This window comes from Balaenoptera musculus, chromosome 19 (assembly GCF_009873245.2).
Source record: "Balaenoptera musculus isolate JJ_BM4_2016_0621 chromosome 19, mBalMus1.pri.v3, whole genome shotgun sequence".
NCBI classification, from domain to species: domain Eukaryota; kingdom Metazoa; phylum Chordata; class Mammalia; order Artiodactyla; family Balaenopteridae; genus Balaenoptera; species Balaenoptera musculus.
In genome coordinates, this window is record NC_045803.1 from 33,417,906 (window position 1) to 33,468,497 (window position 50,592).

Below are 50,592 nucleotides of genomic sequence, written 5' to 3' on the forward strand. Positions count from 1 at the left end.
TCAGCTAGCAGACGGAGGACCGCTGAATCCCAGCTCAGTGGTTATATCCAAAGACATCGTTAAAAGAGCCAGTGGCGGGCAGATGAAGCTCCTGCTAATCTGAGAGTGAAGTTCAAAGGGGACTGTGTTGGGACCCTGCATGTTATTGTTATTTTTAAAATTTATTTTTAAACTTAAATACAGTAAAATATACTCCTTTTGGTATAATTTTTTTTAAAATAAATTTATTTATTTTTAATTTTTGGCTGTGTTGGGTCTTCATTGCTGCACTCCGGCTTTCGATAGTTGCGGCGAGCAGGGGCTACTCTTTGCTGCGGTGTGCAGGCTTCTCATTGCGGTGGCTTCTCTTGTTGCAGAGCACGGGCTCTAGGCGCTTGGGCTTCAGTAGTTGTGGCACGCGGGCTCAGTAGTTGTGGCACTCAGGCTCAGTAGTTGTGGCTCGCAGGCTCTAGAGTGCAGCATCAGTAGTTGTGGCGCACAGGCTTAGTTGCTCCACGGCATGTGGGATCTTCCCAGACCAGGGCTCGAACCCGTGTTCCCTACATTGGCAGGCGGATTCTTAACCACTGCGCCACTAGGGAAGTTCCTTTGGTATAGTTTTGAGAAAGGTACGAAGTCATATAACCATTGCCACATTTAGGATGCAGAACAGCTCCATCACCCCCAAATTCCCTGATGCTATCCTTTGTAGTCAAACCCCCCAGCCCCCAACCTTAACCCTTGACAACTACGGGTCTGTTCTCCATCCCCACAGCTTTGCCTTTTCCTGAATGTTATATAAATAGAATCATCCAGCCTTTTGAGACTGGCTTCTTCACTTAGCACAATGCATTTGAGATGCACGTTATTTTAAAAGTTTGTAGAATATTCTGCAATGAGTTGCTCATCCATTCCACCACCCAGACCATTCAGGCCAGGGATATTTTAAAACATTTACCAGCCCTTTGCATGGTTACTTTTGAAGGCATCCCCATAGCATTTCAAACATTAAAAGGCAGCCATTTTTCATATTCAAGATAACTTTTTTTCCCTGTAATTTTTTTGGAATTCTCAGTTCACAGGATTGGAGAGACATTTACTTACATTTATTAAATTTTTATTTTGCAACTTTCTTATGTTAGAGCCAACACCCTTCTTTCAAGTCTCAAATATTCTGTAGGTCCCTGGAAAGCTCATAGACCTTGGACACCATGCCCCAAGTGCCTGACAGAGCCCCACAAGAATTCCATAGCTAAAGGCATCATGGTGCCAACCTACACCAGTGAGAGAAAGCAATGGAAGACTACTTTCTCTGAATTACAATGCCCTTCCTAAAAAAAGGAAAAAAGAAAAAAAGCATATGGCACAGTAATTCTTTTTTTGAAAAGATTTTATCTCACAAACATACAGACTGTGTAAGAATGTATGTGCAAATTTGTTCATTGCAATAATACTGGTAAGCGTCTATCCATAAGGGATTGCTTCAACTGTGGTACATTACACAATGGAATGCTATACAGCCATGAAAAGGGGTGAGGTAGATCTATACATGATAACAGTAAAATTTTCCCAACTAAGTGAAAGCACAAGTTGCAGAAAAAGAATGCAAAATCTGACTACCTTTCTGTCAAATAAAAATCATTATAATTTTAAAATGTTAGTAAATGCATAGAAAATAGTCGAAAAATACATGCCAAATTTAACTCTGGTTTCCTCCAAGGGAGGAAAGAGTTTTTGGATGTGTGGGTATGTGGTTAGGGTGAGGCTGTCATTATTTACTTTTATGTAACATTTGAATTTTTTGCCATGAACATATATATTACTTTGGTAATCAGGAAAAGTCAATAAATATTACTTTAAACAACCGCAATACAAGCAGGACTACTGAAAGATGTGAATTGATGTTCTGAATTTCCAAGCACATTGTGGATGAGCTTCAGACTGTTCTTGGGTTAGTGGGTTCCTTGTCTCCTCTCAAGGCCAAAACAACCTAAGCAAAAACTCCTCCTTCACCTTCTTCCTACAACTGAGCACTCTCCTACCCAACAATTATCATCCACAAAACCCAAGTTTATCTTGGTTGAGAGGTTTCTGGAAAATAAGACTTTCCCACTGGTTGAGAAGGGAAATTGGATAAAGCTAGCGTTTCAGTTCTGCATGGCATCTAAAGAACTCCCAAGCCAATCGACCGTGTATGTGCTCTGAAGAGACCCTCCCTGTCGGGGAAGGCCCTCGAACGCCAGCGGGTCAACATGGTGGTAACATGCTATGTAGAGTAACACACACATATGAAGTACCATGTTCATAAGAGTTTCAGGGACATGCTCATTAAAACAAGGTATTGAGATGCTGTCTCAGACACGTGGGAGACCAAAAGAAGTTTACAGAGCCTTGAGTCAAAAAGGGCCTCATGAGAGAGACCGCTTGAGAATACGAGGCCGGTGATGGAGCTGGAAAGGACCAAGTCCAGCGTTCGGTGTCCTGTCAGCTGGTTGGGGGCCTGCGGGCCCTCACTCACTGGTGTCTGGGGGCAGGCACAGTCTTGAGCTCCCACACCTGAGGAATGGCTTGGATACAACAGGAGCTGGTCCAAGGGACAATGACGCCATGGTGGCCCTGAGGGACCTCTTTGCTTTCCCCCTATAATTGCTTCAAAAACTGTGAGCGTCCACACCTGGGTTCCCATAGTCACCTGTTCAGGACAAGCAGCAGAGAAGACAGGAGAAGGGATGTTGGGCAGACCAGTGGCTTTTGTGGAGAACTAGCGGGCGCCCCGTCTAGCTGCCCAGGTGTCGGGTCTGCCCGCCGCTTCTGCTTTACAGGCGGTGGGAGGATGCAGGCCTCAGCCAGACACAAGGCTGGGCAGCCACCAGGTTGTTGTTTTCACCTCCCCGCGGCACAGCTGTCCTGGGAGAGGACTGAGGGCGCCAGGGAATCTCATTTGTAAAACAGGTTTCGTTTTCTCACTTGACAGACACACCTGGTGCTTCTATTCCACCTTCCTTCACCTGTGACTGGGCTGCTTCTCCTCCCATTCACGGGAGCTTCGGGATAATCTGAACCCCAGACCCAACCCCTTCCCCTGCCTCTGGGCAGCAGACTCAACCAGCCTCCAAGGTAAGATGTTTTTTGGAAGGGGGCGTGGCGCGGTGGTGGGCAGGATTGGGAAGTGGAATGGAACACGGTGATGCGCAAAGGGAAAGCAAAGAATGGGCTAAGGCAGCTTCCTGAGTTCGCTAGAGGTGACATTTACCTACCGCCTAAATGGTTGGTTGACTCACCTGCTTTGGAAGGAGGGGTCCACGGAGACGTACGCGTTCAAGGCGAGGCCGAGGCCTGGCTCTCCTGGCTCGCCAAGTCTGCTGGAATCACCTGCGGTCCCCCATTGCCAGGGCTGGTTCACATACCTCTTCAACTTCTCATCTCTGTCAAGAGCGTCCTGGAAACGGCCCTCCTCACCTCTGGGACTGGCCCTCTTCCCTCTGGCTAGAACCTGGCTCAAATGCTCTTCTCTCTGTCCTCTGTGGCCACAGGTCTCGTTTAATAGCCCCTTCCGCACTGAAAACTCTCCATACATTTCTTTTAAAACCTTTTATTCAATAATATATACTTTTAAAATTATAATATGTAACCGCCCATCATGCCATATACGCCCCGTGCCCCCACTGGAGTCTGTGGTCAGCTAGTTAACATGGTCTGCTGGAAAAAACAGGCGGCCACGGGGACGAGCCAGGGGCGCGGGGGAGCAACAGTAACCAACAACCATTTCGCATACCCTTCACATTTCCCATGCTTTCTGGGTCAGGAGGAAGTCAACAGGAAGCCAAAGGCGTGTGAACCTTTTACATTCAGAAGTGAGGTTTGATATACGGTGGTGGGCTGCCCTTCGGTTGGTCTAGTTCGTGCTCGCCAAACCTGCCACCGTTTTGTGTCTGCTCACGGAACGTGATCTCTCTACACACGTTAAGACGTTTGATTTGGTTCTTGTTCTGCTTATGGAAAAGTGGGAGGAACCGCAACAGACCTGGGGAGAGAGATGGGAGGAGGGGAAAGATGGCATTAATCATTCTGACCTGGAGTGAGGACAGGCCTCCACTGGCCTGTGGCTCCCTTCTCTTGGGGAGCACCGGGAATGGTATACAAGCCTGACTTTCCCATGGCACTTTGTGGAAAACCAGGTAAGAACTGACTGGTTTCAGGTTTCAAATAGTACCCTTTTTCTTCCTCTTCTTATCACCACTTACAGAGGCAGTCTTGGTCCCAGCCTTACTGGACCGAGTCCCTCCCCTTTTCTCGGGTCCAGGACGCTGATCTAGAAGCACCAAAGCCTCTTGTCTATTCTGTGTAAGCCAAGCTACAGGCTCAGCAGCCCAGCTCCAGATATCCATCAGACCTGACCAACTTACTTATGTCTTGGGACCAAGAATCAGATGACTGTATTTAGAGGGAAAGGGCCCAGTTCACTAATAAAGAGCAAAAACAGAGCTCAAATATTTTTAACTCCCCCCTGGAAGGAGCTGTCTGGCATGGCCTGAAAACCTCATTCCTCCTTCCATGTCCAGCACAGTGGAGTGGGTCGTGAGATGCCAGCAGAACTCTAGAAGCAGCAGCTCATAATGGTGCCACAGCAGGGTACCGACAGAAAAGACAATGTATCTGGGAAGCGGTCACACAGAAACATTTCATGACCCAAACTTTCTTTGGGTACAGGAAGGGTTCTACTGCTTAGTATCTGAGAAAGGCTGCATGGTGCGTAAGGTTAAGAAATGACTCTTCAGCAGATGATTTTCAAGCATCCCACTCCACAGAGGGATCAGTGAGAAGCAAGCTCACTGATGAAAGACTCCACCATCTGCCAAACAATGGCGTGTGCCCGCCTGTGTTGCAAGAAACGGGGCTGGGGAGAGGTTTTCCTAAATGCAGAACACTCTGCCACAAGGTAAAGTTGTGCAATGAAATGGTCAATCCCAAGCAGGATTGACAGGTTCTGAGTGATACAATTCAGAAACAAGTACCAAGAAACAACCCCCACACCACCCTAGTCCCACCACTTCTGCTCAAGTCAAGTCTTCACACCAAGGTGATTAACTGCAGCCACCCACCCACAAAACTTCACAGTTCAAGGTTTATTCTTCCTCTCCCCCAAGAGACAGGAAATACAAGTTTAAGGTCCTCATAGCAGTGGCTTGTCTCCCACTTGGGAAGGCTGGTGATTCTCAACATGCTGGTGATTATCAACATTTTTATTTATGAAAACAGGATTTAACATGGCATTTTTCTTTCCTCTAAAGGGCAGCAGCACATAAATCATACATCAGTCATCCAGTGATACAAAGAGGTGGTCAATTGTGTCTGAAGTAGTCATTAGTAAAGGATCACAACCCAGGCAGTGTTGCTTTTCTGCAAACAGAAGAAAATAGTCGGCTCCATGCTTCTTGAAGATTTATCCAAGCTTTCCACTGGGTGTCAAGATTTCTGTCCCAACCTCTTAGTCACCATTTACAGCAAGAAAAGCCAGCAAGTGAAAAACTGTTAATTTATTGATTCAATGAATTAAAAAAAAAAAAAAAAACAATCCCCAATACATGCAGTTCAGGATTAAGTATCACATTTGTAGCACATTGTTGATTCTCTACACAAAAGTATGCATCACCTGTATAATCCCATAACATCACTTCCCCCCGCCTCTACAATACCTGGTTGGGGTCATTTTCACTGACACATTCACGTAGCTCCAAAGCATATGTTATTACTGGTTTCCTTAAGCCAGATGTTTCCTCGCCACCTCCCCTCCCCTCATCCCTACCTCGGGGTTAGTTTTAATGGCAAGATGTCACTCAGTCTTAGATTTATTAAGCTCACTGACAAACTTTGGCTTCTTGTGTGCTCATATGGACCCTGCTTTTGCTTTCGGGTTTATATCTCAATGGCCTTGACTCTGATCAGTTACTATCCACTCCTGTTAATTTGTAGGAGGGAAGATTGCTTTTTCCTGTGAGTGCTCATGCAGTAACACAGATTCCTAAACGAATCATTAATCTGAACTGGCATTAAAGGAGACTGTCAACGGGGCTCTCTCAGATCCATTTCAATGCATATATAAAAATTCTTCTGATTGTTTGTGTCCCAAAATAATTTTGCTTCCATCCTCATCAAAGCAGCACCTGGGAGAGGCTAAGTCATTTCCCTGAGTAGACGCAGACTGAGACCCACAGCCATGGGCTGGCTCTCTCTGGGACTCAGCATCTGCCTCAAGAGCACCACCTTGCAGTCCCACTGGAACCAATCCTGGGGGCGTTCCAGAACTCAGGGCACGTTCCAGAACTTGAACTTTGTGCTCCCTTGCTTTCTTCCCTCAAGAAGTCATGCCCCGCCACCTCAAGATCTACCTTTCAACTGTTTTTACTGATTCCCTTTCTTCTTTTAACAGCCCCCTCTCCTGTCCTCTCTCCCTGCCCCCAAGGATTATAAGCTCTTCCGTCTCCTCTAATCAATCAGTTGGAGAGCACCTTCCTTCTCTGCACGGGAATACATATGCTTTGAGCCTCGTGAGTACCAACGTGCTGGAGAATGCCTGTGAGGAGACCCAGCAGAGTGACTGAGGTTCACGTGCCTCACAGAACTGGCTCTGGCACTCCTCTAAGTGGTAAGATGACCCGGGAATGCTTGGTCTGCATTATACACTCATTGGTTGCTCCCACCTGGTCACTTACCACGGGGCTAGGATAGGACAGGGGCAGGCCAGCTGATAGGATCACGGGGAGAGTGAACTGCAAGCAAACCTGATGAAAGTATTTGCACTTCATCAGTTCTGCTCTCGCCATGGGATTTCTCAGCTGAAGCAAAACCTTGCAGTTATGCTCACCTGTGGCCAACAACCTCTGATACACCGATCTGTATTTGGCACGGGAACCTTCCGTTCTCACCATACCGGGTCTATGTTCTTGAACACAGGCAGTACCTGAGATGACAGTGTAACACTACCCTGTTCCCCACATTTTTTTGCTTTTCTTTAGGAAATAATAGGTCCTTATCATAGGCACTTTTAACCTGTTACAAGGTAATGAAGCAAACAAAATGTCTAATGAAAATTACTGAGATGAATTTAAGAAATAATATGCTAACCGAAAAGGATATTGGGTGGGTAAATCTACCACAGCTTTGTCTAAATGTAAGATTAGACTCACTCACACACACGCACGCTCTCATCCCTCTTTTGGAACTCTCCAAGACTGCCTCCTAACCCAGGTAAATACTCTAAAATCTCAGGGGAGCTAGGTCCATCTGGACACAAAATGGTTCTGGAGATAGGTAAAAGAGGAAAGAAAGGTCTGGATGAGACTCAGTTCAGTTTGGCAAAGAACCACCCACAGTCAGTCAGCCAGAAGTTGGGTGTCAAGACCAGACTCAGAAAGGAGTGAGCATTTTAAACTCAGTTATGCTATATGTCTAAGGCATGAAGAGAGGTAAAAAGTATAGGTGGTGGAAAAGTAAACTGTACACATAAAATGGAAGAATTACTCCTTTGCCAAGCTGCAGTCACAAAACCCAAGGACAGGCAGGTGAGCTGTGTTTGCATCTACTACATCATGACCAGAGGAGAGACAGTAGTCAAGTCACCTGACTCTTCTCCGCTGCTTCTACTGCCTCTGTGGGGACCCAAGAGAAAGAAACGGGGTTACTACTTCACCAAGACCCTCCAGTAGGCTTCCTCTGCCTGGTCCAGACCGGCAATTTAAAAAAAAAAAAAAAAAAAAAACAAGGGTGGGGGGAGGGAATGGGTGACAAAGGAGGAGATGGGTGGGGCAGGAAAGACACACAGTGGCACATTTCCCTGATAAATAATAACCAACAGTTCGGTGTTGCCTAGAAGGGCACATTAGAAGGCTTTTGATATCCAAAACACTGAGTTTTGCTGCCTGACATATCAATATAGGTTCACCCAAGAGCTCCTGTCTTGTTTTTGATTTTCAGGTAGAACAAATGTATACATTAATATACAGAATGTGCAATGAAGGCAGGTAGCATTGGTATGAGAACCTTAACTGAATGCATTTCCTGGCTTTGGGATCTTGTTTTATTTGAAGTTCCCACTGACCAAACGACAAAAATAGCATCTACATTTAGAGATAGGACCTGCTACCAATACCAATACGATTTTATTGGGATATGGAATGTAAACAGATGTTTTCAAACAACCTAACCTTATAAAAATGTATGGCATTATTAAATAGTAATAAAGAAATCCTAAAGTGTGATGTGGTGGTAGACACCTTGAGCTCCAGCCTAGTGTGAGAGGTCCCCACAACTGCAGCATGGCCCTGCAGCTGGGGTCAGGGGACTGCTTGCAAACTATGTTGATGACAAGTCCCCAGAGTGACATCAGCTCTATTTTTTTTTAATTTTCTTAAACAAAATATAGCTTCCTTTGCTAACGTGAAGGCTAGCACAATGGATCCCAAGCTTTGATACTTGCCCCAGCAGCTCCACTCCTTTCCCCAAGTCGCTTGTATGCTACTCTCTCCGGTCACCTGGGTTATCGGTGGGTGGCCCTGCCCACACAACTCCAGTCCCTGCACGTGAGAAAGACTTATCTCTGCCAACACATTCATGTATTACCTATCAGAGCTTAAAAATGCAGATTACCCTGATTACAGAGGGAAACTGTTTCTCATGGGGATAAAAAGAGGTAAAGCATGGGAGGGGAGTACTTGTTTTTTTCCCACCCAATCCGTCTTTCCTGAATAAATTCTAATAAGGATGCTTTTTTTTCTCCCTCCCTGACCTCCCTGAAGACTGACTTTCCAGCTTTAGTTATGGTTGTGAACAAAAAGTCTTTGTTTCAGAGACGTGCGTTAAAATAGGTGCACACACAGGGATGTGCTGGGAAATGAAGTTTTCCTTAAGAGGCTGGAAAAAAAAAGCTACATGAAAAAAATAGCAACAAGATTTTATGGTTAGGCAAATCAACGAAGGTTACACTGAGCTCCAAGTTATGCACTTAGCATCCAACTTTTGATGAGACAGATGGACCTGTCCATGGCATCAGAAGGTTTAAAGTGATGCCTCCTGATATCAAAGGGGACTCCTGTGAGAGTGACTGCAGTTTGCTCCCAAATGAATACACTTAGAAGAAAACTGCAGGGATGAGGTACATTTCCCAGAGAGCTCATGTCATTAAAAAAAAAAAAAAAAAAAAAAAAAAAAACATAAAACATGAATTTGTAAAAGAGCTTAGAAAAAAATACTGTCACTGTTTTAGTATCTCCTTTTCGTGAATGAGGCTGGTGTGTCACTATAGACCGCTGACATTTTGCTAAAACTTGAGCCTGAATCTCACCAAAGGAAACCCAGACCACAGTGGAATAGATAGGAAGTCAGATATTCAGAGCTTGTTGACTTGAACAGGTTAATTCAACAGTGGTCTCCTGTTAAATAAAGGTAAATGTACAACAACTCCGAGTCTCTCATCTCCCATGCATTCCAAAGGGAAAGTCCCCTCAGATACCCAACTATGTGCATCGTCAGGCTGCCGAACAGCAGTTCCCTGTAGACTAGTGCTGGGGAGTTTCTTTCTTTTTGACAGACTTTTAGGTCTTTACTCTTCTTTGCGTTTAGAAGGAATGGCTAGAATTTCTTTTTATCACACTGTAGTTTTCCTTCAAGGTTTGTGTTTGGTTGGTTGGTTTTATTGGCAAGCATCAATGCCGCATTACCCGTCGCTTTCCAGTCTTCATCGGGCCGCCGTGAGACCACTGGAAAGTACAGCATTATCTGCACAAGGCTGGGACTGCTCCTTCACCACGGGGTCTGCAAGAAAACAGGAGGACAGTCAGCAGAGGCAGGGCTGGCCAGTGCCAGGGGAGAACACCATAACAGACCCAACCTTCTTCCACAGTGAGATAGAGACACAGGCTACCAGGAAGTCAGGGTCAGGAGGGCAACAGAAATTACAGACACTGAGAAATGATCAGGGGGAAATGCTCTCACAATCAACTCGTATATTTCTTCAGAGTACAAGTTCAACTGCTAAGACTAAGGGAAAAGACAGGCAGAGAAACACCCATTTCCCACTGTTCAAAATTTCTACTGATTTTCTTATGTGTTGTTTTTCCTTGAATACTAACATCATATCCAACTCCCATTTCTTCAAAGTATGTGCGATAGATAATAAACACTTCGGAGGAAAGGGTGAATAAAAGGAGCTATTAGAAGAACTATCGATTTTAAGCAACAGTATAAAAATTTTTTTATAGAAGTATAATATGTATTCGGAAAAGTAGACAGATCATGATTTGCATAATATAAACATCAGTGTTCTTAATTCAGTCAAACTCAGAGTGTAAAAATAGCCTTCTGTGACAGAAAGACATCCATTTACACTTGTCTGAGGTCTGGAAGAATGAAGGGTAACACCTTTTAAATCTGCTGTCTACTAATGCTTATGGGTTACCAGGCTCAAGACCACAGAGCAATGTATTCTTCAGGCAAGATTTAGTTAATCTCCAGAGAGGAAAAAAAGGAGAAGGAAAAAGCGTATTGGTCAAGCAAGAGATAGGCTGAAAGTTCTCATCTCACTTCAGACAGAAAATTGAGACAGATCACTTAACCTCCCTCACTCTCAGTCTCCTCTGTGACTGGACTAAATGACCTCACACTGCCTATAATGAGAGGAAAGTCTGGGACATACTTTATCAGTGGGGAGAACCATATGCATGCAGACCGATAAGCAACCACATGAACTGAATGAATATACACACATACTTTAAAGTGAGACCTAAGAAGTCTGTAATTCAGACAGGATTTTAGTGAGGTCCTTCCATACCTGCTTTCCTTTCCTCAAATTCCTTGTATTTATTTATCTTATTTCCTTCTTTAAAAATATGCTATGGTCACCTTACTACTTTCAACAAATCACTTTTTTTTTTGAGGGGGAAAAAAATCTTTGATTAGGTTTCCACACAAATGTATATATTTGAAAACAAAACTTTAGATACTTGTCATCTATCAACTCAGGGTCATGGGCAATGGTCAAACAGACCAGACTCAAGGGAAATACAGCAGTGAACAAGCAAACACCTTTGGGCATCTAGAAACAGATCTGCAGAGCTGTTTCAAGAGTCGAACTAATGAGGCCAAATCCCAAGCATGATTCATCCAAATACCCAGAATTCTCTTGTCTGGCCTCAAAGATAAAGAGTAGAAGAATTTCCCTTTGACAAATCAGGCCCCTGGAAACTCACAGAAGTATGGGTGCTCCATGGCCTCTTTGGCAGTCAGTCTCTGTTGATGGTCATATCGCAGAAGTTTGTCCAGAAGATCTAGGGCCTCAGGGCTGACGAGGTGTCTGTTCTCACTATGGATAAAATTTTCCCAGCGTTTCCGTGAATGTCTGAGAAGAAAAGGAAAGCATTGGTATTCTGAGATTAAATTCAACAAGAATCCTTACATATTAGGCTAAAAGCCAACAAAGTCTTAGAACATTGCGCTGATTACAAGCTCATTAAATCTCATTCTTATTGTTACTTGTCCCCCCCACCCCGGCCCCATAGTTATGATCACAGCATCCTCAAACAAAACAGTGCTCTGTGACTGATACGTAGAATTAATTAAAATGTCTGCATCTGATTTAAAATTTGTAGAACCTTTCTAGATAATTTTTTACGCCCCAGGCTTTTAGTCAATTCTGGGTGAGGCACGGAGGTAGCTAAGTAATCTTTATTGTTCAGCAGATATATTTAAAGAGCTAGCCTCAGAAACATGGAGGTTCCATAAAAATTACTGTCTGAAAATTGTCAACACAACATCTACTTTTCAACACTACTGTACTGTATCTGAGAATATGCTTTAAAATTTGCTCCCTTACAGAAAATCCATTACACAGAACAAGAAACTACAAATCTCTTATTCAAAGAAGAATCACAGCTTTCTAAGATTTTCCATTAAAATAAGCCATATGCTGTTCCAGAAAGCTTTTTTCTGTAGCATGATTTTGTCTTCCATTTTCTATTGATAAACAGGTTATCTCTTAGAGAAGTAAAATGATTAGAAGACACATGTAAACAATGCCCAAATTTCTCAAGTTAAAAAATATATATGGGGAAAAAAAAGAATATTTCGATTTTGATATAATTAGAAAGGAGAAAGAGCTTTAGAAAGTGATTTCAGCTAACCTTTTCACTTCTGAAATGGGGTAAATTAAGACCCTCTTTCTTTCTCTCTCTTACTTACTGTCCCAGGATATCGTTGAAGTGTGGATCTAGGTCTATGTGATACTTCTTCAGATACCCATACAGCTCATCTGTACCCAGAACCTTGGCAATGCGAACAAGCTGAAACACAAAACAAACTGACCAAATTACTGAGCACAGAACTCACTGCAAGCCCGTGGGGATGCTGGACCAAAGAATTAGGAGACTTCCACATCACTAAATTTCCAGGGAACAGATACAGATCTGAGCCCGGGGCGGGCAGGCAGCAGACTCACAGATATGAAGTTCACATGAATGCAAATTTCCAAAATGCCTTTAAAATGATAATAATATTATGACAATAATATTCTACAGGCTGATGATTATGGGGACAAAAAACCTAATGACTAGAATCTTTTTTTTTTTTTTTTAATAAATTTATTTATTTATTTATTATTTATTTTTTGATGCGTTGGGTCTTTGTTGCTGTGCTCGGGCTTTCTCTAGTTGCGGCGAGCGGGGGCTACTCTTCATTGCAGTGCATGAGCTTCTCATTGCGGTGGCTTCTCTTGTTGCGGAGCATGGGCTCTAGGCACATGGGCTTCAGTAGTTGTGGCTCTCGGGCTCTAGAGCGCAGGCTCAGTAGTTGTGGTGCACAGGCTTAGTTGCTCCACAGCATGTGGGATCTTCCCGGACCAGGGCTCAAACCCGTGTACCCTGTATTGGCAGGCGGATTCTTAACCCCTGCACCACCAGTGAAGTCCTTAATGACTAGAATCTTGTTTTATTAGACAAGGAGGTACCTGACTTCCTCATAGACACAATTTGGAAGTTGGGCATAACGCAGCACTATCTGTCTCTATCTTTGGGGAACCACAGACAAGATTTTGTGAAACTCTTTACCCTGAAGAAAAGCTTATATGCAGATACTGGATGATATTTAGTGGCTCAACAACAGCATCCCTATCAAGATGCTATTTTCTTGGCATCTGCCCCCAAATGGATAGGAGCCAGATGATGTTTGCTTACCTGGTCATAGTTATCCTGTCCATGAAAGAAGGGCTCCTTTCGAAAGATCATGCTCGCTAACATACAGCCCAAACTCCACATATCCAGGCTATAATCATACATCTGAGGAAATAAAGACAACCAGTCAGTCAAGGGTGTTACAAATGTCATTTTTCTGATCTGAGTTTCTAGGTTTCTAGTCTTCAGTTGACCTCTTCAGATATTTTAAAATTCAAAGCCAAAAAAAAAGTAGCTGAGAAAAGTCCATAATTATCATTTTGGGGCAGAATAAAGACTGGATTTTATTTTATTTTATTTATTTATTGGCTGCACTGGGTCTTCGTTGCTGTGCGCAGGCTTTCTCTAGTTGCAGCGAGTGGGGGCTACTCTTCGTTTTCGTACGCGGGCCTCACACTGTGGTGGCTTCTCTTGTTGCGGAGCACAGGCTCTAGGCACACGGGCTCAGTAGTTGTGGCACGTGGGCTCAGTAGCTGTGGCTCATGAGCTCTAGAGCGCAGGCTCAGTGGTTGTGGCACACGGGCTTAGTTGCTTCGTGGCATGTGGGATCTTCACGGACCAGGGATGGAACCCTTGTCCCCTGCATTGGCAGGTGGATTCTTAACCACTGCGCCACCAGGGAAGTCCAGAGTCTAACTTCTTGAGCCAGGCGACAGATTCCTGGGAATGGTACCCAAAAGGTGGCAAACCTTTTCCCAAAAAGTAGTGAGGTCGTGGATGGTATGTAGGCCCAGTTCTGTAGCTGTTTTTTTCTAAATTGTCTCCCCAGGAACCAAGATCATCTACAATGATCCTGGATACCTTTTGTATCAAAGGCTGGATTTTAAATGTATCCAAATTGACTAAACAAAAACCAGGAAAAAGAAAAAGCCAGGAAAAGCCCTAAGCAAAGGTAAAAAGAACCCAGAGGTGCTTCACTAACATTTTACCTGATAGTCCACAAGGAGCTCTGGTCCCTTGAAGTACCTGGAGGCTACGCGGACATTGTACTCCTGGGCAGGATGATAGAATTCCGCCAGACCCCAGTCTATCAGTCGCAGCTATAAGAACGACAGAAATAAAACATGTGAAAGGAGTGTCTCCAGATGCCTGTGTCTTACAACAAGGCCACATCTAATTAGATAACAATTATTCGGCCACATAAAAAATGTTAGCAAGTGCACTGGCTAAAAAGATACACTTTTCAGCAACTGCTAAGAGGTCATTTCTAGAGCAGAGCACTTGGAATCTTACTTACTTTTTCTTTTTTAAAATTTAAATTAGCCTGGCTTATCATTCTCTCTAGATCAATAAAGCTTAAGCTTGTCTTCTGCCTCCATACCAGCTGCATGTGTTAACATACCCCCTCATTACTGATAGCTTTCATTATAAGCTCTAGTCATAACAGAAAAGGTTGGGGACATGTGCCCCACTCCAGGATTCAAGCATTGCTCTAGCTTTTCATTAATCTAACACTAGCTGATTCATTTACTCACCAGTCAGGGACAATCAGAACTGAAAATAGAAAATTGGAGGGACCCAGGTATACTTTTAAGGCCAGGCAGATTGGTCTGAGGGTCATTAAGAAAGGAAGTAAAAATCACCAGCTGTAGTTTCTGTCTTGAGGCCCTCCAGAAAATCATGACCAAAGTATAAACAAGTGACTACAGTCAGGGTCAGCTGTCTACTCTTCTTGTGTACTATGCTTATGCGAAGTAGAAACCAACACTGGAGACTAGAGAAATAACAATATCACAAGTCTGCCAAAGAAAACAGCATGGGTCTTCAGAAACTACCTAGGTACTGGCCAGAGTTTTGACTGGCCCTAAGCCTTCCAATGAAAGGCTTTTCACTGCCTGGCTGTAATGGTACCTTTTTCTGTTGGTGATCTATCATGACATTGTGAGGTTTCACATCCCTGTGCATGATTCCCTTGCTGTGGCAGTAATCCAGAGCCTATTAGATAAGAAAGCACAGAGAAAAGTAAGCAAACCCTCTACCACCCCCCAATGCAAGCATATTCTTTTTATTTTTATTTTTTTGATTCTGAAAGCTTTTATTGAGCACTGTCAAATTTGTAAGCTTCATAGGGATGGACATCATATTTATAAATGCCCTTCTGTAAGTGCTACCATAGATGTGAAATTCTTGCCCTTAATATCATCTTTGAAACTGTTAAACTGAGAATTCTGTTAACATTTTAAGAATTGGCATATTGTATTACTGCAAGATTTGATTTTCAGCATCTGCAAGCATATTCTTATTTGTTTGTGACAGCTTGATCTGAATACAGCCTCTCAAGGGGCAGCCTTACTATCTGTAACAAAAGAGAAAAAACATGCTTCAGAAGGCACCCCTTGCTCTCTGAGCACACTATGCTGGCAGCTGGTAGAAAGGGGGCTGTGGAGAGGACACCAAGGGCTATGATGAAGGTTTCTTAAAAAGGGGGAATGATATACTTCTTTAGGCACTCCTCTCCTACTTGTAGCTGGTAGCAATACATCAGCCACCTGGATTTAGAAATCATACATTAATCTGTTGGTCTAATTTGATGTGTTTAAAACCAGATCTAGGAACCACACTGGAGTCACTTCTCATATGAGTTCAACGACATGAAAAGAGTACATGTGGACATGAAGAATGACATCCAAATATATCTGCAATATGACTTGTCTTTTAGGTAAGTGTCCTATGTGGGTTTTCTAGATTAACATATATTCTAATATTAGTATTTTCCTTAAAAATAATCCCCGAGCCAGTTGGTCTTTAAGAATTATGTTATGACTCTACAAGTCAATGATTTTTTAGTAAATTCCTCAAGCTGTGCCACCACTACCACAATTCATTTTTAGAACTTCTTCATCATCCCAAGAATTTCCTAAGCTTAAGCCTGCCTGCAGTCAGCCCCCAATCCCATCTACCTCCTACCTCCTTCCTTCCTTCCTTCCCCTCTCCTCCCAACCACTGCTCTACCACCTGTTGCTACAGATTTGCCTCTTCTGGACAGTCATCAAATGAAACAATACAATACACAGTATTTTATCTTCTTTCGCGCAGCATACTGTTTCTAAGATTCATCCATGTTGCTTTTTTCCTTGCTGAGTAGTATTCCATTGTATAAGTATACTAGTTGATAGACATTTGGTTTGTTTTAACTTTCTGGCTATTGTGACTCATGCTACTTATGAACATTCATGTACAAGTCTTTAAGAGGACACACATTTTCATTTCTCTTGGGTAGATTCCTACGGGTGAAGTGCTACGTTGTATGTACGTTTACATTAAGCTTTTAAAGAATCTGCCTAATTGTTTTCCAAACTGGCTGCACCATTTTACATTCCCATCAGCACCATGAGAGGGTTCCAGTTTCTCTATATTCTTGTTAACACTTGTTATTATCTTTCTGATTACAGCTGTTCTAGTGGGTTTGATGAGGAATATCATTGTGGTTTTGATCTGTATTTCCCTAATGAGTGATCAAGTTGCACATCTTTTCATATACTTTTGGGCCATCCCATATCTTCTTTGAACAAATGTTGATTCAGATCTTTCACCCATTTCTTATTTGGGTTAAGTTTGTTTTTTGTTTTAAACAATATAAAACTTTGCTCCTAAATCTCCCTTTTCTAACACAGTAACTATTTTCATAAATTTCAATGTTGGGCCCTTTGGCTTGTCTTAAAAAGCACTTGAAGCCTACATGAGGCCCATAATATACTCCTTGAATAATGACAGCAACCCATAATTGTATGGTACCTACTATGTGCTTGACACTGAGAGCTCTTGCAAGGTGGAGTTTTCCATGGGACAAGATTAGGGTTTCTCGATGTCAGCACTGTTGACATCTGGGACCAGATAATTCTTTGTTGTGGGGAGTGGTCCTGTGTATTATAGGATGTTTAGCAGAATCCCGGGCCTCCACCCATGAGATGCCAGTAGTGCCCCTCCAACTGTGACAACCAAAAATGGTTCCAGACATTGCCAAATGTCCTCTGAGGGACAAAGTTAGCCTGGTGGAGAATCACTGGACTAGACCAGCAAGGGCACTGTACCAGGCATCTTTAAGTGGGAGGGAATATATAAGCCAGAGAATGATCCATAGAACCAGCATTCCAAGAATAAGCAAATTTTGCTTTCCCCAGACACAAAAGAGTATACAGTGTACAATGCTTTTCATATGAAGGTCAAGAACAGGCAAAACTGAACTCTGGTGGCAGAGGTGAGAATATGCTCTATGCAAGGAGAGAAACAGTCTATATTTGCACTGTCCTACATGGCAGCCACCAGCCACACGAGGCCATCGAATGCTTGAAATGTGACTAGCGTGGCTAAGGAACTGAATTTTTTATTTTACTTAATTTAAATAGCTACCTCCGGAAAGTAGCTACTGTATTGGACAGCATAGTTCTGTGTCAATGTGGGTGAAGGTTTCACACTTAAGTAAAATCAAAAAACTATACCCTTAGGATTTATTCATTTCATCTGTGTAGGTTCTACTTCAATTTAATTCTTCTCTTTGTCTTGTTTTATACCAACAGTTGTAGCAAGATTCCACAGTGGCTCTGTGGCAGTGCTGCAGAGAACCATGGCTCCTGAGGACACACCTCCCTAAATCTGAATCAGGAGCTCAGACTTGGTGGGAAGCCTCAGCGAGTCACTGAGCAATCACGCTGCAGCCCTCAGCCTAGTTCCTTCTGCATTTTCTACATTCCACCTACATTTCCTCTCTCCCATCCCTGTTTTTTTTTTTTTTTCTTTTCTATGAGAATATTTAGCAAGTGTTGATTCTGTTATTTTGCCTGGTCTTTGTCCAAAGGAATAAACTAATTAGGACCACAGTACCTGAGGTGTGAAAAATACCTGACGAAAGCAGAGGCTGGACAAATACAGTAAGGGAATAAATTCTTTTGCCACTAGTCAGATTCCCTGTGGAGTTACTGACTGCTTTTAAATTCCTTGGGGGAATTATCTCAATTTAAAAATCTGATTGTTTCTGACCATTAAGCATGAAAGAGGTTTTTCAACTTTCATCTGGGGCTCTGCCTCATTAGCACAAAGTATGCCCCACCGCATAGCTGCTACCCCCAGAAGGCAGAGAGGACATCAGACACTGCCATCGGAATGACCAGCCTGTATCACTGCGATGCTGTTACCTGATCTAAGGACAACTGCCCTAGGTTATATATCTTACCTTTGGTGTGCTAGCTAACCACAAAATCTTAATACCTTACTTAAAAAAAAATAACCAACTGTGAGATTTGGATTGCTGCTCTCACGGAGTGAATGCCTGGGATTTTCTGAGAAGCCCTAGGAAAAAGACTAGCCTGACAGTTCAAAGCACTGCAAACCTCTGCCCACCAAGGCCTTCCATTCTAGCCCGGAGGGGATATGAAGAAAGGTAGAAAGGTGTGATAAACCAAGCTCTACTTTCTTCATCTTTCTGATCTTAATGACAAAGAAAGACCCATTCGCCATAAGAGTGAATCCACCACCTTGGCTCGAATGATAAGTAGTTTGTGTAAGTGCTTGTAAGAAAACACACTGACTTCACGTAAAGCTAGTCCTTCAAATTCCCATTCCTTAAAGCCTAAGCCTTGATTTAACTTGTATTTTCTTCGAGCAGCTGTTCATAATCCCATCAAAACTCCATCCTGACAATTTTCTTCAATGATACCAATACCTTAGACACATCTATATTCTTTTAGAAGTTCTTAAATTGAGACCCATCCATTCCACCCTATAACTTTATGTAATGCTGTATGTATATTTTTACATGCATTGGCAGCGTGGGGCGGGGGGTGGGGTTCATAGCTTTCATTAGATTCTTAGTGATCCATGACCCTAAAAAAACACCGTATTCCATTTTAAAAACCTTTTTAGAATTCTTTACTTAAGCGTTTATCTAACCAAATTAGAAAAGATCACTCCTCTGTCAATCAATAACACTTGAAAATTTCAGTCTCCTAGAAGGTCCACCCATCACCTCTCCTTGCATGTTAAGGTTAACCAGCCGGGGCTAAACGGGTGGGTTATCTCATACAAGAAGGGGACTATGAGAAATGGCAAGAAAAGGACGGCCGTAAAATGCCCACCATCCCTGTATGCATGTCCTTCCACGATGTGACTTCAATGCTCTGCCCATGAAAAGCGGAGTCTACTTCTCCACCCTTTGATTCTAGGTTTGGCCACGTGACTTGCTTTGGACAATAGGGCATCAGCAAACGTGACACAAGCAGAGGCTTGAAAAGTGCTTACATATATCGAGGTTTGCCCTCTATTGCTCTTAGGACCTGATGAGACCACCATGGGAAGCAGCCCAGACCATCCTTCTGGAGAATGAGACCTCAGCTATTCCAGCTGCCATCCCAGATATGTGAATGAGGCCATCCTGGACCATCTTGCCCTAGTCAAGTTGACCCAGACCAAAAGACTCACTCAGCCAACCCACTGAATTATGGGAAATAATAAATCATTTTTAAAAAGTCATTAAGTTTGGGGTGATTTGTTATGTAATGAAAACTAGTGGTAAGTATTAATTAAGCAGCAAAAACAAAACAAAACGAAAAACAGTAAACAAAAAAACAAGGACCAACCAGAGTTATGTTCTAATCTCTGGTATAATGTCCCCAGTACCACTAACTTAGCCATTTTTCTCAGTTCCACTGAAGTTTCTATGTAAAGATTCCACAATGGAGGCCTCAATGTAAGTTAACCCCCCACCCCAAACCAAAAAACACCACTAAATTCTCTGGGTATCAAGAAATATTCTTGAGGTCTCTGTGTCCTCTCGAAAACTTCTTTAATGAATAATCCTGAAAAATTTCACGGTTTATGACTGTCACTTACTTTAAGTAGTTCATACATATAAAACCGGATATCAAAGTCTGTCAGGATCTGGTAGAGTTGCTGAAACAGATTTCAGAAAACATTAAGTTAATTTAGTCTTATTGCATCTTGTTATCCAAAGTTGGTCATTATTCTCTGTAAACTTAGTCACTGAAGAATCCCAGAACTTTTTACTACCTGATCTGGAACAAATGAGGACAAAGACTAAAGACAAGGGTCTAACACTTCGGTCTTCAGAAGAAAAAACGAAAGGAATTCCAAGGGGAGAAGAAAAAAACCATTTACACCAACTTGGATCTTTTAAAAACCTGTGTAATGCTCCATGATTACAACACCCACAATTACATTATTATGAAGTCCAAATTGTCCTCATATTCTTACTGAACTTCAAACAAACTAACCCCACTGCAGCACCACAGTTTACTTTAGAGAACCAAGTTCTGAGCAGATAGCAGAATCTGAAAAACTTCATCAGCCCACATGGTAAGATGATGGCAAGACAGTCTGTTCATGAAACCCAAGGAAAATGAACTGCTATAGCATTTGGAGACGGCAAGAGACTTCAAAAAAAAATCTATAACCTCCACTCCCTCAAAACCAATTCCAGGCTGGAAAAAAGAACACTTCATTGGCAAAAACTGATGGAAGCTAAAGACGTAAAATGTTTAGGGGGGAAAAAAAGGAGTGGTGGAGTGAGATGTTTAAAAAAAAGGAAGGAAGGAAGGAAAAAAGGAAGGGAGGGAGGGAGGAATGGATGGATACCAGTTCTGAAAATGATTACAGGCCTAAATGACATACCAATGTAAGTTTTCATAATTGGTAATCCAAAGACCCACTCACCGGGAGTTTTGTTTGTTTGATTTCAATTTCTAAGAGACGGAGTAGAATTTACACAGCCAGGTTCATTTAAATCATCACAAACCCCCATCAGAAACTATATTATTATTTTAGACAATCAATTCCAAGTAAAGCTCTTTCCCCATCAGTCCAAGCAGCACCTTCTGTAAAATTAATCAGTACACCTTTATTTAACCTATTTTGTTTCTCTCTTTACTGGAAGACTCAAGCCATGCAGGGAATCTCTCCAAGGAGCACAGAACAGCGTATACAATGTGTTTGTGTAAAAAAGGAGGGGAAACTAAAACTACACATGCATATTTGTATCTGCAAGAATGACTTTTCACTGTGTACCGCTTTATATTTTAGATCCATGTAAACATACTACCTGTTCAAAAAATTTTTTTTACGAAAAACAACAGATTTACCAAGAATCGAATCCAACATTTTCGAACACCAGGACCCTTAGCCTCTTTCTCAAATTTCCCCTTTTCAGTAAGAGTAATTATCCCTCCAACTTAGTAAGAGTGTCTGATTTCACTCATGGCACTGCAGAAAATGAACACATACTTTCCAGTATACTGGTGGTGGCTTGGAGCTGCTCCACTACTGGAGGCTGACCCTGCTTGGGACTGAACCGCGTTTAGGCCCCATGGCATGAACGTGCCACCACTTCGGCTCCTGAGAGACTCAACTGCGTAACAGCTTAACACCCAAGTGTTTTGTTCTCCCCCAGCTCTGCATAGCAAGAAAGGCTTCTCAGCAGCACACTGACAGTCTGTATGTACAGACACAGGCCGAAGATAACACCTCTTCGGGTGCCAAATCAGCTCTTCCTCTGAGAGCTAAGGAGATGACTCCCAGAGACTGTGCCAAGTTGAACCTCAAGGCAATAAACAGACAATGAAAGTGAAAAGGGCATTTTCTAGTAACCCTCAGAGGGCTAGAATATTCTATTTCCAGAAAACAAACATGGGCTATTTTATTATTTGGACCTTTATCTGCGGAAGGCTTTCCTCTCATACCATGCAGTATCTATCCCAAGCATCCACGTGAGTATTAAGGCATAAAAACAAATGTCCTTGGACTGCCAACACAGTATTTACAGCTACTCTAACCAATATCAATTTTACGTAACACAAAAAACACTAGCTGACTATAGCGTTTAGGCCTAATACGTTACAAAGTCCTGAGTGACAGGATGATACTCACTTTCATTTTTCAGGAGCTCTGGGAAGGAGGAGACCAAACTACACTTGTAACATTTTACCACCCGGGCCTGAAATTCAGGACTCACCAGAGTCCAGGGAGTAGCTTCCTCCAACCTTTGTAGCTCTTTCTTCACTGCAGCCCCCAGGAGTTCCCCACTCTGACCAAAGAAACCTGTCTTTGCCACCTCTGTTCTTCCCTCCCCCAAATCTAGAATGCCTGCCCCTCCCCCTTAGCTGGTAAAGTCATAACCATCCCATCCGGGTGCCACAGAGCCCACAGTGGTCTCTTCCTTCTCTGAACCCCCAGGCTATTCACCGTTCTCTGGGGCGCTCACAGGACACCGACAGCAGCAGCGTCCCCAGAGTTAATGTTCTGCATTCGGGTACTGGTGGTGAAGTTGTTCTCAGGATACTTTCTCACTCTGCTGTGAACAACAAGAGGCTTCTTCACCTTGCCCACACGCCAAGAGCCCCAGGCCACCGCCCCTGCATATCGAGGCATATGCATGCTGGGGAGGAACGGATGCCACAGCTGCTGGCAGTCACCGATTTGGTGATTAAAGATCTCTGAACTTTCCTTCCCTCAGGCATGTCAAGGGTCCACCGTACAACTCTGTCTGTGGACAGCAACTCTGTATTTGCACAGCAGAATAACATGTTTTATATAGCCCATAACACGTGTGGCAATTCTGTGCTTGTACACAGAAGGCAGTCAATAAATGTCTTTGACGATGCTCACTAGTCAATGGGACAAAATTAAAACTGTCCTCAAGAAACAGAAGTACTAAGATTCCATGACAAATTAGGAAGGGAAATTTCACAAGAAGCACACTTCTCCTCCATTCTTCTTAGTCAGCTACGTGGAGAACATCCTTAACCGACCAACTGCAAAATGTTGTCAGGAAGTTAGTTTTATTTACGTTTTCATAAAGTAAGTGACTTACCAAAAACAAAACAAGCCTATACTTCCCGGAAGATTACAAAGGTGCTGAGAATGGAACCAAACTAGGATTGGTGAATAGTTTCTAAGTCTCAAACACACTGGCATTTCCCTAGAAGTCAGTTATACTCCAGGACTATTCAAAGGGCCCAAGGTAGAAATCTCCTGGGACTTTTTTTTTTTTTTTAACTTTGGGTTTGTTTGTTTGTTTGTTTATTCATTCATTCATTTATGGCTGTGTTGGGTCTTCGTTTCTGTGCGAGGGCTTTCTCTAGTTGCGGCGAGCGGGGGCCACTCTTCATCGCAGTGCACGGGCCTCTCACTATCATGGCCTCTCTTGTTGCGGAGCACAAGCTCCAGACGCGCAGGCTCAGTAGTTGTGGCTCACGGGCCTAGTTGCTCCGCAGCATGTGGGATCTTCCCAGACCAGGGCTCGAACCCGTGTCCCCTGCATTGGCAGGCAGATTCTCACCCACTGCGCCACCAGGGAAGCCCCTCTCCTGGGACTTTTAATTAACCTCAGAAGGTCCGAGAAGAAGAATGGGAAAAATGCAATTTGACCAAAAGAATCAGTGCCTTCTTGGTCTAAAACCAACATCCAGAAAGGAATGGCCACAAGTGGGCCTCACTCATGCTGTCTACACACAGATAGTTCTTTAGGCTCCAGTCGTGGTGCAGCTAGATTCCAAGGCCCCGTCCTAACGACTGTCATTCAGGAGGACTTCTCACTTTAAGAAGGTTCCCAGCCAGATGTGGGAATCACCAGCACAGCAAACTCTCACGCTGCACACATAGCTTGCATATTCCCTGCCATACACAGCTTGGTCTATGTCCAGAAACCAGTGGTCCCCACGTAGGGAGAAGAAAAACTGGGGCGAGTGCGAAATAAAGTAAAAGTGAAAGGTGCTGAATGCAGGAGGCACCCATTTTATAGCACTGTTCACACATAACCCCAAGATTCAGAATGAAACCAAGGGCAACATTTTTAGAAACTTAAGGAAGCAGAAAAAATCATTAATCAAGAACATCAAAGTTACTACAAATCACCCGAAAATGTCTTACAAAGAAATGACAAAATAATGTCAGTGATCTATAAATAAAAGTAAATTTTGTTCCCCCAATTAAGGAAACTTTATTTAGTCTGTGAATGCACCATCTCCACATCAGACCCTAACAGCATTAACAAGGCCTCAAGATAATCAGGTAGTCAAGGCCTAATTCTATGTGAATGATATGAAATTTTCCAAAGATTAATATGGGTCTACCATCTTCTCAAGATGGAGCCCATTTGGGATGTCTTAAACAATTTTTAAATGCCCAAATGATATATATTTTACTTAAAATGTATACTTATTTTTACTGATACTTTTCCAAAGGCATAGAAAACTGAGAAGCATGTCTCAACAAAAATCTCTTTCTACCTAAAAACAGTACCTTAGCTTCCTTGAGACAATTCTGAGTTTGGGAGTTTTCTATAACTATTCATTCCAACTTTTAGAAACTGGCTTTTCCTATTCATTTGCTTTCAAATTTTGTCTTTTGTTCCAAGTATCACCATGTATCTTTTATTATCGTTTTGACATATACGAAGCATAACTGATGATTTTAAGGAGAAACTGACCAAACCAGTACCACTACCACAAAATAAAATATCAAGGGAAAAAATTATCAAGGCCATAGAAGATCTGAAAAAGATTTAAATTAACAAGCTTGATATAAAAAAATGACTGTGTACCAAAGCCACAAAGCAACCATCAACAAATTCCAAATAATCAACATTATACAGATGTTTTCTGGACACAGTGCAATCAAATTAGGAACCAACTAAAAGAATCATTAAAAAAAAAATAGGGCTTCCCTGGTGGCGCAGTGGTTGAGAGTCTGCCTGCTAATGCAGGGGACACGGGTTCGAGCCCTGGTCTGGGAAGATCCCACATGCCGCGGAGCAGCTGGGCCCGTGAGCCACAATTACTGAGCCTGCGCGTCTGGAGCCTGTGCTCCGCAACAGGAGAGGCCGCGATAGTGAGAGGCCCGCGCACCGTGATGAAGAGTGGCCCCCGCTTGCCACAACTAGAGAAAGCCCTAGCACAGAAACGAAGACCCAACATAGCAATCAATCAATCAATCAATTAATCAATAAAAAAATAAATCTTTAAAAAAAAACAAAAACAAAAACAAAAACAAAAAAATACCAAGTGGATCAGGAATGGACATTCTCAGGACAATAATTACTGGGAAACTTTTGAATATAAACTCTATACTATATATTAGATGGCATTATAATATAAATATTAAATTTCTTAAGTGTACTAACAGTATTGTGGTTATACAGGAAAATGTCCTACCTAGTTCCAGTGATGGCATATTTAAAAGTGAAGTATCATGATGACTACAACTTACTTTAAGATGACTTCAACAAAAAGAAAGACAAAGAGGGCAGGGTTGGGAAGGGGTGAGAAATAACTACAAATGTGGCAAAATAATAACAGCTAGTAAATCTAGATAATGTAAGGGTATTAACTGTGCTACTCTTTCCAATTTTCAGTAGATTTTAAATTTTTCAAAGTAAAAGATTTGGGGAGAAAAACCCAAATCCACAAGTTTGGAATCTGTACTTGTAATCTGAAAACTATATAGAAGTGAGTTACATAACCATGGAATGTAGCTACAATGATGCTTGGGGTTGTATAGACTTAAAGCACACTTACTACCAATCAAGAAAGACAGAAACAAATCAAATGAGCTGATTTCAACTCAAGAAGTTAACAGGAAAAAACAGTGAAAACCCAAGAAAGAAAATAATTAAGGAAGAAAGAAGAAAAGTTGGAACAAAATAATTAAGACAGGCGCAGAAACAGAATGAAATCGAAAACCTAACATAAACTCTCTGAGCACAAAACCAAAAGGCAATTCTTTGAAAGCATTAATAAGAGATCTCTAGCAACACTGATTTCTTTAAAAAAAAAAAAAAAAAAGAGAGAGTAAAGGTACAAATAATATTACAAATGTAAAGGAAAGCATAATTAGAGACATATTAAGTTTTTAAGTCCTAAGAGAATTCTATTAACAGCTTTATGCAAGTATAATTTAAAGTAGACAACTTTAGGAATAATTATCCAAATAGACTCAGGAAGAGATAGAAAACCAGGATAAAACTTTAACCAACAGTATGTTTTAAAAAGGAAAGTGTAGTTCAAAGTCTCCCCTCCCCACCTCAGAAGATACCTACTACCTAGATCATCCCTATTTTATATAAACTTTCAGAGAATAGAAAGGAAAAGCTATCTAACTTATGTTATGAAGTCAGTATAACCTTGATACCAAAATCAGAAAGACTCTACAATAAAAAGAAATTACAGATAAAAATTTATTATCCATTGTATCAATAAAAAATACTGAAAAGAACAGGCTGTGTCACTGTCGATTCATCCCTGATATTTAAACCAGGGACAAACCTTCTCTGGATGATACCTTAAAACCAGTTATTAATACACTTAACAGTAAAATTTAAAAAATAAATAAAAACATCCTTTCCTAATAAGATGGACACAGGACAAAATAATAAGCCTGAAGGACACTGGACAATAAATCAACTGATTTCCCCACTTATGGCCTGTCATACTATCTGGAAAAAAAAGTAATTTTCCTGTTATGATTTGCTCTTCCTGATATTTAAGATATTTTAAGTTGACTAAAATGGCATCGTTTGAACATTCAAAGGGGACCTACAGTTTAATAACATGGCAGAACCAACCCATCCTACCTCTGTTTCTTCCCAAAGCTCCTCTAAAATAACTGTAAGACGGACTTCCCTGGTGGTCCAGTGGTTAAGAATCTGCCTTCCAATGCAGGGGAGGCAGGTTTGATCTCTGGTTGGGGAACTAAGATCCCACATGCCAAGGGCAACTAAGCCCACGTGCTGCAACTACTGAGCCCACACGCCACAACTAGAGAGAAGCCCAGGCGCTACAACGAAAGATCCCACATGCCACAACTAAGACCTGACGCAGCCAAATAAATAAATAAATATTTTTAAAAAACCGTTAAGAGGAACAGGGGGATTTACTCACAATGCTAAGAGAATGGAAGAGACAACAAACTTTGAAGCTATAAAACAGATGTCCAGTTGACTTAGCAGACCAAAAAAGCTGAGAATTCTCCCAACATTCTGCCAGTGGAGGGGGCCCAGTAGCAAACACTTCACAATGAAAAACTACAGAAAGGCTCAAGAATTGGTGACCCCAGGTATCACTGAAAAAGGGCAAAGAGATTGAGCTGAAAACAGGAAAATGAGTTTAAAAACACGACACTGAAAAGGGGGAATTAAGTGAAAGTCCACATGGCACTCCCTAGAGCTCTCCTCAACTTGAGGCTACTAGGGCTGCCGGCAGCCAGGCTTGCATTCTTGAGACAGGAGCTGACAATCAGTAATCAGTAATTTCATTACTCTACAGAGGGAGCAGACATTCAAAAACTGTGACATTTCAGACAACTGTAGCAGAGACAAAACCCAAAAACACCCCCCCCCAAAAGGAATTTGGAAGGAAAACAGAAAAAGAGATGAAGAAGAAAACATAATGGGAAAAAAACCCCACATATTCTCAGTGAGAAAATAGAAGATATTACATAAAACATAAAAGAACAGGATACTATTTTTAAAATTCAGAGAAGAAAATAGAGTGCCAATATATGAAGTCTAACATTCGAATGAGTTCTAGAAAGTGAGAACAAAGAAGAAAGGGAAAAAAATAAAAGAACATTAAAAATATTTTTTCAAAATGGAAGGACATGGGTTTCTAGACTGAAAAAGCCCAGTAAGTCCCCAGAACAAAGGATGAAAGCAACCTGTATGAAAGCACATCACTGTGAAATTTCAGAGACTGAGAATAAAGAGAAAATACTAAAAGCTTTCAGAAGAAAAAAACAAAAAACCCAGATTACATATAAGATGAAACCAGAATGGCTTCAGTGGTAATAGTGGTAACAATCTCTTCAAAATTCTGAGGAAATTATTAATTACAACCTAGAATTCTATATCATGGCAAATGTATTAATTGGGAGGATAAAATAAAGATGTTTTCAGATATGCAAGCCTCAAAAAACATCAATTTCCCATGACCCTTTTAAAGGAAGCTCCTAGAGAATATATGCCATCAAAACATCCTCTTTGTAAGAAGTAAGATTTCTCTAAGAATTAAAAACTGATCCTCTGTATGTTATTAAATCAACAGAACAGCTGTCAATTTAAGAAACACAAAAATACTGAAGTGAGGGACTTCCCTGGTGGCGCAGTGGTTAAGAATCCACCTGCTAATACAGGGGACACGGGTTCCAGCCCTGGTCCAGGAAGATCCCACATGCTGCGAAGCAACTAAGCCCATGCGCCACAACTACTGAGCCTGCACTCTAGAGCCCATAAGCCACAACTACTGAGCCCACATGCCACAACTACTGAAGCCCGTGCACCTAGAGACCGTGCTCCGCAACGAGAGGCCACCGCAATAAGAAGCCTGCGCGCCGCAATGAAGAGTAGCCCCCGTTTGCCACAACTGGAGAGAAAAGCCCATGCACAGCAACGAAGACCAAATGCAGCCAAAAACAAATAAATAAATAAAAATTAAAAAATAAAAAATACTGAAGTGAAATTTTTACATCTGTGGCTAGGTAACTGGTAAAAATTCATTAAGGAAGCAGAAGCACTGAAACCTGAGGGATTTCACTATGAAGTTCCATTAAGACCAGCTTTTAAACTTTTGCATTAGGAAAATGTTTGGTTTCACTAAAGCTTATTTCTTAAGAAACACATTTCCAATCATGGACATGTTGATAAACCTCAGTTGTTCATAGCAAAAGTGTGATCAGTTACGTATATCAGCACAGTACTCTACCAGCTAAGCACTGCTCTGCTAGTTAATGAAAAAATTTACATCCCACTTTTTAGAGTTCACCTTTAAGGAGTCACATCAACAAGGAAACTTGTTACAAGTGGGAAAAGCCATCCAATTGTCCCTCCATATTTGAGGATTCAACCAACTGCGGATTGAAAAAAAAAAAAATTCCATAAGGTTGAATTTGCTGTGCTCCACCAACTATTTACATACCATTTACATTGTATTAGGTATTACAAGTAGTGTAGAGATGATTTAAAGTATACAGGATGACGTGCATACGTTACATGCAAATACTATGCCATTTTTATTGATATACAAGGGACTTGAGTGTCCTCGGGTTTTGGTATTCCTGGGGCTCCTAGAACCAATCACCAATCACCAATCACCAATCACCAATCACCAATCACCAATCCCCTATGGATACCAAGGGATGACTGTACTGAATATAAAACTTGCTTATTGTTTTGTAAGTCATAATATCCATTTTTGCTTATTTTCACTAATTATTTTAGAGTGATTACCAAAGAAAAAGTAAATGTGAGGATAAGATTCTTTTATTTTCACCCAAAAGCATCACTCCCCATAGCATCAACTTTCAACTGCTGATTTGGTTTTGTCCTAACTTCCATCACAACAAAATCACAAGCCTTTCATACACTGACAGAGAATTATATTCACCTAAAAGTTCTCTAAATGCCCCTAAAAATCAACACCACTATTTGCTTTTATATTGGTTTTCATATTACGCTCTACCATGTCCAGTATGCCTGGCTCCTTATCAGAAGGTTGCAGTGTTTGAACAAAAATAAAAACAAATTCACGAAAAACCACGCTTTTGGAACACTTTAAAGTCTAAATTAACATGCATTATAAACATAAGAAATGTAAATAACCCAAAATAGGGCTTTTCTAAAGCACAGTGGCTCTGTGTCATCTGCTTTGTACACAGTGTGCATGAATACACATGCCATCTGATAGCTTGAATCCAAGGTACTATACTGACTTGTTTTCCACACAAGTCCTGTATCCATTTATCACTTCCTATCAGTAATATAAGATCTGTATGAAAATTAAAGTTAACACCTACCTAAAACTATGCTGTCTACAACAGGAGCATTATAAATGAGGCATTAACTTAGACCCAGCTCAGCAGCTCTCCCCAGAGTAAGCAAGGCAGAGAGTGATGAGAAATTTCACCTGTGCAAGAACCTAACCACTTTCTGCATTCTGTACTAATGCTTTAAGGAATCCAATGTTTCCTGCTCTCACCAATGACCTTTCCCGGCTCCCTTGTGTTCCAGAGTATCAAGAGTACTTATCGCCACCTCCCCACTCTCCATTAACCCCATGCCAGAAAGAAAAAGTATATACGCACCTTAAAATCTGTATTATTGATATATTCAAATACCAAAGCTGGTGTCTTTGACTGCAAGAGAGAATATTAATGCTTTGTAAGTTTCAAACAATAAATGTTAATTTGCTTCTGTTGTACTGGCCTACCCCCAAATCCCACTTAGATGAAAGAGATTCACTCATCAGGGAGAGCCTATTAAGAAAGAATCCTCTTGCAATTTTAAGTTTGGAATTTGCTTCAAAACAGCTGGGGATGGTGGTTGGTGGGAAGTGGGTGGGGTATAGATGAAACAAAGTTGGCCACAAGCTGATTAACGTGAGCTGAAGTTGGGTGATGTGTGCAGGGAGGTTCATTATACTATTCATTTTATTTTGCAAATGGTTGCAAAATTTCATAATAAAGGTTTTCTTTTTGTTTTTTAAGAAGAGTTGTATTCTCTGACCAACCTGTCAGTGGGCCTGGCACATTATGTGAAGATTTATACTCTTCAGTGTTCCAGGTTGCCAACTACAAAAGGAGTGTTAGTTTTCATCTTGGGTTAATGAGCCAGATGCATTTTACAGAATTATCATGGGTCTTGGGAATTTATTACTGGTCTTTTTAGGATCCAAAAAAGTCTATAATTATCAATAAGGTAGAATGTGAAATTATTGCCTTGGCTAGGGACAATAAGAGAATGTCTCACGTTACAAAGATGTGTTTCCCCCACAAATCATATAAAATCCAGTATTTTTGAGTACTATAATCTTTAATGCAATGAGTACAAAATGTTCAATATTTCCTTGTGTAACTACAGATATTCAAAAGTCAGGTTTACCTAAGTAAGGTAAAATAATGCTAACTGGCAGTAACAAGCTTTCAAAATTGAGAGAAAAGCAGGGGCTTAAAGGATTATAGGAAGAAATAAAATCATCTTGGAAATCTTTACGGCTGTGAAGTTTTGCTCAAGGAAGCAAGTAAAAGTTACCTAGGAAATAGGCCACAGTGCATGCATGCAAGTCTTTGAGCAAGCAGCAGACCTGGTGCAAGGATTCCTCACTAGCCCAATGCTGAAAGTTTCAATAAGACCACCAGATCTCTCTATAGGCTGGGAGCAAGCCTGTCCCCCTACAAGTTAGGGGATGAGGGTTCCCTATTGGTTTTCATTCACCTTGATTTACTTGCGTTACGTACCATGTAAAACACATACATGCTTTAAGTAACAAATTACAAAAATAGTAAGACAGGAATCATTAAGTTCTGTTAACTTAAAAAAAAAAAAAAAGCAAAATGAAGATGCTCTAGGTATAAAACTACATACTGGCCCACACTGCAGGCCATTTTCAAGGATTATGTAGTCCAGAGTTAGTCACTGTAAAATCAATCTGAGTTGATAAGGTTGGGATACATTTTTAATGCCTCAGATAGAATCCAGCATACAACCATCCTTCTCGATCTTTTCAGGGTCCAAAAGGAAAAACTTTTCTTTTTTTCAATTCAATGATACTGTGTAATCTTGGGCAAATTACTTAACCTCTGCAGACTTCAGTTTTCTTATCTATACAATGTGACAATGTGGACAATAATGTTACCCACCCCACTGAATTGTTGTGGGGATTAAACCACATGATACCGTTAAACACTCAGAACAGTGCCTGGCACACAGTAAGCATTCAATGCATGTTAGCTACATTATTATGAGGATGTCTTTAGCAGATAGAAACAAAGACCTACTTCTTAAAAAGCTATCATGGGAGAACAGGGAAATAGTTGAGGTAGAACAGGTAAAGAACAGAAATTGAATGGGAAGCTTGGCTAATCATAAACACTTAAGGTTAAGTTACTCCCGAGGAGGAGAGAAAACAAAATTAAACAGCACATTTAAAATGGCTAAAAATTAAGCATTTTAACAAAAATATTTAAATTGCATCTGCATATACAATGTGAGCCCCGATGGTGGATGCTGAATTAAGGACCAGTATGAGAAACAGCAAGATAGTGACCTCAACGGGTCTGTGGGGCTGTGATCTGTTCAGCTCTCTATGGCAAGTGTCCACATGGAGACACTTCCTATTTCCTTCTATAAACCCAGATTTTCAAATGTCAGGCTTACTTAAGTGACGTAAAATAATGTTAATTGGCAGTAACGAGCTTTCAAAGTTGGGAGAAAAGCAGGGCCATAAGGAAATATTCAGCAAATGTTTGTGGGCCAAATCAAAATAATGAGGTAATAAACCTGGGACAGGGATTTTTTTCTACATAAACTTTTAGGTTCCATAAAAGTGGCGGTGGCTATTTTATCATTGGGCCACCATGATTTTTTCTGGTTTTCAAAATCAGTTAGTAGTAAAGACAAACACAATCATTCCCACTATATTATAATGATGTTTCTCATTATTTTCAGGTTTTGTGACATTGGCAGACACACACACACAAACTCTCTCCCGCAACCACCAGGCACCTACCACAGGGTCCTTCACAGTGTCAATCAGCTTAATGATATTTGTTCCACCACGAAGGTTCTCCAGAATCTTAACCTCTCGTTTTATCTTCTTTTTCTTCACTGGCTTAAATACACAAGAGTAATCAGAAGTAAGACTCCTTTGAAGTTAATAAATAAAACTTTAAAACAATGTTTATATCAAATGGATATTGTACTATCTTGCACACTGTGTTATGCTAAAGGCCATGTCTAAATTAGAAGAAAATAAAAGAAAAAAAAGAGATAAAATGGGCCTGCTCATAAGAATCAAATAATTCATGGACTCATATAGCTTATGTGTCAAATCTTTAAGTAGTTACATTTAGGGCATATAAAACTTTGAATACCCATGTCATACTTTAAAAATAAAATGCTTACTAGATAACTAACTGCCAAATGGAAAATGTTACAGCTCTGAACAGCTGTCTATCATGCACTCACAAATGGAAAAACTGAAACAAAATGGTGAGACACCTGCTCTTCCAACGGGTTGCATGTAATTTTGTCTTCTAGGAGCGAAGACCAGTTCACTGACATCAAGTTACAAACTTGTTTCCCAGCTGCTGGCTCCCATGTCCTGTCTGCACTCCCATTTCCTTAATATCTAGAATCTGAAATCAGTTCAGAGCTAGTAAAACTTCCCAAGAGATCCCATTCCTAAAGAAAGAGATGATGGATCAGCAAAGGAGAAAACTGACCTCTGACACAGCAGTGACTGAAAACTCCCGCTACCTACTAACCTTTCAATCTGTTGGACAGAAAAATCAAAAACCTTAATCAGAAATACTAGCATTATACATGTTATTTCTTGTCTTAAATGGGCTAAAGAGTTTGAAGAAGAATAAAAGTAGTTCTGGAAAAATAAGCATTATCATAATCAATCATGCTTTATAAAGTACTTAAACAGTGACTGGCATATAGGAAGCAGTCAATAAATGTGAGCTTTATTATTTTCAAAATTTTAGTTAGTAATAAATCATATTTCATCCTCACAAAATTCCTATGCAGTAGACTCAGGCAAGTTGAGCTATTTGCCCAAGGTCGCACAGCTAATTCTAAAAAGTGGGGGCAGGATTCAAATCTAGACAGTCTGACTGTAGGCCTCACTCTTAGCCACTGCGCTTTCATTTCCCAAGTGTGGCTATGGAAGAAACATAACTGAGGAAAAGGAGTATTCCACCACTGAGACACTGTTATAAAAAGCACAGGCAAAGAGAGTCCAATGGATTAGCCACGAAACAAGACTGAAAAAGCCTTGTGTGTATGTGGTGGTGGTGGTGGTGGTGGGATGGGGGGAGATGTAATATACACACATGCCAGAGAAACCTCTTGTTGGTCACCAAGCTACAGCTTTGAACACACAACAAAACAGAGAGATTATGAAATACAGAACAACTGCATCACCTGTAAGAGGGTGCTCAATTGAGAGACTGGAATCTGGCTGCATTCTTCCAAGCCAGCTGCCACAATCATGGCCACTCCACTTGGTCAGGGTTTTCAGTAGAATAGATCTGGCTACTGTGGTTCTTCCCCACGTCCACTTAGGAATTTTACTCCTTACTTCCCTTTTTCATAATTACAGAGCTCAATATTTTGGGAAAATGAAGCACTTGAATATGAAGTACAACTTGGTCAGAAAACAGCCAGAGAAGGATATACTACAAAATAAGTAGCCTATAAGCTTCAAAAATGTCAATGTCACGAAACACACAGACTGAACAACTATTCCAGTTTAAAAAGATGACAACTGAATATAACACATGGTCTGGGATTTTCCTTTGCTATAAAGAACATTATAAGGACAACTGGCAAATGAGAATGAGAGCTGTAGATTAACAGCACTGCATCAGTGTTAATTTCTGATTTTTGATCATGGCATTGTGGGTTATGTAAGCAATTGTTCTTGTTTTTAGGAAACAGAGGAAATTAGGGATGACTGCAATTTCCTCTCAGGCACTTAAGACATGTAAAAGAAATATAATTATTTATATGCACACACATACACATCTATGTGTATATATATATGAGAGAGTGAGAGAGAAGAATAAAACAAATGTCAATATTTGAGAAATCTGGGTGAGAGATACGGGAATTTTTGCAATTTTTCTGTAAGTCTGAAATTTTGTTAGTAAGTTAAAAGAAAAATAAAAGCTGGCTATCATATCTAAAAATTTAGCCAACGATACCGGTATATTCAATGTAAGAAAATTCTAGAGTCAATAGTCTAGAATTCTAGAGTCACTACTGGAAAGCAGTTACACATCTGTGGGAGTGGCAACAGAGGGAGAAAAACACAACAGCCAGAAGAAGCCTGTGTTCACCAAAATCCCTCTTCTCCCTCTAACAGTAAATTAGTACAGGGGTAACCCATTAAATAAGTTGCTCCTATGACAATGCCCCATATAAAGCCTTGCTTTGTTCTCCCGTTATTCAGCAACAGATCAGGCAGGTACCCAGTTCCTGGACAACCCAGCTAAGATGAACATATTTTTCATTATGTCTAAGGTAACTTATAGAGCACGTGAAGCATATTTTTTTGCCCAATTGTCACCTGTCCAATAACTTCCCAAACTAGAGACTGGGGACAGCAGGACAATTCTGAAGTGGCACAATGGAGTCACACTGCAGCTGGAGTTCTCACATACTGACAAAAGACAAAGAGACTGTAAGAAAAAGGAGAGTGCTGTACAGCTCAGGACACTCCCCTCCAAAGCAAGGGCACCAAGTCTCTACAGGACCCAGGCTACGGGTAACTCCCTTTAGCCTCAAGCTCACTCCTCTGAACCTAAGAGATGCTCCAGAAGCTGAAAAACCAATGAGCTCCTAGGGAGTGAAAGCAAAGATTTAAAGTCTATAAAAAGAATTGAAGAGAAAAAGTTCGGATTTATATGGGAGGATCCTTGCATCCGAAGGAAAACAGACCATGAATTTTTATAGAAATAAGGATGCTCTGACCCTCTAGCCCACTGTCTGCATTCATTCACCGTCACTAAAGTGGAGAATACATTTCCATCACAATCACATCATTTCACATTTCATCCTGCATGCTAGAAAAAGTCCCTGTCTCACCTAAGGTTCATTTATTCCAATTCAGAGAATATCTGGTTCTAACTGAATCAGTTTAGCTGTTTAACAAAACAAAAAAATTTAAACTCAAAGTCTAGTAGATAAAATGGCAAAAAGCTAAAAAAGAAATTAAAGTATTAAATCAAGTTTCAATAATAAATTAATTTTGGCACACACCTAGAGAGAATATTTAAAGGGGAAAAACTCATTTAAAATGTTCTGTGCATGAGCTCTGAAAAGAAAGAAAAACAGATTTTTTTCAGAACGTTTCTGCTCACAGGCGAATTCAGGAGAATTCAGGAGAACCTTGTTCAATGTAATCCAAGAGTAAGGTCCTTTTTCTCTTTCCCTATTCACCAACATTAAACATTTTAAAACAAAAGACCAATTTAGTATTGGCTGCTTAGAAAGACAAAAGTTGATAAGGCCAGTAATCTGTCCTATTTATTCACAGCAGATTTTTAAAAAGCCAGATCTGAGAATGATTTCAATTACCAGCATTTAATTGTGACTGAATTTGCAAAGTAATGTCTACCAAAGGCGTAAGAATTATGACCTCAATAAATGCCAGCAAATGTTAATAGGCAAAGTCCTGTTTTAATTTCTTTCCAGGCATAACTGAACTGATAAATTCAAGGAAGGCAGGAATATAGCTCAGAACTTTCAAATCTGGGATTACTTTTATTCCACTACCAAAGCAACAACTGCCCCACTAAGATTAATTTCATCACCTGCAATAAACAATTACAATGTACAATGGTTGTCAGGAATGTAGGATAGAGTAGAAAGAAAGCTCAGTCTGGATGATGGCTTTTATTTTATTACCCTGATAGCATCTCTAAAATCCATTACGACTGACCTAAATATAAACATTATCTGAGCAGAGCAGTGTTTATTTCTTCACAGCAAATTTGCCCCTAATCTTTCAGCTCTCGTCTTCTCAATTACATTATCAACGTCTTGAACTGTTTATTCTAGATTAAAAAAACATTTTTTATTTAAAAATGTGAGGCACATAGCAGGCCTTCTGAATCTCATGGAGAAGATGGTACAGTCCTTTCTACTACTGGTTCTGCTCCCTGAGCAAGCGATCAGGATGAGACTTGGAAGAACTGTATGGGTTAAAAAAGTATAAAAACACTTGTTCTTGTGGTGTCAAACAAGAAAGGAAAGTAACATTTCACTTACGCATTAAACATGCTGCTGTGGATACAAACCAGAGAACCCAAGTCTGGGTCCCTATGGCTCTCTGGGCTTTCATCTATCCCACACTTCAACCAGCAACCCTCTGATGTCAAATATTTCCCTTCAGAAGAATAACTCCAAAAATCATTGGAAACAAATTAATTCCATTTGACTTCCAGTGAGTGTTTGGCCATCTTTCCAGTACAGTTCAGAACATCCAGCAAATGTCCTACTTGTGCCCCTCACATCTACCAAGACTCCATGGCAGGGACCAAAGGTCGTGAACCTAGTGCTTCTGCCCCCCACCAGCCATGGAACCCTGAGCAAACTGCAGGTTCCCCTGGGTTTGTAAAAAAGAGGCTGGGTTCTAATAATACCTGCACTCCCCTATCCTGTGACTCTGTTTCACAGGTTAACCACACTCTCAATGTCTGACCCCACAACCACAATATTAGAAACAGCACTGACTAGTTCACAATTTTTAATTTTTTTTTTTTAATATTTATTCATTTATTTATTTGGCTGTGCCGGGTCTTAGTTGCAGCACGCGGGATCTTTGTTGCTGTAGGCAGGATCTAGTTCCCTGACCAGGGATCGAACCCAGACCCCCTGCATTGGGATCGTGGAGTCTTAGCCACTGGACCACCAGGGAAGTCCCCAAATTTTTATTTTTAATACTTTAATAATACTCTTTTTAACACTTTTTATACCATGAGACGTGTGTAGAAACTAGAAATCACCAAAAAATTTAGATAAATTAGTATTAATGTCTTGTTTCAGGACAATGATGTCTTGGCACACTTGCCTAATAAAGTAAAAGGAGGGTAAAAAACCTAGCAGCTGATGAAGTAGAAATAAAGGAGAAAGCACAGAGCAAACATCATTTTGATATAACCTAAACAGCCACCCGCCCACTAGGAAGCCCACTATGAAGTAACTAAAAAAATCTGTAATCAACAGTCATCTCATCCTTCTTTTAACACTACCTCCTGCAAGTACAAAAATTTAAATATACCTACAAACAAGTAGGCTAAACATGCTGAAAAGATAAACTTGTATTACCATCATTCTTTGTTTGAAGCTTGATAATTATTTCTGGGGGGAAAAAATGGACAGCCAAGCTCTTTGTATAAAATAAGACTACCGGGCTTCCCTGGTGGCGCAGTGGTTGAGAATCTGCCTGCCAATGCAGGGGACACGGGTTCGAGCCCTGGTCTGGGAAGATCCCACATGCCGCGGAGCAACTAGGCCCGTGAGCCACAACTACTGAGCCTGCGCGTCTGGAGCCTGTGCTCCGCAACAAGAGAGGCCGCGATAGTGAGAGGCCTGCGCACCGCGATGAAGAGCGGCCCCCGCTTGCCGCAACTGGAGAAAGCCCTCACACAGAAACGAAGACCCAACACAGCCAAAAATAAATAAATAAATAAATAATTTTTAAAAATAAAAAATAAATAAAAAAATAAGACTACCAACAGGAAGCCTAATATGAGGATTTCCAGTCCTTGCAGCATGGGTCCAAAAGCCTGCACATTTGTTTTTTAAAAACTGGTATTGCTCTTAACTTCTACTTAGAAAATAGCAGTTGAATTTGAAGGATCCCAAGGACTCTAAGAAGAGATGAAATCCATACATAGGTGATACTCACAAAGTGCTATAAGTTGTCCAAAATGGCCAAATGTTTTTATTTCTGTCTATACCTTCCTAAGAGGTCTACAAAGGAACTGAAAAGTTGACTTTTCAAAATCAAGATGAAACCTCAGGCACAAAAGTGGTTTTCTACCCTGCTATATTAACCCTTACCACCCCCGCCCCCCATCCTCGGCCTTTTCTCCTCAAAACAATTTCTGTCAAAAAAGATATGACCTCCCTATTGATTGGAAAGTTTTCTTTGAAGATTTCAGACTCAGGATCTCACTTCAGCATAGACAGAAACATTTTGCTCACCAATTTCTAAATTCCTAAAACCTCTTAATAGCCCCAATATCTTCTCATCACAAAAATACTGAGAAATCTACTGATGTAAATTAAATGATATAAAATCCCTCTGTGGTCATTCATCATCCAACCATTGTCATATATTGAAAAGGACTGGATGGAATGTTCGCCAAAAAAGCAGGCAGCCCCTGTCCTCAAGGAATGTACCCTCTGTCTCAGTCACAATGTGCACATCAATATATAATTCCTTCTTGAAGTTGAAATACAGTACGCCTAGATGAAAAGGAAGCTTTTTCTGGATTCCTTCAAATTATGAGCAACCGGCACTCTGTTAAGGAACTAATTTCCTGTGGCCAAGCACCACAACAGTAGGTATTAGTCATAACTTTGACTTATCTGAATAGGGGCACTTTACTGAGTAAAGACCCTATTCTTTTTAAAAAACAATACTTTTAATCTACTTTAATTCAGCCTGTCAGAACGAGAAAACCCAACAATACCATTAATAGTTTCTTACTCCATCCATCAGACAGAACAAAATCTGGACAGAAATGTCACAGGGCTTTGAAAAACAGAAAGTGAGTGTAGTTTTCACCAGTGGAAACAAGGTGGTTCAGGCTGCACTCTGAGAAGAACTTGTGTGGAAAAGATACAAGAAACAACACTTCATTAGCTAGAGCATCAAGGGGGCCTCCCAAGTCTTATTCGAGAACACTGGAACTTACTCTGTGCTCAACGTTAAGATCTTATAACCCAGTGCTAAAATGAGCAGTAAGAAACAGGAAGAAATAGCAAACAGGAGTTCTGGCTAAGGGTTATTTCAACATGGTGATGTGAGATATGCTTCTTTGTGCCTACATTTATTGTCGGTTAAAAATAACCTTCAGCTTCCATATTGGGTTCCCTAAACATATCCTCCGAATCTTTAGAGCAGGGGAAAAGCTATCCAGCAACTGAGGCTATGAAGCTCTCTACAAGGATGACTAAAGGGCAACGTGATGCTTCCCTAAATGAATGTACTGTTATTTACATGTACACCTGAATGTTGTTCCTTTTCAAAAAAGACACTACAGGAAGTTGCACACTTACTCTAAAAATGCTACCGTCGCACGAATGTTTAGACATTTTTCTGGAATTGCTTTAGAGTCAGCAGTTCATTCTTCTGAATGTACAGCAATGGAATGTGGATATTCCTAATTTCAATTTATGCCTTGCTTAAAATTTCCTAAAGAAATTTTAAGCAGCTTATATTAAAAACATTTATTATAATGTATAAAGAAAAAAACTGTATGCCTTTGCCAGGTGATTTCTCTGAAGAGAACATTTCTTTCAATATTTATGCTTGTGAAGAAAAACAAACAAAAAAGATCACGTGACTCTGTAGGTGCAATTCATATTTAGGGAAGAGAAGAGTCAAAAACTCCACGTCTTTAAAATCAGTTCCTCACTTCTTACCCCCGTGTTTCTGACAGCACAAATAATTTGCCTATTTCTCTCAACTGCAATCCTGCCTCTTCATCACTAGGCCAGGATGGTACTGCGTAATAGAGATGATCACTTTTTGGAAAGGTGATTTTCAGACAGTCTAAGCCTGACCCCTCTTTCTAAATAGGGACACAGCTGCCCTAACTCTACTTAAGATACAAAAACATCTTTTCAATCCCACATTCTTATTCACAAAGCCTCTTCAAAATGGCCACAATGTAACTCTTGTATGTGTAAAAGTGCTTATATTAACTAACTCTTTGGTCATCTCAAGATTTCACTAAATGACATGCACACATATTAAATAATCTGGCAATGATGAATACCCTTCACAGATTCTAAGAATTACTTTTTAGTACACCCTATAAAACATTATCAAAGCTACACAGTTGACTGAAGATAATTTAGCCAACTCTTCATGCTCATTAAGATCATGCCTTCATTCAAGAGATGACAAAGGTGTATCTTTAACAAACTTAGGCTGCTAAACCAGATTCAGGCTGTTTTGTTCCCATTATTATTTTAGTGATTTTAAGTGTATTCTCCACTGCTCCCAACTTCACTTTTACTAGCTGATAAGCAACAATGAACCTTCCTGACACAATTGACTCACTATATCCACCCCACCTGAAACTTTTATCACCAAAGGAGAAAAAACAAGTGATTATCCACTGAGGTGTTTCCCACCACTCAGGCTTCAAGCTCATCTTTGAAGCTACTCTGTTTCCAACTTTCTCTCTGGAATAACAAACTCAGTACTCAAGGAGCTCCTGGATTGAGGGGATCTTCATGAAAAGGCTCTTCTTGCTCCTGAATACCTGTTTACTTTGTAACAAATGGAGCCCCTTTGGAATTTTCACTTTGGAACCCCGTAATTACATTTCAGAACAAGAACGTTCCTGAACTATCATGCTTAGATTTGGAACAGGTCTGCGTATTTTCTTGAAAGTTCACAGGAAAACGGAGTGGGAGGAGTAGCAGAGAGACATCAGGCAGAAGATATGCAAAATGAGAGCTTGTACTACTCATTCTAGAATGTGGCTGGCGTAGTTTATATCCTCCTGACCTGTGAAAAAGAAATTTTAATGCCACTCATAAGACACTCACCTTGAGAATTTTTACAACCACTCTCTCATTGTTGGTGATGTTAATGGCCTCAAATACTTCACTATACTTTCCCCGACCGAGTTTTCGAACCAGCTGGTAATCATCTTGATTACTGTGAAAGGCAAGAAAGAGGGACACATAAATGCCAGCATTTGGGATTAACTGAGCCTATGCCCACTACACACCCCCATCCAGCCGCTTCCATTAATCAAGCACTTGGAACTGTCTATATACATCATGCCACGACTCATTACCTAAATGAAAGCCACAACATAAACTTGGCTCCCTTCACTGGACGCAGATCCAAACCTAACTGGTCCCTCATTAACTTGGGGGAGATGAGGTAGGAAGGCACGGGTCTGAGCCAATCTAGAGAGGTGAGCAAAGAATCACCATCCTGGAGGCTCCGAAGTGCCCCTCTGCCCACAGCACCTGCCTTATACTTCACACGCCGAAGGTAGGCAGCTCCTCCTTTGAGAATCTGGACGTCTTTAAAAAATTTCCTCGCACCCAGCCTCATTTCAAAAAACTAAAAAGGCAGAAAATTTTAATAGCTCAAGAGTACAGCTGCTGACTTCCCACCCCAATAGAAACCCCAAAGCGTGAGAAGGGCCGCTCCCTCACTTGCACCAGGCTCTGGTCTCTGGACCCCTACACTTGTAAGAAAGCATTCCCTGGGGTGAGCGGGAGAGAGGGGTGCGCACGGCGGAGAGGAAGGAACGAGAAGGGGGAGAGGGAGACGAGAACATAGTGTGTGTGGGGGGGGTCTGCCGCCCACCCCAGACCCGAGGAAGCACGGGCCCAGCGGGGAGACAGATCGCTGGGGGACAGATCGCGGGGAGCGAGTGCGGTCTGCATCGGGGGGCGGCCGGGCGGGGGTGGGGGTGAGAAGGCCCGGCGGGGGACGGCGGCGGCTTTACCCCCAGCTCGGGACGTGAGCCTCATAGTCCCAGTACTCGCGGCTCCTCAGGCTGTTCACCTCGGCGTAGACCCGGGCCCTGCTGCCCGCGGCCGGGCCGGGCATGGCGGGCGGGACCGGGGGGCGCCGCGGGGCGCCGAAGGCGGCGGCGGCGCGGCGGGGGTCGCGGGGCGGCGGGCGGAGGAGGCGGCGGGCAGCGGGCCGCCGGAGGAGGAGGAGGAGCGCGGCTGCGGGCGTCCGCGCCAGGCCGGGCCCGCGGGGGCGGGCGGGCTGGGGGCGCGGGGGGCGCCGGCCGAGCCGGCCCGGCCCTGGAGCGGCCGGCGGGGCGGCGGGGCGGGAGGCTCTCGCGCTCCGCGGCGGCCTCCGCTTGGCTCGCGGCCCCGCGGCGGCGGCGGCGGCGTCGGCGGTGGCGATGGCTGCACCAGCAGCGGCAGCCGCCGGCCGGGAAAAGGGTAGCGGCGGCGGCGGTGGCGAAGAAGGAGGAGGAGGAGGAGGAGGATACCCGGAAAAGGGACCGCGCTCACTAGGAGCGGCCGTCGCCCGGCCCGAGGCCTCCCGGGCTCACAGCGCCCCCTGCTGCGCGGGGGGACCCGCCCAGCGGTCCGGCCCCGCCCCCGGCCCCGCCCTCCAAGGCTACCTTCCAAGTCTCCCCATCCTCGGTCTGGCCTAATGCACTCATCACGGAGCCTCGTCCACCCACAGGCTACTGCCCTAGAGGCTTACCCCTCGTATACCCTTTTAGGACTCTCCTACAGACCCTTACCCAAAGCTCTCTACCCTCTCGTCATCCAGAGTTTACCCAGCCCAACCTCCCAAACGGACCCTGTTGTGACCTTTTTGTCACCCAAAGTTCCCATCGAGTCCCTCCCTAATGACTCGCTCTTACCTCTCAGAACCTCTCCTACTCAAGAGAGTTCCCCATCCCTCCCAGAGACACCCCGTCTTCCCCCAATGGACCCTGCCCTGTCACCCAGAGACTCTTGAACCTCCAGACTTCCCCTTCTCTCCTCATCCAGAGCCTTTCTCACGAAACCCTTCTTTTACGCTTTCCCCCAAATTTCCTTCCAGAACCTTCCCTAAGAACCCTCTGTATGTTCACTTCTGTCACTTGGTTAAGTTGGAGTCAGCCGGGTTGCTCACTGTGAAGTTCCTATTTTTCCCTTTGTAATTAATAAGCAATTTGTGGGGAGATACTTTGAGACCATGTAAGTACCCTGGTTTTGTTTGGGACCACAGAGAGCAGGGGAAGAATTGTGAGAGTCCTGCCGGCAGGGACAGGCTAGGGGCATGGACTGAGGGTGGGGTAGCCAACCAAACTTTGGCCTATTTTATTATGTTGTCTTCTAGCCCTGAACGCTCTTCTCTCTTTGATCTTCTGGGCCTTTCTTTTGTCTTGCTTTCCCATCCCACATTTTTTTTTGTCAACAGAACTTCCTCACTCAGCCCAGGTTGCTCTGACTCCAGTCCTTTTTCATATTCTGTTTTCTAGGTGAGACCGTGTTTCCTCCTTTTTGATATAGATAAGGGCACAGACTGTGGAGTCAGATCCATCCCAGGTCTGAATCCCAGCCCTGCTACTTACAGGCTGTGTGACCTTGGGCTGATAACTTAATCTCTCTGTGCTGTAGATTTTACAGCATAAAAATAGTAATGGCACCTACTTCACAGGGCTATGGGGAAAATTAGACAAGGTAAGCCATGTAATACACTTAGATAGCAGATACTACATGCTCAATATTATTATTATCAGACCAGGGCCTTTCTCCTATCACTTTTCTCTCCTTGAGATCACCACATGCCCATCTTTCGGTTCTTTTCTACCCTCCAAGCTTGACCAGGGCCACCTCCACCCCCTCCACTCCCATCTTCCTATGCCTGACTCCTTTTTCCTCTTCAAGGCTCACCTTTAAGTTCACGTTAAATGTTAGAGTTGATACTGCTCTATCGCAGCACCCACCCACATTCTTCAGAAAACTGCATATTTTCTAATTATTTGTTTCCTAGGTTATTGTCTGTTTCCCCCACTGTAGAAACAGCATGAGAACAAAAACTGAGTCTGGATGCTCACCGCGGTCTCACCCAGCATCTGCCACAGCTCAAGGCTTTCAATGAATACAGTGTTACCCTACAGAGCATGTATTAATGACAAAGGGCAACCTGGAGGTCATCACGCTAATCATGGATCAAACTTAACATCATCAGTAAGGGACCAACTGACCCTCTGATGTCATGCGTCAAGAAGGGACACAACATTTGCCCCCAGATTTTAACTTTAATCAGACAAATCCAAACTGGGGAGCATTCTGCAAAACAACTAGCCTGGACTCTTCAAAAAGATGTGTCACAAGAGAAAACAAAACAAAAAACCAACACTCTGGAGTAGTGCTCTTGATTAAAGAGCCTGAGAGATATAACAAAATGAAGTGTATCATTCTGGATTCTATCCTGAATGAAAAGGTAGGAAGGAAAGGAAAGAAAGACGGAGGGAGGAAGGGAAGGAGAAAGAATACAGCTAAAAGGATACTATGTATTGGGACTACTGGGGAAATTTGAATATAGGATGTATACTACATAAAAGTATTGTATCAATGTTAAATTTTATGAGTGTGAGGATTATGTTGTGGTTAGGCAGGAGACTTGCTTGATCTTAGGAGTTATATGCCAAGTGTTTAGGGATGAAGTATCATAATATCTGCAACTTACTCTCAAATGCTTCTCCAGAAAAACATGGGTTTCTGAGAGCACAAGCATGCAAGGGAGAGGGGAGAGATTAGAGAGAAATGTTGACAGTTGGAGAATGTGATTGGACTACATGAGCTTGCAATTTTTTGGTACTTTGAAAATTTTCAAAATAAAAACTGGAAGAAAATAAATAAAGCATTTATGGAATAAGTGGGCTTTGGAATTTAATTCCCAAACCTGCAGACCTCCCTAAATCTCTGTTGCATGAGAAGACACAAACGTTCTCAAATTCTCTTTTTTTTTTTTTAATTTTAATTTTTTTATTTTTTTAAATTTATTTATTTATTTATTTATGGCTGTGTTGGGTCTTCGTTTCTGTGCGAGGGCTTTCTCTAGTTGCGGCAAGCGGGGGCCACTCTTCATTGCGGTGCGCGGGCCTCTCACTATCGTGGCCTCTCTTGTTGCGGAACACAGGCTCCAGACGCTCAGGCTCAGTAGTTGTGGCTCACGGGCCTAGTTGCTCCGCGGCATGTGGGATCCTCCCGGACCAGGGCTTGAACCCGTGTCCCCTGCATTGGCAGGCAGATTCTCAACCACTGCACCACCAGGGAAGCCCCGTTCTCAAATTCTTAATGCAGCCTTAGGATTTCTTTCTGACAAGTCCCTGTGAACTAGTCTAGACCAGAGGTTTTCAATTCTGAGCCCTTGGATGAGCTTCCTAGGTTCAAGGAAACCTTGACACTGTGCAAATTTGTGGGTCAGTGTGTGTGTGTATGTGTGTGTGTGTGTGTTTATGCATGTGGGTGTGTGTGCGTTCTGTCCTTAGCATCCATCAGATTCTCAAAGGAGGCCATGGCCCAAAAAGGGTTCCAAACTGCTGGTCTAACTACTAGGTCTAGTCCCAGCTGGGGTCCCATTCCTTACCTCCACCCCCACCCATCTCTGACCCCACCTACCCTCCCTTCACCTTTCTCTCATCCCTCACCACCTAACCCACACCCATCTCACATAACCTGCTCCCACACCTGCCGGGATGCCTGAGAATTTGCCCATACATCACTCTGGTGCAAAATACCCTTGGATTTGGCTGACACTTGGCTAACTCAGCCCTGAAACCTGCAGTCGGTCCTCCCACGGCCACATGGAGTATTCTTTTGCCGTTTCTTGGTAGATAGGTTAGGCACTCCATGGACTTGGTAGAGACCCACCTCCTCTCCTTCCTGCCAGTTTGCCATGCAGTGTGCTTGGTGTGAATTAAGATGGGCGACTGGAGATGGTACCAATGCAGCTTACACTGAAGGAGTAAGATTCACTTGGATATGGAGAAGGACAGGCCAGTGGCTCTGCAGGGATGGCAGACAGGGTAGGGACACATTCAGTGAACCAGAATCAACCTCCCCTAATTACTCTGTGTGTGTGGGTTTGGGGAGGAGCATAATTCAGGGTTACACAAGGGAGAATGAAAGAGGGCATCTTGAGTCAACTGGCCCAAGAATTTAATACCAGCTCCTCCTATGCCCCCAAATTCTATCCAGATACTAAAAAATAACCCCCAACCCCCCTCCCATAATTTAAAAACCCTCACAAGAACACCTTCTATCTTTCCAAGGCCTATGTCCAAAACATTTGAGAGGTTTACAGGCTTTTATGCTATATTGCTGATCCTTAGAACCTAGCCCAAGAAAATGATGGCAATTATGATCAAAGAGTTATTAATGGTAGTGACAATTTGTGTGTTCAATATCATTGAATCCTGCAAAAACCCAGAGGCTAAAAACCATTGAATTTACCCCTTAACTGGGTGGATTGTATAGTATGTGAATTATATCTCAAGAAAGCTGTTTAAAAATCCAGTGAGCTTGGAGCTGTTGTAAGGATCTCCTTTTTGCAGTTGTGGAAACCAAGACTCCAATGACATGGATAATTGAGGCAGAGCCTGGATTTGAACTCTGGTCTTTCTGACCACCAAGTCCATTTCCTTAACCCATTTCTGATTCAGTATATCCCCCCAAAGACCTAAAGATGTTCATCATGAAAATCATCATCTTTAAAATCATGAAAATGTTAAACAACCTAAATATCCCCAATTGGGGGACCAGTTAAATAAATCGTGTATCCCTACAGTGAAATATTAGGCATCATTAGAAATTATGATTATCAGGAATTTTTAGTGATGAGAAAAATTTTATTATATGAGGTTTTTTAATAGGTTTTTAAAAAATTACACAAGTCATTGTGGTAAGCAGAATAATGCCACAGTCTCCGCCTTGTTCCCCAGAGATCTCTACTTTCTAATCTCTGTGACCTGTGAATATGTGAATATATTACTTTACATGGAAAAAGAGGCTTTGCAGATGTGATTAAATTAAGGATTTTGAGATGGGGAGATTATCCAGGATTAGCCAAGTGGGCTTAATATAATCACAAGGGTCCTGATAAAGGAAAGAGAGGCAGGAGAGCCAATGAAGTAGATGTGAAGATGGAAGCAGAGGTCAGCGTGATGCAATTGCTGGCTCTACAGGTGGAAGGGGGCCATGAGCCAAGAACTGTAGTCAGCCTCCAGAAACTGGAAAAGGTAAGGAAACATTCTCACCTAGCAACTCCAGAAGGAATGCAGCCCTGCCAACACCTTGATTTTAGTCCAATGACACCCATTGCGAACTTCTGACCTCTTGAACTATAAGATAATAAACCTGTGTTGTTTTAAGCCACCAAGTTTGTGGTAATTTGTTATAACAGCAACAAGAAACTCATACAGTAGAATATAGTTACTAAACATTCTTCAAGAAACTCAGTCAGTGAGGTTAAAAGTGAAGAGTGTTCTTCTTTCCCTTCCATATTCCCAGTTTGGTGTGTATCCTTCCAGGCCTTTTCCTCTGCAATAAGAACATATAATACAATAACATATAATACAATGTATGTTCTTTTGCTTTTCTTTGCTTTGCACCAAAGTGTATATACATACTCAGTAGATAAGTTCTCAGGCTTGTAACAAATGCATAGAAAAAGAACTGCAAGGAGATACATTAAGTGCCTTTGAGTCTGTGAATCACTTGATTTTTCTTTTGTAGTCAGAAAAAATAACCAATGTTTAGATGCTGTTGACTATCTTGGCCCTTCTCCCAACAACCTGTGGGTTAGTGGGGGCTTTTCACCAGTTGGGAGGTTGTAGAGGGTTGGGGAGTAAGGTCTTAAATTCTCTCTGTAATCAGAGGAATCCAGAGGGAGTGCTGGGCTCTCATTTCTGTGTGTCTTTGAGGCTCCAGACAGGTGAATAAAGTGTGTTCATTAGGGCCGCACTGGCAGCACTCCACCTGGGTCCATTCCCACAACTTCCTTAGGGATAACACGCTTTCTTTTTTTCTTAATCATCCTTAAAGTGTGACCCACTCCACCCTCCACGCAGCAGGTGTCCCCATAGAGGGGCAGGAGCAGATTTAGCACAGCCTGCCCAGACTAGAAACAGAAATTTTCTGCTGGTGTTCCAGTGGGGTCCTCTTTTATTCAGCCTTGTTTGACTGGAAAAGGGGGCACACTTTTCACCCCTGTCCCCCATCACCCATCTTTTCTGAGAAGCTCAGTGAACTCAAACTCTCCTATTATTCTCAGGGAAAGAGATTAACTCATTCAGACTAAAATGTCAATAACAGCTCTCTAAAGGGGATTTGCATTTGAAGGAAGGCCTGGACTCAGAAGTCCTGCGGAATGGATCCTTCATCACGGAGTTGTGAGTGGTAGGTGGAGGGGTTATTTTGAAGGGCAGGCAGTATCTCCCTGAGAGCTGCACCCACCTCGAGAGACTGAGGTGGGCATTTGGAGGGGCGTGGGCTGAACTCTACAGTAACAGGCACCACAGCCCCTGGCAAGGCCATTGTACTTCGAAAACATTTATCCTCTTCTGGGCAGACCAATCGCTCTTCCAAATTGTCCACAATCACCATCAACTCCCACTTCCCATCCATCACCAAGTCCAGCTGGTTTTCTGTCCAGCTGGCAGCTCACTTCCACCCTCCTGTCTTGATGCCCATAGAGTTGGCCCTGACTTAAGCCTGAATCATTTCCTCCTTGGCTTTTCTGCGGGTCCTTTTCTGCAGCCATTTCTGGGCTCTCAGACTCACCACGTACTAACCCAAGGGTCCTTAACCTGGGTCAGTGGCTAGAACTCATTGGGTTCATAACCTTGGGTGAAAAAAAATTACATCTTTATTCACTAACCTCTAAATAAAATTGAGCATTTCCTTCCTTTATGGATGTAGTAAATAGATAAATAAATAAATAAAAATGAAAACAAACAAAGGCCAGTAGTATTAGCGGCCCCTGCAAGTATGTCACTAGTAGAAATCCAAGATATTTGCTTGTCACTTTACAGTTGGTGTTATTTTTTTTTTTTTAAGATTTTTTTTTGTTTTTTTGATGTGGACCATTTTTTTTTAAAGTCTTTACTGAATTTGTTACAATAGTGCTTCTGTTTTATGTTTTGGTTTTTGTGGCCCTGAGGCATGTGGGATCTTAGCTCCCTGACCAGGGATTGAACCTGCACCCCCTGCATTGGCAGGTGAAGTCTTAACCACTGGACTGCCAGGGAAGTCCCTGGTGTTGTGTTTTCTTTTTTTCAGATTCTCATGTTTTATTGCCATATCTTCATAAAATTTAAAAGGGAAAAATATCATCACTGCAGTCTTGACAAGTAAGATTTAATCCTTAACTAGATTGTAATGGATCCTCTCAAAATTGAAGAAAATGGTTGATAGAAGCATAAGGTGGCATTTGGTGCTGGTCATTCAGTTCATGAGGCTGTAGACTGGAGCATGTGGTCAAGTGTGAAAGCTTGGCAGCCGGATCTTTCTGCTTGGTCCATTTCCCAGCCAGGTTAAACCCTTGTTCAAACTTACTAGCTGTGTTTCTGATTATAAATTGCTTAATCTCACTTTGCCTCAATATATTCCTGGCACATGATAAATATTCAGTTAATGTTAGCTCTTATTGTTAGTGATCCTGAAGAATTTCAGCACACACCCAAATATTAAGATGTTGTTTTAGATCTGCTTCTTTGGGTCACTTCTGATGAGCTTTCTAGTTAGTTAGGCTCATGATAGATGATGGTTGACCAGCAAAGATCCAACTGATGCATCAGATAGTTCCAAACCTTGTCTGTAGATTTTCTTGGAGGTCTCAGTTTTCGTCAGAACTTTGGAGATCATCTCAATACATCAGAAGGATGCCAGTGCACAAAAGGAAAAATGTTCCGTACTATACTAAAAGCCATTGCTGTCCAGAAGGATCAGCTGCTCTGATTGCCGGAGGCAAACCGATACAGTGGGACTGTCCCTCCTCCGGACCTTGGGCTTTCCCCCTGGATTCCAGCCCCGCCCTCTTCCTCTCCGTAAGGCATCTGTTTAGAAGGCTGTGAGGCTGACATTTGATACTTTTTACTTCCCCGAACAGATACTAGGGGATATACCCGGAGGAATAACAAAAAAAAACATACAAAATAACAA

General features: G+C 42.0%; 1 protein-coding gene across 2 annotated transcripts; it reads right to left on the bottom strand.

Moving 5' to 3' along the window:
- Positions 1-3,555: 3,555 nt before the first annotated feature.
- CSNK2A2 (casein kinase 2 alpha 2) lies at positions 3,556-42,535 on the bottom strand. Of its 2 annotated transcripts, none has more exons than XM_036833808.1 (12): positions 42,414-42,535; positions 41,494-41,605; positions 32,699-32,800; positions 30,276-30,326; positions 20,022-20,081; positions 15,048-15,131; positions 14,126-14,236; positions 13,200-13,301; positions 12,211-12,311; positions 11,223-11,371; positions 9,696-9,789; positions 3,556-4,003 (listed from the first exon to the last, which is right to left on the bottom strand). In XM_036833808.1, exons 1-11 carry the CDS (start codon positions 42,515-42,517, stop codon positions 9,713-9,715), a joined length of 1,053 nt encoding a protein of 350 aa, XP_036689703.1. In that variant the 5' UTR covers positions 42,518-42,535; the 3' UTR covers positions 3,556-4,003; positions 9,696-9,712. The 2 variants fall into 2 exon arrangements, with proteins under 2 accessions (XP_036689703.1, XP_036689704.1); XM_036833809.1 differs by lacking the exon at positions 3,556-4,003 and adding an exon at positions 5,497-7,628.
- Between the last annotated feature and the right edge of the window lie 8,057 nt (positions 42,536-50,592).

Excerpts from the sequence above, each read along its gene's own strand:
- CSNK2A2 (XM_036833808.1), bottom strand. The coding sequence starts at position 42,517 with ATGCCCGGCCCGGCCGCGGGCAGCAGGGCCCGGGTCTACGCCGAGGTG. Across the intron at positions 41,606-42,413 it reads GCTCACGTCCCGAGCTGGGG|TAATCAAGATGATTACCAGC; the intron begins GTAAAGCCGCCG and ends TGCCTTTCACAG. Across the intron at positions 13,302-14,125 it reads AGCTCCTTGTGGACTATCAG|ATGTATGATTATAGCCTGGA; the intron begins GTAAAATGTTAG and ends TTATTTCCTCAG.